The sequence below is a fragment of the Trichomycterus rosablanca genome, chromosome 7 (assembly GCF_030014385.1).
Source record: "Trichomycterus rosablanca isolate fTriRos1 chromosome 7, fTriRos1.hap1, whole genome shotgun sequence".
NCBI lineage: Eukaryota > Metazoa > Chordata > Actinopteri > Siluriformes > Trichomycteridae > Trichomycterus > Trichomycterus rosablanca.
In genome coordinates, this window is record NC_085994.1 from 40716619 (window position 1) to 40787897 (window position 71279).

Genomic DNA, 71279 nt, shown 5'->3' on the forward strand with positions numbered 1-71279 from the left:
CTGCAAAGTTGGAATCATATCATTCCCTTTTTATAACTGATTTATTACACCTGTTGTGGCTGAAACTCATAAATTCAGTGCTTAGAAGGGGTGTCCCAATACTTTTGTTCATATAGAGTATCTAGTCAGTCATGGCATGACCACTTTTCTCTTTAGATATTTCTAGTAAACAGAAAAATGAATTTCTAAGTGGTTTGACTAACCAAATCAAACATAACAAACAATAACACAAACAATGAGGCATTTTCATCTTTTATTATATTTTACTGTCATTTATTCTGTATCTTTAAATGTAATTATGTTACATGTAAGAACATTGTGTGAGCTGAAGATTAAAAATACACATATGAAACGTGTTCTGTAAACAGTGTAGTGTTGTAATCCTCCGTCTTGCTGGTGAAGTGAGGACGCGGAGGGCTTCCCCCAGAATGTGGCCTCCCCACACCGACAAAATAGAAGGGCACATGAGAGATTCGCCCGTTAGACCAGCACTGCAACGAGAAACGATCGTGATTCACATCTGAAACTTATAGAACAAGTAACAAGACACTACAGCGGTACCCTGAAACTCAACGTCAGTTGGTTCTGGGACTGAAAGACGTTGAATTTCAAGGTATTTCTTTCCATAAGGATGTTCGGGAAACCTGTTAATGTGTTCCTTAGACCATGCACTGTACACAGGTCGAGTTTAAAGGTACAAATTTCTCGACAAAGGGCGTCAAGTACTTCACATATTCTCAATATTAATTGTTGGCTCACTTTTTTACTCTGTATAAACTCTATTGTATTTCTGTGGGACACAAGTACAAGTAGATTTATTGATTAATTGATTCTTAACAACATGCCTGCGACTGAGGCTATTTTTCATGGCTGACTGTATTGGAGAGTCAGACTGGGAGTGGATTTATTTCTCTCCCTGTGTATGTACGAATTAAGGTATCATTTGCATAACTGTAAAGACAAAGGTAGAGTTTATTTAATGCACTGTATCTTATATGGCATTTTGGGAGAGGAAGGGGGCTGGGATAAAAACTTATTTGTAAGCTGGACTAAAGTTGCAGTACAAGGTGAAGATGCAATAGTTCTTAAGTAATAAAAGGTCATGGGGCTTAGTTAACGCCAGGACAGCTCATACATCATGTTCCTTACAGGAGCGATTTTATTGGATACTATCATGGTTGGGGGGGGTGATTGATGGGGACTTGGTCAGTGTTTCAGCTTTGGTTTGGGTGTGGACGTCCTTTATTGTTGGTGCTATGCCGAGTAAATATTTCATTCTGTTAATAAATGCTGGACCGCACAGCCATTATTAGGTGGGAGTGGGTTAACCTCGTACGTCCAATACGATATCTGGTGTATGTGATGTGTCCCATCTATTTTTGGAAGTAGATTCTTTCACACATACACACACATTCACACTCACCACTGTGAGCTGTGCACCGTGCTGGAAGTGAGGATGGAAGTGGATCAGCCTCGGCTCTGCTCCAGCCTCACCTTGCACGAAACCGCTGAAATGAAGCGTAAAACAGGGTTAAGGGCCTCGCTCAGGGGTCCAACAGCGGTGTCTGAGGCTTTATTTATACTGTTTATTTGACACTCACCATGGAAGCAGCTCAAAGATGGGACCGGAGCGCGTCTTAAACACAGCAATGACGGCAGGATGGTTGGAGGATTCAGAACGACCTTTCAGGAGCACAGCCAGCCTCTCTCCAGTGGGATCCCAAGCAAGCGACTGCACCTCTCCACCGACACTAATCAGTCCAGTAAATAAAAAATATGTTATTTTACCAAAGCAATAATAAAATATTGCACTTTACACGCATGTTTATAAAAAAACACGCTTACACGACGTCACCAGCAAGCTCATTGAACGTGGTCTCTGAAAGATCGGCCACAACCACAGCAGCTTTAGGTCCTCCTGAAACCAGCGAGACATAAATAATAACCTGAACCTGTATACTTATATCATATACTGTATATATTTACACATACACCATATACAAGCACTTGTAGTTCTACAATTACTGACTGTAGTTTATCAGTTTCTCTACATACTTTGTTAGCCCCCTTTCATGCTGTTCTTCAATGGTCAGGACCCCCACAGAGCAGGTATTATTTTGGTGGTGGATCATTCTCAGCACTGCAGTGACACTGACATGGTGGTGGTGTGTTAGTGTGTGTTGTGCTGGTATTAGTGGATCAGACAAAGCAGTGCTGCTGGAGTTTTTAAACACCGTGTCCACTCACTGTCCACTCTATTAGACACTCCTACCTAGTCGGTCCACCTTGTAGATGTAAAGTCAGAGACGATCGCTCATCTATTGCTGCTGTTTGAGTCGGTCATCTTCTAGACCTTCATCAGTGGTCACAGGACGCTGCACACGGGGCGCTGTTGGCTGGATATATTTTTGGTTGAGTGTAGAAACAAGGAGGTGGTTTTAATGTTATGGCTGATCAGTGTAGGTATTGAGCATGTGCAGAGGACGGGTGAGAGGTTCATGCGGTGAGGGAGAACAGACGGGGTAAAATGGAGTGGAATGATCTGCGGAAGCAGCCGAAAGAAGGAGGACATAATGAAATCACAAACAGGAAAACTGGCTAATGTGAGCCGCGCACGTGCGCCAAGATGGGTGGAGGTGTCAAGTTTCCACCCGGTCAGATTTTATTAGTTTATTGAAGCACAGATTTCTTATGAACCAGTGCTGAGGTGGGTCAGAGATCTTCAGTTCCTTATGAAGCACGTCTACACTATCGCTCATCGTCCTCACTGATACAGACGCAGCAGATAAAGCCGCTCCATTAGTTTTAAAGCTCTTATTTCTGCAGAAATAACGTTAGTCCTGTATTTTCTTGGGTTATAATCATTTATTTTATGGTCCCAGGTATAAGTAGTTGTTGCCTTTTCTTAATGTATTTAGAGCAGATTTATATTTGTAAGATTTTTGAAATTTACATACTCTAGTTTGGGCTCAAAAACTATAATAAAACTAATGACACTGCAGAGGTTATTTACCCGTCATATCAGAGAAGGTAAGAGCGTAGATCACCGCTTCTCCCTGAACGCTGAACAACAGTCTCGTTCCATCAGGACTCCAGCATGCTGACTGTGAATAGAGGGAAGAATTCATTAATTATTGTTATTGGCAAATTTATTCATGGTTTATTGCCATATGAGCGCTTTGTGACATTTCATGACATACTTTGGTTAGGATTTACAGTAGAACCTGAATACAGTGATTTTATTGCTGCAGTGACCATATAAGGTGCTTCAAATTAAGAGGTTTCAAGACAAACACTTAGATAAATACATACATACATACTTACATAAATACATTCAAAATAAATACATACAAACTAAACCACCAAAAAATGTGATTATTATACTGAGGTTGTGGCTAATGCTTTGTTATGACGTGTTGTGTTATATAGATCTTACCTGACAGCGTCCTTTTAGACAAGGCCACCTCTCACAGGTCCACATCTTGGTCTCCCACACCCTACACGCATACACACAACATTTATCCTTTAAAATATCATTATCTCACTATTTTAACCCCTATTTCCTCTAAAACACTATTTGGTTGGGCTGGCATAGTTTACCTCTGCGCCACCCAAGCACCCAGTTTCCCAATTCAGGGGGAACAAGCTACAGTGTGGAAATCTGACCCAAGTCCAGACATTAACAGCATTAATAACCTTTAATAAATCTATTTTTAATTACCACAGCTTGTATAGCTTTCCAATGACCAGTTCAAACCAAGTACCAAACCTCTTTCTGTTTTTTGAGCTGAGAAACACCGACACCTTTAAACATGGGTGCGTACCTGAAGAGCGCAGAAGGCGTGGCAGCCAAGAGCCGGCCGCCATCCGGCGACCATAAGAGATTAGTGACCCCTCCACCTCCGACACGCTGCAGAGGAACACAGCTTTCTGCAGCCACGTCCCACACCTGAATTACACCAAGCACAAAGGAAGATCAATTTAATATAAAATAAACAATTGTGAAATAACTAAACCAGAAATGTTTCAATGTATTGAAACGTACCATCATGGCCGTGTCCACGGGAGAGGCCGAAACCAGTAAAGAACCGGAAGGAGACCAAGCGATGGAGGTGACCGGAGAGTGACCCGGATGAGACAGTACCTGAGCACAGCCGGACGAGGGACTGAGGACGAAATTCAGTCAGATTATCACTCAGAATTAAGTCGTGTGTGTAAATGCAGTGTTTATGTAGTGTGTATGTGGTGTATATGCAGTGTTTATGTAGTGTGTATGTAGTGTGTACGTGGTGTATATGCAGTGTGTATGTAGTGTGTACGTGGTGTATATGCAGTGTTTATGTAGTGTGTATGTAGTGTGGTGTAGTGTATATGTAGAGTGTACGTGGTGTATATGCAGTGTTTATGTAGTGTGTATGTAGTGTGTACGTGGTGTATATGCAGTGTTTATGTAGTGTGTATGTAGTGTGGTGTAGTGTATATGTAGTGTGTACGTGGTGTATATGTAGTGTGTATGTAGTGTGGTGTAGTGTATATGTAGTGTGTACGTGGTGTATATGCAGTGTTTATGTAGTGTGGATGTAGTGTGGTGTAGTGTATATGTAGTGTGTACGTAGTGTATATGTAGTGTGTACGTGGTGTATATGTAGTGTGTATGTAGTGTGGTGTAGTGTATATGTAGTGTGTACGTGGTGTATATGCAGTGTTTATGTAGTGTGTATGTAGTGTGGTGTAGAGTATATGTAGTGTGTACGTGGTGTATATGTAGTGTGTACGTGGTGTATATGCAGTGTTTATGTAGTGTGTATGTAGTGTGTACGTAGTGTATATGTAGTGTGTACGTGGTGTATATGTAGTGTGTATGTAGTGTGGTGTAGTGTATATGTAGTGTGTACGTGGTGTATATGCAGTGTTTATGTAGTGTGTATGTAGTGTGTACGTGGTGTATATGCAGTGTTTATGTAGTGTGTATGTAGTGTGGTGTAGTGTATATGTAGCGTATATGTAGTGTGTATGTAGTGTGGTGTATAAGTAGTGTGTACGTGGTGTATATGCAGTGTTTATGTAGTGTGTATGTAGTGTGTATGTGGTGTATATGCAGTGTTTATGTAGTGTGTATATGCAGTGTATATGTAGTGTGTATGTAGTGTGTATGTAGTGTGGTGTAGTGTATATGCAGTGTGTACGTGGTGTATATGCAGTGTTTATGTAGTGTGTATGTAGTGTGTACGTGGTGTATATGCAGTGTATATGTAGTGTGTATGTAGTGTGGTGTAGTGTATATGCAGTGTGTACATGGTGTATATGCAGTGTTTATGTAGTGTGTATGTAGTGTGTACGTGGTGTATATGCAGTGTATATGTAGTGTGTATGTAGTGTGTATGTAGTGTGGTGTAGTGTATATGCAGTGTGTACATGGTGTATATGCAGTGTTTATGTAGTGTGTATGTAGTGTGGTGTAGTGTATATGCAGTGTGTACGTGGTGTATATGCAGTGTTTATGTAGTGTGTATGTAGTGTGTATGTGGTGTATATGCAGTGTATATGTAGTGTGTATGTAGTGTGGTGTAGTGTATATGCAGTGTGTACATGGTGTATATGCAGTGTGTATGTAGTGTGTACGTGGTGTATATGCAGTGTTTATGTAGTGTATATGTAGTGTGGTGTAGTGTATATGTAGTGTGTACGTGGTGTATATGCAGTGTTTATGTAGTGTGTATGTAGTGTGTACGTGGTGTATATGCAGTGTTTATGTAGTGTGTATGTAGTGTGGTGTAGTGTATATGTAGTGTGTACGTGGTGTATATGTAGTGTGTATGTAGTGTGGTGTAGTGTATATGTAGTGTGTACGTGGTGTATATGCAGTGTTTATGTAGTGTGTATGTAGTGTGTACGTGGTGTATATGCAGTGTTTATGTAGTGTGTATGTAGTGTGGTGTAGTGTATATGTAGCGTATATGTAGTGTGTATGTAGTGTGGTGTATAAGTAGTGTGTACGTGGTGTATATGCAGTGTTTATGTAGTGTGTATGTAGTGTGTATGTGGTGTATATGCAGTGTTTATGTAGTGTGTATATGCAGTGTATATGTAGTGTGTATGTAGTGTGTATGTAGTGTGGTGTAGTGTATATGCAGTGTGTACGTGGTGTATATGCAGTGTTTATGTAGTGTGTATGTAGTGTGTACGTGGTGTATATGCAGTGTATATGTAGTGTGTATGTAGTGTGGTGTAGTGTATATGCAGTGTGTACATGGTGTATATGCAGTGTTTATGTAGTGTGTATGTTGTGTGTACGTGGTGTATATGCAGTGTATATGTAGTGTGTATGTAGTGTGTATGTAGTGTGGTGTAGTGTATATGCAGTGTGTACATGGTGTATATGCAGTGTTTATGTAGTGTGTATGTAGTGTGGTGTAGTGTATATGCAGTGTGTACGTGGTGTATATGCAGTGTTTATGTAGTGTGTATGTAGTGTGTATGTGGTGTATATGCAGTGTATATGTAGTGTGTATGTAGTGTGGTGTAGTGTATATGCAGTGTGTACATGGTGTATATGCAGTGTGTATGTAGTGTGTACGTGGTGTATATGCAGTGTTTATGTAGTGTATATGTAGTGTGGTGTAGTGTATATGTAGTGTGTACGTGGTGTATATGCAGTGTTTATGTAGTGTGTATGTAGTGTGTATGTGGTGTATATGCAGTGTATATGTAGTGTGTATGTAGTGTGGTGTAGTGTATATGCAGTGTGTACATGGTGTATATGCAGTGTTTATGTAGTGTGTATGTGGTGTATATGCAGTGTATATGTAGTGTGTATGTAGTGTGTATGTAGTGTGGTGTAGTGTATATGCAGTGTGTACATGGTGTATATGCAGTGTTTATGTAGTGTGTATGTGGTGTATATGCAGTGTATATGTAGTGTATATGTAGTGTGTATGTAGTGTGGTGTAGTGTATATGCAGTGTGTACATGGTGTATATGCAGTGTGTATGTAGTGTGTACGTGGTGTATATGCAGTGTTTATGTAGTGTATATGTAGTGTGTACGTGGTGTATATGCAGTGTTTATGTAGTGTGTATGTAGTGTGTATGTGGTGTATATGTAGTGTGTATGTGGTGTATATGTAGTGTGTATGTAGTGTGTATGTAGTGTGGTGTAGTGTATATGCAGTGTGTACATGGTGTATATGCAGTGTTTATGTAGTGTGTATGTGGTGTATATGCAGTGTATATGTAGTGTGTATGTAGTGTGTATGTAGTGTGGTGTAGTGTATATGCAGTGTGTACATGGTGTATATGCAGTGTTTATGTAGTATGTATGTGGTGTATATGCAGTGTATATGTAGTGTATATGTAGTGTGTATGTAGTGTGGTGTAGTGTATATGCAGTGTTTATGTAGTGTGTACGTGGTGTATATGCAGTGTTTATGTAGTGTATATGTAGTGTGGTGTAGTGTATATGTAGTGTGTACGTGGTGTATATGTAGTGTGTATGTAGTGTGTACGTGGTGTATATGTAGTGTATATGTAGTGTGTATGTAGTGTGGTGTAGTGTATATGCAGTGTTTATGTAGTGTGTATGTAGTGTGGTGTAGTGTATATGTAGTGTGTATGTAGTGTATATGGAGTGTGTACGTGGTGTATATGGAGTGTGTACGTTGTGTGTATATAGTGTGTAGGTAATGTGTTGGTAATGTGTATATGGTGTGTATGTAGTGTGTATGTAGCGTGTACGTGGTGTATATGTAGTGTATATGTAGTGTGTACGTGGTGTATATGCAGTGTTTATGTAGTGTGTATGTAGTGTGGTGTAGTGTATATGTAGTGCGTATGTAGTGTGTATATAGTGTGTACATGGTGTATATGTAGCATGTATGTAATGTATATGCAGTGTGTATGTAATGTATGTGTAGTGTGTACATAGTTTGTAAATTGTGTGTATGTAGTGTGTACATGGTGTATATGTAGTGTGTTCGTAGTGTATATGGAGTGTGTACGTGGTGTATATGGAGTGTGTACGTTGTGTGTATATAGTGTGTAGGTAATGTGTTGGTAATGTGTATATGGTGTGTATGTAGCGTGTATGTAGCGTGTATGTAGCATGTATGTGCCAATACCGTGTAGAGAGCGAGTTGGGGTCCACGTGCCAGACCAGCAGGCAGGTATGACAGGCCACAGCCAGAGCGGAGGCACACAGAGGCTTCCACCCTACAGCGCTCACACTCCTCTGCAGCCGGTGCTTCAGAGTCGGAGTCGTCGTACTGAAGAGAAAACAGAATCAACCGCTCACAGGATCAGAACTATCAGACCAAACTGCAGATTCATTTAATTATTTGTATTTAGTCATAATTTTAAGTCACTCTGTGTAAACGCGTCTGTTAAATGCAGCAAATGTAAATATAAAAAGGGTTTAATAATATTTGTTAACCAGAATCCCATAAAACATTTTGAGGAGCGAGTGTTTGATACAGGTGACCGTTAACGTACCTGCGAGAGCTGTAGATCCTGATGGAATCATCCAGCAGGGCTACTGCAAATTTGTCTGTATGTGGATGCCACGCAAAGCTTCGTACGGTGCTATCAGACCTAAAATAAACAAAAACAAACAACAGAAATGCGAATGAAAGCTCACATACGTGGCTAGAACAAGGGAGGGAACTGCTGCAATTATGACCTCAGAGACGGGGGACACGGAGAACAATGTGTGACGATACGGATCTCCATATAACCCATATGAAGCGGTCTGTAATGCACGTGTATCTACTGCTGCAGACGTCGAAACCTCATCGAAAAAGGCCGAAGTATTCAGTCCCGATTGCTTCTTTTGTTCACCTGCACCAGGCGGGTTCATATAAAGAGCCGTATAGCGCACGGAGAACCCTCATATAACAATAACACACACTATGTTCTATTATAGGTCCGGTCGTAAAGAAAAATAATACTAATAAATGAATACATTTAAACAGCTCAGAAACACAAAACAAACTAGTACATGATCGCCCCCTTGTGGAGCTTTTGTTTTACATTGTGTAAACCACAGTGGGACCAGATTGTACAGAGCAAAACAGAGAGAATAATATGATATGTGCAATATGAGTGATAAACGTGATTTACCAATCCAACACTTGGGAGAATTCAGCAACCATGTCCACACCACTTAACTGAAAAAATACAAGCAAATAAAAAACAGAACAGTTATTAAACTGCTATTATTTGTTCAATTTAAATACAGTTTGATGCTCAGCCGCAGCGCTTACAGTCAGATGTGGGAACAGAGAGCAATGAAACGAAGACGCCCATCTCAGCAGAGCCAAAACACTCCCCGAAATCAGGGTCAGACTCGTCGGTACTGTGGAGAACACACGAAACATGTGTTATGAGGGGTGCGTATAGAACAAAAATACCTCAAACACGCCTAAACAAACCACACACACCTTCTTCAGAACTGTTCGTGATTTCGTCTAACAGGCCATAAAGTCCTGCGTCACGCCTACACGGGGAGAGAAAACATGTGGACACTGTTAGAGTCATAAACAGTCTCACACGAAATACTGCAGCTGTCGTGAACGCAGCATCAAACAGGCGGAATTCCATACGGTGCTTTTCTGGCCCAATCTAGTCATATCCAATTCCCTGAACATATTCCACCTCTACTGCTGTAACTAACACGTGTGCAGTAGCCAACTGCTTCTTTCAGCAATATGGAGATCCGTATAGCGCACAGAGTCACGCCCTGATCTCCATTATTCCTCACTGTTATCCATGTAGACGAGCCGCACGGCCAATATGAGGTTTTAAAGGTGTGTGTTTGTGTAGGTGTTTGTGTGTGTGTGTAACATGTGTTTGTATATGTGTGTTTGTGTGTGTTTGTGTGTAGGTGTGAGTGTGTATGTAGGTGTGTGTTTGTGTGTATGTAGGTGTGTGTGAATGTATGTAGGTGTGTTTGTGTGTATTGATGTGTATGTGTGTGTTTGTAGGTGTGTGTGTGTGAGTATGTGTGTGTGTGTGTGTGTGTGTGTGTGTGTGTGTTTGTGTATGTGTGTGTGTTTGTGTGTGTAGATGTGTGTGTGTGTTTGTGTGTGTGTGTGTGTTTGTGTGTGTAGATGTGTGTGTGTGTTTGTGTGTGTGTTTGTGTGTGTGTGTAGATGTGTGTTTGTGTGTGTGTAGGTGTGTATTTGTGTGTAGGTGTGTGTGTGTGTGTATGTGTGTGTGTGTTTGTGTGTGTAGATGTGTGTGTTTGTGTATGTGTAGGTGTGTATTTGTGTGTAGGTGTGTGTGTGTGTGAGTGAGTATATGTGTAGGTGTGTGTGTGTGTAGGTGTGTGTAGGTGTGTGTGTGTATGTGTGTGTGTGTAGGTGTGTGTGTGTATGTGTGTGTAGGTGTGTGTGTGTAGATGTGTGTGTGTATGTGTGTAGGTGTGTGTGTGTATGTGTGTGTAGGTGTGTGTGTGTAGATGTGTGTGTGTAGGTGTGTGTGTGTGTGTGTGTAGGTGTGTGTGTGTATGTGTGTGTAGGTGTGTGTGTGTAGGTGTGTGTGTGTAGATGTGTGTGTGTGTGTGTACCAGGCTCCAGCGCTTCTCATCCACAGTGTGTCTCTGTGATCCAGGAATGCTGCTTTGCTGCTGCTCTCTGGACGACTGTGTGGCTTCAGGTTTTCCCTCAGAAAAAGAAGACTCGGAGGATTCCAGTGCTAACAAACAGTGGAAACAAACACAGCAGTCACCATGACGATTAGAGGGTCGCTGGTTCGAGTCCCACCCATTGCTAGGTACTGTTTTTATGTTTAGACTGTATCATTTCAATGTGAATAGTACTAAAGATTTACAAATAATTGGATTTTTTATTTGCATTTGTTAGATGCTCTTCCTGACACAACCCTCCTATTTCTGTCAGGGCTTGGGAACAGCACAGAGAGCGCACCGACAACTGAGCCTTCCAGTGTCCGCACAGACACCAAGATTCAAAAATTAGTGTCCCAATACTTTTGTCCATATAGTGAGGGTAATTCAAATACTGAAATAAAAGGATGTTACCTGTTTATGGTAGCAGTCTGGAGAGCTTCCTGATACGAGTTCATTATTGGCCTCGTATAAAGTGATCTGACCGTTCAGCAGCGGTGGAGGGAAGAGCTCGAGGGAACACATCGTTCAAACACGGAGCTGAAATATAAAACAAAAACTCTCACTACAGCCTGCAGTGGTACAACAGAAACATTCATTATTCTTGCCACCATAATCCAATATGAGGTCTTTTTTGATGATTGAATAAGTGAACTGCCAGTATATTATGAGTCTTAAAACAGCACAATAATAATAATAAGTATAATAATAATAATTAAACAATAATTAAGATAAGTATAATATTACTAACGACAAGATTAATGGTAATAATGATTCATATAATTACAACAATTAGTATAATAATAATAACAATAGGTATAATATTAATAATAACTATTAATATTTATTATTTAATAAGTATAATAATAATAACAATTAAATAATGAAGATAAGTATAATATTAATAATAACACTAATAACGATAAGTATATTAATAACAATATTAACGATATTTCACAGTACTTATAATAAATACAATAATAATAATATAACGATAATAAAAACGATGTTATTAATAATATTTATATAACATATAATAGCAACAGGTTTAACAATAATAATAATAATATAAGTATAATAATAATAATAGAGCGATAACAACGATGTTTATAACAATATTAATGATTAGTATAATTACAACAATAAGAATAATAATAGAGTATTAGTAATATATATATATATATATATTTATATTAATATTAATAATAACAATGTTAACCATAACACTACTAATAATAAGTATAATAATAATAATAACTGCTATAATAATAATAAAACATAATAACAATATTTTACAATAATTATAATATAATATAACGATAATAAAAACGATGTTATTAATAAGTATAATAATAATAATGGTAATAACACTACTAACGATACATATAATAATAATTATATATAAATAATAATAATACAAATTTATAACGATATTTTACAATAATTATAATAAGCACAACAATAATAATATAACGATAATTATATATGTATAAACAATGTTATATATAAATTATAATGATAATAATAATAGCTTTAAGTTTAACATTAATAGTATTAGAACGATAATAACGTTATTATTATTGTTATATTACTGTTGTTATTATTATTAACATTAATAACAACAGTAATATAACAATATAATGATGATGTTAATAATACGTTATTAAAACTTTATACTGATCACTTATTATGAAAGTAAGAAGCTGATAAACGTTCTTTAATAGCTGCTAACTTGCTAACTGCGACTAATCCAGCTAACCTAGCACTATTAGTATTAAAATTCTGACTATAAACGTTCATTTAGTAAACGTGTTTCTTTAGGACTCAGAAATAATTTAGTATTTGACTCAAAAGTTAAAATTACTTGTAACTGAGAGCAGAACAGAGTTCAGAACTCAGAGTAGCATTAGCGCCATTCCCTCAAACACAGGGAGAGTTAGCACTCTCAGCTACAGCGAGCCGCGAGGGACACGCAGGACGCGAGACCGTAAAAGCGCTACAGCTCTACACTGCCATCTACAGGACTAAAGTGGAACTGCATTAAATCACAGTTTACGTTTGTTTCATTCATTCATTCATTTACTGTCTGTTACCAAAGCTTTATCCTGGTCAGGGTCGTGGTGGGTTCGATTCATTAGGTGAAAAGCAGAAAACACCCCAGACAAGTGGCCAGTCTATTACAGGACACACACACAAAATTTTTTGTAGCTCCAATCTGCTGGACTGCATGTCTTTGGACATTTGATGAAGGAAACCGGAGCACCCCGAGGAAAGCAAACTCATCATACAACTCATCACACACCCTCCATGACCTGCTAGTCAGACAGCAGGGCACTTTCGGGACATCATTGAACACTGAGCCACTATCAGGACAGACTCATGTTGATATTTACTGCAAAGAACGCCTTACAACAGTTTAGAATATTACAAGATAAGATAAGACTTTATTGATCCCGAAATAAGGGCTCGTCCGGGATTTGAAACCCGGGACCTCTTGCACCTAAAGCAACAATCATACCCCTAGACCAACAAGCCAGCCAATATACTGTACATTATATATCTCCTCTGACAATGTTTACTGCAATTACATGTTTTAATAGTTCTTTGTATTACATACTACATCTATCTGTCTGTCTGTCTGTCTGCCTGTCTGTCTGCCTGTCCGTCTGCCTGCCTGTCTGTCTGTCTGTCTGTCTGTCTGTCTGTTTGTCTGTCTAACATACCTTGGGCCTTTTACTTACTTACTTAATATTTTTTATGTACCTTGAGCTGCTGTAATCTATCTACCTATCTACCTATCTATCAGAAAGGACCCTGGCTGTCCGGGCAGCACGGTGGCTCGGTGGGTAGCACTGTTGTCTCACAGCAAGCAGGTCCTGGGTTTGATCCACAGGTGGAGGAGTCCGGGTCCTTTCTGTGTGGAGTTTGCATGTTCTCCCCGTGTCTGTGTGGGTTTCCTTCGGGAGCTCCGGTTTCCTCCCACAGTCCAAAGACGTTCAAGTGAGTTTTTGACATTAAACTGATGAACTGTGAACTGATGAATCTTGTGTAATGAGTAACTACGTGTCTTGTCAAATAAATAAATAAATAAACTCTGGCTGCCCAGCTGGGGAATCGAACCCAGGAACTTCTTGCTGCCTCTCCACCCCTCCACTTCCCCCCATTATTTGCATGAAATGTTCCTGGTGTGCACATGGATGTAAGAGATGAATCTCTGTATGGAACCGGAGGTACCGTTTAAGCCCCCTGTGTGATTCTGGCGCCCCCTGGCGGTATCAAGGCGGTACTAGCGGGCGTGACGTCAGTTCAGCACTGGACAGCTCATCCCCCCCTTTCTCCCGATCCCCAGCTTTATCCACAAGGCCCGTTTACCCCGATGGGACTCGATCCGAATCGGCTGATTTTACGCGCACTGCCGGGGACACGAGGCGAGAAGAGCAGCGGAGAGGAAACGCGGGGAAAAACGAGGTCTGAGCCGGGATTCGAGCGGAGAAAAATCTGATCCACCCCGTACCTGACAACGCGACAACAACCGAGCTCGGTACACGGTAATGTGCGGCTCTTTTAACGCTCCAACGCGCAGTCTGTGCGCCCGGTTTGTTTTTTATTGGTTCGAGTCTCATTGCGACTCAGTGAGTCTGGAATGCGGGTTAAATCGATGCGATTGTTTATAATGTACCGTTAAATGTACCGAGTGTGTGTACGGGAGTGTGTGCGTGCGCATGCGTGCGTCCGCTCGCTCAGACATTGCGGCACTTTGCGCTGGTTCTGAGGCGCACGGCTCGGTGATCTCACGCCGACCACTGACGCGTGTATTCGGCCGTGATTTCTGTTTGTTTTTGCTTGTTTGTTTGTTTGTTTGTTTATCGGGACGGTTTTGCGCACCGGTGTATTGTTCGCCTCTAGCGCGCCGTGATTAACGGTGCAATATCTCGGAGCGCCGTGGTTAGCGCTGCGGGTTTCGTTTAGCGTCAAAACACACGCACACACACACACACACACACACACATCATGTGATACGAACTTACACTGGACGTTCTGAGCAATCTTGCGTTTGCGTATTTACTCACATTTAAGCGCACCGGAGTGTAAATTACGCAAAGATCGTAGCGCTTAAGCCTCCTTTAATAAGACTCCCTACTATTGTTTACAGCTAAGTCATTCATTCACGGTCTGTTTTACCACCGCTGTATCCTGGTCAGGGTTGCGGTGTGTCTGATTCACTCATACTTATTGTGGGAGGGAACCGGAGCACCCGGAGGAAACCCACACGGACACAGGGAGAACATGCAAACTCCAAACAGATAGGAACCTTGGATCTTCCTGGTATCAAAAGACTACACTCGGGGTTATGGGGTGCATGTTACTAGTGGTTTAAGACTTTAGTATGCTACACCATATGGACAAAAGTATTCGGATGCCGGACCGTGAGCTTGTCGGACGTCCAATTTCAAAACCAAACTGTATTAAAATATAGTGACCTCTAAACAGAGTGATCTTCTGAGAAGGCAAAAGAGTATAGCTGTTTGTATAGCTGGGCACTGATGTTGACCAAGAAAGTCTCAGTTGACGTTCCGGTTCATCTGCTGAGCCACTCAGGAGCTACAAAACCACATCAATTCCCACGAGTTCCGTTACATGAGAATGCTAAAGGCGGCTTTGTTGTATGACAGGACTTGGTGAAAGGAATCAGAAGATCAGAAAGACCAAGAATAAACTGGACTGCATTAGTCCCACAAACCCACGTCTTAAATGTGCAGAGACACAAAGCTGATCAGAGACACAAAGCTGATCATCTAGTCCTGATTAGAAGTAGAGCTTGTGAAGAAGAACCATCAGTCAGAGCAAGAATGAGAGAGAGAGAGAGAGAGAGAGAGAGAGAGAAAGCAAAAGAGAGAGAGAGAGAGAGAGAGAGAGACTTGCTTTTCTAAAACTTCTTGGTTCTTGGTTCTTGATTTCCCTGCTTCTCATGTTTGCTTGATATACACCATAACCAGTTACAAACCCCAGTTCAAGAAAAGTTGGGACTCTTTATAAAATGCATTAAAAAGAAGAATCTGTCTCACTCCAAAAAAGTTGGGGCGGGGGCGTGTTTCCCCTCCGTCTCAATATGAGACTCAACAGTCCGTGCTCGCTGTCGTCTGATTCTCCTCTTCATTATGCACCGGACATTTTCAATAGGAGACAGATCTGGACTGCAGGCAGGCCAGTCAAGCACATGCACTCCGTGTCTATTAAGCCATGTTACTGTAGCATGTGCTAAATAAAGCCTGGAATTGTCCGGCTGAAATAATTATGGACTTTCTGGGAAAAGACCTCTGTCTAACATCCCAACATACACCTCTGTGTCAGTGGAAGCTTCACACATATGCAGGTCACCTACGCCATGGGCACTGACGCACCCCATACCATGACAGATTTTTGCTTTTGCAGCTTTCACTCATATCAGTCTGGATGGTCCTTGACGTCTGTTTTTTCCAGAAAACAAGCTAATCTGTGGACTCATCTGACCACAGCTTATGTGTCTTTTGGTCCATCTGAGATGAGCTCAGGCCCATATAATTGAAGTCTGGCTTTTTTTTTGAGTAATTGAGTTTCAGGTTGCATTTCTTGATGCAGTGTGGAACTGTGTTAAGTAACATCGGTTTTCTAAAGTGCTCCCAAGCCCATATAGTTATATTTACAGAAATATCATGATGGTTTCTCACACAGTATCGTCTGAGGACTCAAAGGTCACACACATTCATTAGTGGTTTCTGTTCTTGCTTTACACGGACTGAGATTTCTCCAGATTTAATAAATCTTTTCACAATATCATGTAAGGTAGATGGCGCTGATGCGCTGATGCTCTACAGTGCCACCCAGTGGTCAAAAAGTACATTAAGTACCTGTTAGGATAGATGAAAACCAGCAGTGACCTCTTTCTGCGTAACCTTGCACTGGTTTTAACCTCAGATTTTCTTTTTCAGGTGCTTCGTCGTCAGCGTTTCAGCTCTTCCACGTAAACATCGAGGGCTGCCAACCTTGGAGGTCCCTTAGATGAGTGTGGCTGCCCATGGCTTGCATCCATGAGCAGTGTCCCTCCCCCTCCCTTTCGGGATTCAACACCCCGATCTCCGACACCCCTTTCCGGCGGCCGGACTCCGACGTGGCCCCCTGCACCCCGGACACGGAGCTCACGCCCACGCAGTGCGTCCTGCGCAATGTTCTGTCCATCGACCCCATCGGGGACGGGGGCACGAGCCACACGCGGGGCAACACGCCCACGCCCAGCGACGAACAGTTCTCCAACAGCGTGCTGAAGCTGCACGAGGGCGGGGCCGAGGGCGGGGCCATGCGCAGCCAGTCCGAGAGCTTCAGGCTGCAGGCGGGAGGAGGAGGGTTTCTCGAGGGACTGTTCGGCTGCCTGAAGCCGGTGTGGACCATGATCGGCAAGGCGTACTCGACGGAAAACAAGCAGACCCACGAAGGTGAGGGGCAAAGAGGTAATGATCTATTATTTTAGGTGGGATTCGTTTTTCGGGGTCATTGTTTTTACTTACGTGGTCACATGATCACGCTCCTTTTGCAACATGCCATATCAACACGCCCAAAACAGGGCACTCGGGTGGCGTGGTGGTAAAACACACATAATTATAAAGAATCCCTCATTACTGCTGCAATTCTGACCTCTGCTGGCTGTTTGATGGCAGTACACATACAGACGGGGGAGAATTGAGATCAGTGTGTGACTCTTCGTGCACTACATGGATCTCCATACGAACCCGCAGGTGAAAAGACGCGGTCGGTACTGCACACGTGTCAGAAGGGGCGTGTGTTAGATACGGCTCTCCTCGGTCAGGAGCGGAGGTCTGCAGCAGTATACAAGTGTGCAGTAGTCAACCGCTTCTTTTCACCTGCACGAGCTGGGTTCATATAGAGATCCGTATAGCGCACGGTGAAAAGAAGCGGTAGACCACTGTGCATATGTCAAAGTGCCGTGTGTTTGTTAGATGTTGAAGTGAAACATCCAAACACCGCCTGTCCGTAATCTCTTCCTCAGAGTCCTGGGAGGTGCCGTTTGAGGAGATTTCGGAGCTGCAGTGGGTGGGCAGCGGGGCACAGGGCGCCGTGTTCCTGGGTAAGTTCCACAGTGAAGAGGTGGCTGTGAAGAAAGTCAGAGACATCAAGGAAACCGACATCAAACACCTACGCAAGCTCAAACACCCCAACATCATAACGTTCAAGTGAGTAAACACACGCGGGAAGACCTGATTGGATTCTGGGACTGGCATTTTTGTTGGGTATTATTGTGGCACTGCAAACTATGTGGACAGCGTAGTTTTTGTTGCTCCTCATCAATGCTGCAGTTATGACCTCTACTGGCCGATCGATGGTATTGCACCATGAGATTCTCCATGTGTGATACGGAGCGTTAGATGAAACCACTTCATGCAGGTGAAACGAAGTGGTCGGCTACTGCGCTCGTTAGTCATGAACCTTCTCGGTCAGGAGTGGGATATGACTAAGCAGCAGTTGGATTTGACTAGACTGGGACTGCAGCAAGAAGCGTTGGTACCACATTGCTCCAAGGGACCTGGGTAGACAGCTCACCTTCAGCCACTGTCTATAAGAAGTTTGGCATGTTCTCTACGTGTCCATGAATTTCCCACTTTGGTTTCCTTCTCCCGCCAGCATGCCCACAGGTGGATTGGCTGCCCTAAATCACTTATAGGTTAATCAAGATGGAAGAAACGTACATAAATGCTCCAGCTGTTCTATATATGTGCTATTTGCTGCGAATGATCTTGGTATGCCCCCTACCCACATTATTTAGATATATCCAACCCCTCTCCTAACATACTGATGTAAAAATGATAAACATATTCCACTCATCCACACACTAGCTTTGCGATATGTTATTGATACGTTGTTTATATTATGATAGGAATGTTCTTCTTACATGTGCCGTCTTACGTGTCCGTCTGTGTTTCAGGGGTGTGTGCACTCAGGCTCCGTGTTACTGCATCATTATGGAGTACTGTGCTCAGGGGCAGCTTTATGAGGTACTGAGAGCAGGAAGAAAAATCACCCCGTCGCTGCTGGTCGACTGGGCCATGGGTATCGCAGGTGGTATGAACTACCTCCACCTGCACAAGATCATTCACCGAGACCTCAAATCACCCAAGTGAGTTCTGCACATACTGCACTCCCCCCACGTCTAAAAATAATAATAATATTAATAATATTAATAATCCCGTGAGCCTGATCTAATAATAAACATATTTATATATATAGCTTTATTAAAAATAGCTTTATTAACAAGGATAATAATAATAAAATAAACTATAATAATAACAACAACATAAATAATAATAACATTATTAATAATAATAACATTAACAATGATAATAACAATAAAATAAACTATAATAATAATAATAACAACAAACACAATAATAATAATTATATAAACAATAACAACAACAGCAATAATATTAACAACAATAATAAAAACATTAGTAATAATATTAATAATAACATTAACATTAACAATAACAATAAAAACATTAGTAATAATATTAATAATAACATTAACAATGATCATAATTATATAAACAATAACAATAATAATAGCAATAACAACAACAACAACAATAATAATAATAATAATAGTAATAATAAATTAAATAAAAAATAATAAATTCTAGTGTTTGTTTTATGTTTTATAATTATCTATGTACAGCACTTTGTCACAGCTGTTGTTGTTTTTAAAGTGCTCTATAAATAAAGTTGAGTTGAGTTGAGTTGAGTTAATAATAAAAGAAGGTCGAGCAGTCACACACAGATTGTGGGAGAGAATTCCAAAGTTCGGAAGAAGTAAATCTGAACGACCCGCCGCCTAATGACACGATACATTCTCTATTGGCTGCTAGGAGTGTTTTATATGTAAATAATAATATTGCCTAATAATTCCAATTAACCAATTAACAAACAGATTAGAGATTTATGTTTCATTACTTGTTAAACATTATCTATTACATTTAAATGAATTTTGTTGCAGGAATAATAGACAAGAATATGTAACAACCTTAATATGGATAGAATTATTAATGTAATAAAACACATTAGACTTGCAAATGATCTGAGGGTTTACTAGAAAGGTGCATCAACTTGAATGCAGTACAAATAGATTATTTGTTTTAATTTGGGAATTAAATAAAACACTAACAGGAAGGGTCATACCAACAGTTCCTTATCAAAGTCAAGGGTAAAATCAACAACCTTTTATTAAGTCAAATGTTTGTTAAAGCAGATTGTTGAGACACATCCAAGCATTTATGTTTTTACTGTCAGTTCATTGCTGCACTTACAGCTATGTTATTAATCATTAGCATTTAAGTAAAAGTGTTAAGTAATGTGTTACATAGGAGCTTATATATACAAGAACAGTACAATAAGAGGACAAGAACAGAACCCGATGGGTCACAAACTGATGTTTACAAATCATCTGTCAGGTTATGAGGTTATGACAAACCGCCATGTTTATAAGCTGTTATTATTCTCTCCTGTTAGCATGCTGATCACACACGACGACCTGGTCAAGATCTCAGATTTTGGCACGTCAAAAGAGCTCCGAGATAAGAGCACAAAAATGTCTTTTGCTGGCACGGTGGCATGGATGGCACCAGAGGTGATCAGGAACGAACCCGTCTCAGAGAAAGTGGATATCTGGTAGGTGTTTACTCTTCAGCCAGGATGAATAAATGAATGACCGGGGCAGGAATGCTGGATGTTGGTCAGTCTGGATTGAGTTTAAACTGTTTAATTCAGGGGGTCAAAACTACGATCTGTTAGCATTTTAAACAGTCAGTAATTTTTGAATATATTTATATTTTACAAATGTAATAAAACTTGGTCCGCTATTAAGCAGATGAATTATAAGGTGTAATTCATTATTTGAACACTGGGTGTCGCTATAATTCAGTCTAAAACGCCCCCTGTCTCTCATAAACGTTTGATAAGAAACTACAGAGACGATTTCAGGCACGTCGGGAAAATTAATATTTAATTAATAATTAATATTCAGAGGGACGTGGGTATGTTTAATTAGTCATGAAACAGTTGCTGTAATGACGGAGTGTAATAATGTTTCATAAGGATTATTCACTGGTAAGTAAAATCATAGTAAATAAATCATTCAAATTCATCACTCGAATAAAAATGAGGCCTGTTACTTTTTTATTTGTTTTATTAATGTAACCGGCTATTGGATAATTTTTCTACCCAGCTGGAGAAGTTTGGACACCCCTGATTTAATTTCTACTGAATTCCTTAAAACAAGGACGGACCTGGAACTGATAAATAAACCACAATTATAAATTTACAAATAGAAACTAGAAATGATTAAAAAGACCTAAACATAACACAGATCATGACATAAACCACACAATCATGTGTATAAAGTGGCGGAAAACTCAAATAAATAAACCAAAGATGTGAGCACAATATATACCGGCCCAATATTCAGATATACTGATGTAAAAATGATTAATAACCATAATCCACTCACATCACTAGCTTTATGTAATGTTTGGAACCATTAGTGTTCCCATCAGTTGTTAGTATGGCAGGAATGTATCACAGTGCCAGGAGTCCAGTAGTGATGTTATTAAAGATGTTGTTATTATTAGCTGAGTGTTTCTACACCTGATATTTATGGAGAGCCTTTATTCATCATATATTCATCTACACGTGTACAGTACAATGACATGCATGTTTCATGTATTACTGGGATCAGAGCGCAGGGTCAGGAATTGTACGGCGCCTTTGGAGTCGAGAGGGTTAAAGTCCTCGCTCAAGGGCCCAGCGGTGGCCACGGGGGAGCCAGGATTCTGACCAACAACCTTCCGATTAAAAACATAAAGCTGTAACCACCACCAGTCAGATCTATATTTTCTGTACATCAGACGATTAGTATGAGGTTCATATAGTCATGATTTTCCGTCCTCTTACTTCTGGTTCTTCTTGCAGGTCGTTCGGTGTGGTTCTGTGGGAGATGCTGACAGGTGAAATCCCCTACAAAGATGTGGACTCCTCCGCTATCATTTGGGGAGTGGGTAACAACAGCCTGCAGCTGCCCCTACCTGAGAGCTGCCCCGATGGCTTTAAGATCCTCCTAAAACAGTGCTGGTGAGTAAAATCAGCCACGATGAAACAGAACCTGGAGTTGTGGAACGCTCCCCTATAATAAATTCACTATAGAAAATGTTTATATGTCGGTTCAGGTAAAGTACGGTACAGGAAGGGCGTCCGGTGTATGGTATGAGGACCAGATCTGCTGTGGTGACACCTAAATATATACGGGAGCACTAAAAGAAAAAATGCTTATTAACATTATCAATAGAAGTCAAAATGCTGAATTTAATTCATGATCATGGTTACGTGTGTGCAGGAACTGCAAGCCTAGAAACAGGCCGTCGTTCAGACAGATCCTGCTGCATTTGGACATAGCCTCGGCCGACGTGCTTTCCACCCCGCAGGAGACCTACTTTAAATCACAGGTAACACACACGTGCTCAGAATTGCCTTTTAGGTCTAATTAGGTCAAATTAGGGCTGATCAATGTGGTGTCCATGTGTCCAGTGTCCATCATGAGCTTGTCAGACGTCTCATTTTAAAAATGCTGGAGTTTCTCTTCATGTCTTTGTAGAGCTCGCTCATGCTGGAACAGGAAAGGGCCTTCCCTAAACTTTTGCTAAAAAGTTGGAAGCTTATTTTTCTTTTCTTTTCGAAAATTAAAGGGGCGTCCCAATACTTTTGAATATGTATTGTATTGATTAGATCAGCTGGATCAAATGCAGTATATTTTGTGTCTAGTTTAGCTTGTGTAGTGGTATCTCAGCGGTTAAGGTACAGGACTAGTACTCAGAAGGTTGCTGGTTTAAGCCCCACCACCACCAAGTTGCCCTCTTGGGCCTCTGAGCAAGACTTGAATTGTATTTAGTCATAATTAAAAGTCGTTTTAGGATAAAAGTGGCTGTTAACTGCAGTAAACGTGAGCGTGTGTGTGGTGTGTGTGTGTGGTGTGTGTTTGGTGTATGTGTGGTGTGTTTGGTGTGTGTGTGTGGTGTGTGTTTGGTGTGTGTGTGTGGTGTGTGTGGTGTGTTTGGTGTGTGTGTTTGGTGTGTGTGTGTGGTGTGTGTTTGGTGTGTGTGTGGTGTGTTTGGTGTGTGTGTGTGGTGTGTGTTTGGTGTGTGTGTGGTGTGTTTGGTGTGTGTGTGTGGTGTGTGTTTGGTGTGTGTGTGTGGTGTGTGTGGTGTGTTTGGTGTGTGTGTGTGGTGTGTGTTTGGTGTGTGTGTGGTGTGTGTGGTGTGTTTGGTGTGTGTGTGTGGTGTGTGTTTGGTGTGTGTGTGGTGTGTGTTTGGTGTGTGTGTGTGGTGTGTGTGGTGTGTTTGGTGTGTGTGTGTGGTGTGTGTTTGGTGTGTGTGTGGTGTGTGTGCAGGCTGAGTGGCGTGAGGAGGTGAAGCAGCACTTTGAGAAGATCAAGTCTGAAGGAACGTGTCTGCACAGGCTGGACGAGGAGCTCATCAACCGCCGACGCGAGGAACTCAGGTCAGAACGGTGACGAGCAAACACGCGCACACACACACCTACTCAGGCACACACACACTCACATACACACACACACAATCAGGCACACGCACTCACTCACACACACACACAATCAGGCACACACACACACACACACACACACACACACACAATCAGGCACACGCACTCACACACACACACACACAATCAGGCACACACACACACACACACACACAATCAGGCACACGCACTCACTCACACACACACACACAATCAGGCACACACACACACACACACACACACAATCAGGCACACACACTCATGCACACACACACACACACACACTCATGCACACACTCACTCACTCACATATACACACACACACACACACACAATCAGACACACACTCATATTCGCACCTACAATCTCATGCATCCTTAAGCACACATACACAAGAACACTCAAACACATTGTCATACACACATACTGTACATCCATACACACACACACACGCAACTTTTTTTCTTTTGGGTGCTCCCGTATATATTTAGGTGTCACCACAGCAGATCTGGTCCTCATACCATACACCGGACGCCCTTCCTGTACCGTACTTTACCAGAACCAACATATAATAATGTTCTATAGTGGATTTATTATAGGAGAGCGTTCCACAACTCCAGGTTCTGTTCCATTTTTTTCCCATTGTTTTTCTCATTGCTAGGGCTGCCTTAACAGAAGACTAACTTGTTTTGCCTGTGATGCAAGTATAAAAATATGTATCCAAAAATATATATACGTTGGATAAAAATGCAAGACAACCTGTTTTGACTCCCAACACCTCATAGACTGTGAACATGAATCCACCCGTAGACAGCGGCGGATCTTATAGCCACTATATAATGGAAAATGGACCTGAACTGTGGCAGTGTGAGACGATTTCATGCTGCTAAACGAGAACACAAGAACAAGACAAGAACCCGCATTAATGAACACAACTTTAATGGAACAGAAATAACGACTTTTATTATTATTTTGAACAGACATGCCCTGGACATCCGAGAGCATTATGAGAGGAAGTTAGAACGAGCGAATAATCTGTACATGGAGCTGAGCGCCGTTATGCTGCAGCTGGAGCTGAAGGAGAAAGAACTGCTCAGGTGAGACACACACACACACACACACACACACACACACACACACACACACACACACACACACACACACTGGTTTTATTACCATATATAGTTCATACATTAGTATGAATGTTTTCCTCTGCATGCTCCAGATTTCTTTAATATACCCAAACATACCGGTAGGTTGATTGGCCCCTAGGTGTGAGCAAGTGTTATTATGTTAAGAGGAGCATGGGTTCGAATCCCAGAATGGCCAGGCAGTCAGGGTCTTTTCTGTGTGGAGGCTGCATGTTCTTCCAAGTCTGAAGACGTGCAGCCAGTGTGTGTGTGTGTGTGTGTGTGTGTTCTGTGATGAAATGTGACCTGTCCGGGGTGTTTCCTGCCTCTTACCCAATAAATCAGACCCACCGCGACCCTGACCAGGATAAAACGCTGGTAAAACAGACAGTGAATTAACATTTTCAGCATTTAGCAGATGCTTTTATCTACAGTGACTTACAGTACAGTAACAGTAAACAGTCTAAGCAATTGAAGGTTAAGGGACTCACTCAAGGGGCCCAACAGTGGCAACCTGGCAGTGGTGGGGCTTGAACCAGCGACCTTTTGATTACTAGTCCAGTATTTTAACCACTAGAGATTAAAATCACTCAGGTGTGATTACAGGAGGGAGCAGTGCTTGGATAAGAAATATCCCGGACTCTTCAAACATCACCCATCAAACACAGTGGACAAGCTGATCAAGAAGAGGAACGTACCCCAAAAACTGCCAGTGCACGGCAAGAGGTGAGTTCCTCCTCAGCGTTGCTACCGGTCGGTTGGGCGCCCCTAGTATGTAAAGCGGACAAAATCACCAGTTAGTCTGCTGGGTGGGAAAAGACGGGACTAAAGAAAGTGGGCGGGGTCTTCGAGGCTGTGTAAGGACCCTGGTTAGTAGCCCGAGGTGCCTGTACAGAAGTGGAGGAACGGGGAGATCAGCGTGTGACTCTCCGTGCGCGAGACCGACCTCACGCTCCGATCCACTGAAGTACGGGCGAATAAGAATATACATAATATATAATATAAGGGGAATATACCCTCCTCGTACACCATCGGGGTCTCCAGCAGAGCAAGAGGAACTGGCTATGACTAAACTAGGGGAAAAGGAGAAAATTCAAAAATAAAATAGTAAATAGCACACACCAAGAACAGCATGGGTTCGATTCCCCAGGGTCCTTTCAGTGGGGAGTTTGCATGTTCTCCCTGTGTCCTACGGAAGCTCGGCTTACAGTTCAAAGACATCTGTGTGTGTGAGTGAGTGGGTGTCTGTGTCTGTGTGTGTGTTTGTGTTTATGTTTGTGTGTTTGTGTTTGTGTGTTTGTGCCTGTGTTTATGTGTCTGTGTGTGTGTGTATTTGTGTGTTTGTGTGTGTGTGTTTTATCTGTATGTGTGCTTGTGTTTTTATCTGTGTGTGTTTGTGTCTGTGTGTGTTTGTGTATCTGGGTGTCTGTTTGTTTGTGTGTGTCTCTGTGTGTGTGTGTGTGTGTGTGTGTGTATGTATGTGTCTGTGTGTGTGTCTCTGTGTGTGTTTTTATCTGTGTGTGCGTCTGTGTGTGTGTTTGTGTTTGTGTGTTTGTGCCTGTGTTTATGTGTCTGTGTGTGTGTGTATTTGTGTGTGTTTTATCTGTATGTGTGCTTGTGTTTTTATCTGTGTGTGTTTGTGTCTGTGTGTGTTTGTGTATCTGGGTGTCTGTTTGTTTGTGTGTGTCTCTGTGTGTGTGTGTGTGTGTGTGTGTGTGTATGTATGTGTCTGTGTGTGTGTCTCTGTGTGTGTTTTTATCTGTGTGTGCGTCTGTGTGTGTGTTTGTGTAATTGTGTGTGTGTGTTTGTGTGTGTTAGTGTATGTGGGTGTGTGTGTCTGTGTTTGGGTGTGTGTTTGTGTGTGTTAGTGTATGTGGGTGTGTGTGTCTGTGTTTGTGTGTGTGTGTGTGTTTTATCTGTGTGTGTGTTTGTGTTTTTATCTGTGTTTGTGTGTGTGTGTGTTTGTGTATGTTTGTGTGTGTTAGTGTATGTGGGTGTGTGTCTGTGTGTGTGTGTTTTATCTGTGTGTTTGTTTTTATGTGTTTGTGTGTGTGTTTGTGTGTGTTAGTGTATGTGGGTGTGTGTCTGTGTGTGTGTTTGTGTTTTTATCTGTGTATGTGTCTGTGTTTGTTTGTTTGTGTGTGTGTGTGTGTGTGTGTGTGTGTGTGTGTGTTTTATCTGTGTGTTTGTGTTTTTATGTGTTTGTGTGTGTTAGAGTATGTGGGTGTGTGTCTGTGTGTGTGTTTGTGTTTTTATCTGTGTATGTGTCTGTGTTTGTTTGTTTGTGTGTGTGTGTGTGTGTGTGTTTTATCTGTGTGTTTGTGTTTTTATGTGTTTGTGTGTGTTAGAGTATGTGGGTGTGTGTCTGTGTGTGTGTTTGTGTTTTTATCTGTGTATGTGTCTGTGTTTGTTTGTTTGTGTGTGTGTGTGTGTGTGTGTTTTATCTGTGTGTTTGTGTTTTTATGTGTTTGTGTGTGTTAGAGTATGTGGGTGTGTGTCTGTGTGTGTGTTTGTGTTTTTATCTGTGTATGTGTCTGTGTTTGTTTGTTTGTGTGTGTGTGTGTGTGTGTGTGTGTGTGTGTGTGTGTTTTATCTGTGTGTTTGTGTTTTTATGTGTTTGTGTGTGTTAGAGTATGTGGGTGTGTGTCTGTGTGTGTGTTTGTGTTTTTATCTGTGTATGTGTCTGTGTTTGTTTGTTTGTGTGTGTGTGTGTGTGTGTGTGTTTTATCTGTGTGTTTGTGTTTTTATGTGTTTGTGTGTGTTAGAGTATGTGGGTGTGTGTCTGTGTGTGTGTTTGTGTTTTTATCTGTGTATGTGTCTGTGTTTGTTTGTTTGTGTGTGTGTGTGTGTGTGTGTTTTATCTGTGTGTTTGTGTTTTTATGTGTTTGTGTGTGTTAGAGTATGTGGGTGTGTGTCTGTGTGTGTGTTTGTGTTTTTATCTGTGTATGTGTCTGTGTTTGTTTGTTTGTGTGTGTGTGTGTGTGTGTGTGTGTGTGTGTTTTATCTGTGTGTTTGTGTTTTTATGTGTTTGTGTGTGTTAGAGTATGTGGGTGTGTGTCTGTGTGTGTGTTTGTGTTTTTATCTGTGTATGTGTCTGTGTTTGTTTGTTTGTGTGTGTGTGTGTGTGTGTGTGTTTTATCTGTGTGTTTGTGTTTTTATGTGTTTGTGTGTGTTAGAGTATGTGGGTGTGTGTCTGTGTGTGTGTTTGTGTTTTTATCTGTGTATGTGTCTGTGTTTGTTTGTTTGTGTGTGTGTGTGTGTGTGTGTGTGTGTGTGTGTATATATATATATATACAGTGTATCACAAAAGTGAGTACACCCCTCACATTTCTGCAAATATTTTATTATATCTTTTCATGGGACAACACTATAGACATGAAACTTGGATATAAGTTAGAGTAGTCAGTGTACAGCTTGTATAGCAGTGTAGATTTACTGTCTTCTGAAAATAACTCAACACACAGCCATTAATGTCTAAATGGCTGGCAACATAAGTGAGTACACCCCACAGTGAACATGTCCAAATTGTGCCCAAAGTGTCAATATTTTGTGTGACCACCATTATTATCCAGCACTGCCTTAACCCTCCTGGGCATGGAATTCACCAGAGCTGCACAGGTTGCTACTGGAATCCTCTTCCACTCCTCCATGATGACATCACGGAGCTGGTGGATGTTAGACACCTTGAACTCCTCCACCTTCCACTTGAGGATGCGCCACAGGTGCTCAATTGGGTTTAGTCCATCACCTTTACCTTCAGCTTCCTCAGCAAGGCAGTTGTCATCTTGGAGGTTGTGTTTGGGGTCGTTATCCTGTTGGAAAACTGCCATGAGGCCCAGTTTTCGAAGGGAGGGGATCATGCTCTGTTTCAGAATGTCACAGTACATGTTGGAATTCATGTTTCCCTCAATGAACTGCAGCTCCCCAGTGCCAGCAACACTCATGCAGCCCAAGACCATGATGCTACCACCACCATGCTTGACTGTAGGCAAGATACAGTTGTCTTGGTACTTCTCACCAGGGCGCCGCCACACATGCTGGACACCATCTGAGCCAAACAAGTTTATCTTGGTCTCGTCAGACCACAGGGCATTCCAGTAATCCATGTTCTTGGACTGCTTGTCTTCAGCAAACTGTTTGCGGGCTTTCTTGTGCGTCAGCTTCCTTCTGGGATGACGACCATGCAGACCGAGTTGATGCAGTGTGCGGCGTATGGTCTGAGCCCTGACAGGCTGACCTCCCACGTCTTCAACCTCTGCAGCAATGCAGGCAGCACTCATGTGTCTATTTTTTAAAGCCAACCTCTGGATATGACGCCGAACACGTGGACTCGACTTCTTTGGTCGACCCTGGCGAAGCCTGTTCCGAGTGGAACCTGTCCTGGAAAACCGCTGTATGACCTTGGCCACCATGCTGTAGCTCAGTTTCAGGGTGTTAGCAATCTTCTTATAGCCCAGGCCATCTTTGTGGAGAGCAACAATTCTATTTCTCACATCCTCAGAGAGTTCTTTGCCATGAGGTGCCATGTTGAATATCCAGTGGCCAGTATGAGAGAATTGTACCCAAAACACCAAATTTAACAGCCCTGCTCCCCATTTACACCTGGGACCTTGACACATGACACCAGGGAGGGACAACGACATATTTGGGCACAATTTGGACATGTTCACTGTGGGGTGTACTCACTTATGTTGCCAGCTATTTAGACATTAATGGCTGTGTGTTGAGTTATTTTCAGAAGACAGTAAATCTACACTGCTGTACAAGCTGTACACTGACTACTCTAAGTTATATCCAAGTTTCATGTCTATAGTGTTGTCCCATGAAAAGATATAATCAAATATTTGCAAAAATGTGAGGGGTGTACTCACTTTTGTGATACACTGTATATATATATATATACAGTGTATCACAAAAGTGAGTACACCCCTCACATTTCTGCAGATATTTAAGTATATCTTTTCATGGGACAACACTGACAAAATGACACTTTGACACAATGAAAAGTAGTCTGTGTGCAGCTTATATAACAGTGTAAATTTATTCTTCCCTCAAAATAACTCAATATACAGCCATTAATGTCTAAACCACCGGCAACAAAAGTGAGTACACCCCTAAGAGACTACACCCCTAAATGTCCAAATTGAGCACTGCTTGTCATTTTCCCTCCAAAATGTCATGTGATTTGTTAGTGTTACTAGGTCTCAGGTGTGCATAGGGAGCAGGTGTGTTCAATTTAGTAGTACAGCTCTCACACTCTCTCATACTGGTCACTGAAAGTTCCAACATGGCACCTCATTGCAAATAACTCTCTGAGGATCTTAAAAGACGAATTCTTGCGCTACATGAAGATGGCCAAGGCTACAAGAAGATTGCCAACACCCTGAAACTGAGCTGCAGCACAGTGGCCAAGATCATCCAGCGTTTTAAAAGAGCAGGATCCACTCAGAACAGACCTCGCGTTGGTTGTCCAAAGAAGCTGAGTGCACGTGTTCAGCGTCACATCCAACTGCTGTCTTTGAAAGATAGGCGCAGGAGTGCTGTCAGCATTGCTGCAGAGATTGAAAAGGTGGGGGGTCAGCCTGTCAGTGCTCAGACCATACGCCGCACACTACATCAAATTGGTCTGCATGGCTGTCACCCCAGAAGGAAGCCTCTTCTGAAGTCTCTACACAAGAAAGCCCGCAAACAGTTTGCTGAAGACATGTCAACAAAGGACATGGATTACTGGAACCATGTCCTATGGTCTGATGAGACCAAGATTAATTTGTTTGGTTCAGATGGTCTCAAGCATGTGTGGCAGCAATCAGGTGAGGAGTACAAAGATAAGTGTGTCATGCCTACAGTCAAGCATGGTGGTGGGAATGCCATGGTCTGGGGCTGCATGAGTGCAGCAGGTGTTGGGGAGTTACATTTCATTGAGGGACACATGAACTCCAATATGTACTGTGAAATACTGAAGCAGAGCATGATCCCCTCCCTCCGGAAACTGGGTCGCAGGGCAGTGTTCCAGCATGATAATGACCCCAAACACACCTCTAAGACGACCACTGCTTTATTGAAGAGGCTGAGGGTAAAGGTGATGGACTGGCCAAGCATGTCTCCAGACCTAAACCCAATAGAACATCTTTGGGGCATCCTCAAGCGGAAGGTGGAGGAGCGCAAAGTCTCGAATATCCGCCAGCTCCGTGATGTCGTCATGGAGGAGTGGAAAAGCATTCCAGTGGCAACCTGTGAAGCTCTGGTAAACTCCATGCCCAGGAGAGTTAAGGCAGTTCTGGGAAATAATGGTGGCCACACAAAATATTGACACTTCAGGAACTTTCACTAAGGGGTGTACTCACTTTTGTTGCTGGTGGTTTAGACATTAATGGCTGTATATTGAGTTATTTTGAGGGAAGAATAAATTTACACTGTTATATAAGTTGCACACAGACTACTTTTCATTGTGTCAAAGTGTCATTTTGTCAGTGTTGTCCCAAGAAAAGATATACTTAAATATCTGCAGAAATGTGAGGGGTGTACTCACTTTTGTGATACACTGTATGTTTGTATGATGGTCTGGTGATCTGTCCAGGGTGTTTACTGCCTTTCACTCAGTGAATCAGACCCACCGAGACCCTGACCAGGATGAATGAATGAATGATATCCCAACATTAATCTGGATCTTTTTCTCCTCCATCACCAGACCTGATCTCCTGAGGTCAGAGGTCATCCTTCCCAAAATGGACCCCGGCGTGCTCCAGGTGACGGTTCCTTCCTGCCCCAACCGGAGCTCCACCTCACCGAGTCGCGCCCGCCGGGTCAAAACACGCCACCGCAGGGGCGGGCGGGGCAGCAGCGGCGACCTCTCGGGACTCAAGCACTCGGCCAGGGCTTCCAGCAAAGAGAGAGAGATGCCCGCGCTGGGCCCGGCCACGCCCAGCGGCGCCCCGGCGACAGACCAGTCCGCGGGCGGAGCTCAGAGAGGGAACCAGCTGGAAGCTCCGCCTCTAAAACTGTCCTCCTCGAGTCCGGACCTCCTCTGCTCCACGCAGGCTCCAGGCTCGGGCCTCGGCGGCGGGACCGGCAGTCTGAGCGCCTGCGAGGGGCTCGGGGGCGGAGCCCGGGGCGCGGCACAAGCCGAGACGCTGCCGCGGAGCGACACGGCCAGCGAGGACGCGGCGTCGCTGCCGTTCTCCAGCAGCCCCGACTCGCCCTGCTGTGCCAGGGGGGTGTCGGTGGGGCGGGGAGAGGAGCGGGAGGAGGGGAGCAGCGTGGTGCGGCTGCCCAGGGGGGCCAGTGGGAGTCACCTGACCCCGTCAGCCATACTGTACAGAGCAGCTATCACGCGCAAACAGGTACGAGCTAGCATCCTCTACGTTTTATACGGGCGGGGCACACGCGCACCCTTATACACACTCATATACACACACACTCATATACACACCCATACACACATGCATATACACTCATATATACACACACCCCCTTATACACACTCATACACACACACATATACACACACTCATACATACATACAAACATATACACACACTCATACATTTATACATACATACATTTATACATACATACAAACATATACACACACACTCATACACACACACACACACACGCTCATATACACACACACCCTTATACACACACACACTCATATACACACACTCAAATATACACACACCCTTATACACACACACACTCATATACACACACACATACATTTATACATACAGTGTATCACAAAAGTGAGTACACCCCTCACATTTCTGCAGATATTTAAGTATATCTTTTCATGGGACAACACTGACAAAATGACACTTTGACACAATGAAAAGTAGTCTGTGTGCAGCTTATATAACAGTGTAAATTTATTCTTCCCTCAAAATAACTCAATATACAGCCATTAATGTCTAAACCACCGGCAACAAAAGTGAGTACACCCCTAAGAGACTACACCCCTAAATGTCCAAATTGAGCACTGCTTGTCATTTTCCCTCCAAAATGTCATGTGATTTGTTAGTGTTACTAGGTCTCAGGTGTGCATAGGGAGCAGGTGTGTTCAATTTAGTAGTACAGCTCTCACACTCTCTCATACTGGTCACTGAAAGTTCCAACATGGCACCTCATGGCAAAGAACTCTCTGAGGATCTTAAAAGATGAATTGTTGCGCTACATGAAGATGGCCAAGGCTACAAGAAGATGGCCAACACCCTGAAACTGAGCTGCAGCACAGTGGCCAAGATCATCCAGCGTTTTAAAAGAGCAGGGTCCACTCAGAACAGACCTCGCGTTGGTCGTCCAAAGAAGCTGAGTGCACGTGCTCAGCATCACATCCAACTGCTGTCTTTGAAAGATAGGCGCAGGAGTGCTGTCAGCATTGCTGCAGAGATTGAAAAGGTGGGGGGTCAGCCTGTCAGTGCTCAGACCATACGCCGCACACTACATCAAATTGGTCTGCATGGCTGTCACCCCAGAAGGAAGCCTCTTCTGAAGTCTCTACACAAGAAAGCCCGCAAACAGTTTGCTGAAGACATGTCAACAAAGGACATGGATTACTGGAACCATGTCCTATGGTCTGATGAGACCAAGATTAATTTGTTTGGTTCAGATGGTCTCAAGCATGTGTGGCGGCAATCAGGTGAGGAGTACAAAGATAAGTGTGTCATGCCTACAGTCAAGCATGGTGGTGGGAATGCCATGGTCTGGGGCTGCATGAGTGCAGCAGGTGTTGGGGAGTTACATTTCATTGAGGGACACATGAACTCCAATATGTACTGTGAAATACTGAAGCAGAGCATGATCCCCTCCCTCCGGAAACTGGGTCGCAGGGCAGTGTTCCAGCATGATAATGACCCCAAACACACCTCTAAGACGACCACTGCTTTATTGAAGAGGCTGAGGGTAAAGGTGATGGACTGGCCAAGCATGTCTCCAGACCTAAACCCAATAGAACATCTTTCAGGCATCCTCAAGCGGAAGGTGGAGGAGCGCAAAGTCTCGAATATCCGCCAGCTCCGTGATGTCGCCATGGAGCAGTGGAAAAGCATTCCAGTGGCAACCTGTGAAGCTCTGGTAAACTCCATGCCCAGGAGAGTTAAGGCAGTTCTGGGAAATAATGGTGGCCACACAAAATATTGACACTTCAGGAACTTTCACTAAGGGGTGTACTCACTTTTGTTGCCGGTGGTTTAGACATTAATGGCTGTATATTGAGTTATTTTGAGGGAAGAATAAATGTACACTGTTATATAAGCTGCACACAGACTACTTTTCATTGTGTCAAAGTGTCATTTTGTCAGTGTTGTCCCATGAAAAGATAGACTTAAATATCTGCAGAAATGTGAGGGGTGTACTCACTTTTGTGATACACTGTACATACAAACATATACACACACACTCATACACACACACTTATGCATACAGTGTCTGTGTGTCTGTGTCTCTCAGCGTCGTGGTGTATCTTCAGAGGAAGAGGAGGGGGAAGTGGACAGTGAAGTGGAGCTACCCAGGAGACGGTTAGTGACCGTTCATTTATCCATTCATGGTCTGTGGTGTTTTTTCTCCTCTTAATTAATCCGTCACCGATCTCTCCGCTCCGGTCTGCAGGCGGCCCACCAGTATAACCAAGTGCCAGTCCGTGTCCACCTTCAGCTCGGAGAACCTGTCCATCTCGGACGGCGAGGAGGGCCACACCACCGACCACTCCCACAGCGGCACGCCCGACGTGGTCAGCACCAACACCGACGAGAGGCTGGACGACCGCAGCGACGACCTCATCTCGCAGGGCTCGGAGATTCCCGCCGACATGACCGACCCCGTCCTGTCGGAGAAAGAGGCGGCGGCGCTGGAGCTGGAGCGGGCCAACTTCGATCTGGAGCAGAACATTCTGGAGGTGAAGAAAATAAAGCATTATTATTATTATTATTATTATTATTATTATTATTATTATTAAAGCTTTTTATTATGTTTACCTGATCCGTTAAGTGTAACAGAAAGGTACACGCATCCCCACAGTCCTATTAGAGAAATAATGAGAATCCAGTCTAACCCTGTATTTAAGGGTCGTCACAGCAGATCTGGTCCTCATATCAGACCCTTCCTGACGCAACACTCCTATTTTATCTGAGCTTGGGACCTGCACTGAGAGCGCACTGACAAGTGCACCTCCTAATGGCTAGGCTGTTTCAGCCACCCTTGCTCATGCGGACTCCCGACCGGTCGATAGCACAGCTGAGATTCGAACCCTGGATCCTCAGATCTCAGCAGTTGTAGGCTGAGATAAATAAATATAATATATATAATATAACATAATAAATACCTACTTATATATTTATTATATGGCCAAAAGTATTTGGACGTCTAACCGTGAGCTTGTTGGCTGTCTTATTTTAAAAACAAGGCTTTGGATCACGTCTGTGGGAATTTGTGCCTGTTCAGTCAAAAAATGACATATTTTTTACAGCCGAGCACTGATGGTCAGTCGATCCCAGAGCTGTTGAGTGGGGCTGAGGTCAGGGCTCTGTGTCCAGGACACTGGAGTTCCTCGCTCATGCTGGAACAGGAAAGGACCTTCCCTAAACTGAATTTCCTTTATTTGAATGATTTGGAACAGCTGTAGGACAGTCGTAGACTAGTGGTTAAGATACTGGACTTCTACTCGAAAGGTCGCTGGTTCAAGCCCCACCACTGCCAGGTTGCCACTGTTGGGCCCTTGAGCGAGACCCCTTAACCCTCTCTACCTGTGTGTTTCAGACCCGCGCGTTGTGCGAGGATTCGGACTGCGACAGCGCCGAGCTGGACCAATCAGGGAGCGGAGAACCGAGTCGCCCCCCGAGCGCAGGAGGCTGGGGTCAGGGTCTTCAGAACTAAAACACACACACACACACACACGCTTGTGGATTTGTACATACTGTATATATGTTCACCATAACACGTACAGAATGCCAGCTCATATAAATGTATTTGTAGTATCACTGAGACACCAAATACACACACACACACACACACACATCCTGCACACACACACTTTAAATCAACTTCAATTAAGAACAATACACTCTCGGACTGAAATTCCAAAGACCAGGGCCCCATTCTTTGTACTCCGCTATTATACACAAAATTAAATCATTTATTTACAATTATAGATAAAAGTAGTTACTTTTATTCTATATTTAAGGTATCAGGGATGAAAATATAAAATTATACATAGAAAAACTGCTAAAAAGCTCTGAATGCTCAGTTCTGATTGTATTGGACGCAGTTTTTCCTCCCGTTTATTAAAAACACATTCATCATACATCAGAGTGCGATGTTAAAATCCGGGGGGGTCTATGTTGACCCCATATGCACCCAGACCAGGTCTGATTAGCTCGTACGTGTTCATTTGGGAAGTACAGCCTCACAAACGGCTCGTCTGAGGGAGGGAGGGTCACAGGGATTCAACATAACTGCTGCGATTACGACCTCTAGTGGCTGATCGATGGCATTACACTAAGAGACGGGGGGTAACGGAGATCGGTGTGACTCTCCGTGCGCGATACGGATCTCCGTATGAACCCGCCTGGTGCAGGTGGAAAGAAGCGATCAGTTACAGGTTAATAAATGAATGAAAATATCTACGTCCAACAGTATTTGGACGCCTGACCGTGAGCTTGTCGTATGTCCTATTTCGAGAACGAGGCTCCGGTTCAGTCAAAAGGTGACAGCGCTTGTATTTGTACGGCTGGGTGCGGATGCTGTTGAGTGGGGCTGAGGTCAGGGCTCTGGGGTGTGCAGGACACTGGGGCACAGTCATGCCAGAACAGGAAAGGACCTTCCCTAAACTGTTTATGCAAAGTTTCCTTTATTTGACTGATTTGGAACAGCTGTAGGACAGTTGTAGCCCAGCGGTTAAGGTACTGGAGTAGTAATCGAAAGGTCGCTGGTTCAAACCCCACCACCGCCAGGTTGGCACTATCGGGCCCTTGAGCGAGGCCCTTAACTCTTAATTGCTTAGACTGTATACTGTCACAGTACTGTATGTCGTTTAGGATAGACGGGGCGTCCCAATACTTTTGTCCATCTTGTTTACCTTCTCAAAATATGCACATCACCTCTAGACTCGTTCTCACATCAAGCATGGATTCAGTAGACGTTCATATTTATATGGACAGAGTTTTATGCACACTGCGTGGCGTTTCGATGTACTGTAATTAAATGTATGTACTTTTTAATACTATGCAACAGGGCTACACATCGTTTATCCTATACAATATATACATGTCATTTTAAAAGGTGCTGAGGTGCTTCATAACATCGACTCCTCACTTTCTTAACCGCTTATCCAATCAGGGTCGCAGGGGGTGCTGGAGCCTATCCCAGCTTTTCAATGGGCGCAAGGCACACAGTAACACCCTGGACGGGGCGCCAGTCCATCGCAGGACACACACACATACACACACACACACACACATTCACTTATAGGGCAATTCAGTGTCTCCAATTAACCTGACTGCATGTTTTTGGACTGTGGGAGGAAACCGGAGCTCCCGGAGGAAACCCCACGCAGACACGGGGAGAACATGCAAACTCTGCACAGAAAGGACCCGGACCGCCCCACCTGGGGATCGAACCCAGGACCTTCTTGCTGTGAGGCGACAGTGCTACCCACCGAGCCACCGTGCCGTCCCGTTCCTATCCCTCGGCGCCATCTACCGATCAGCCAGCAGAGGTCGTAAGTGCAGCAGTCATGAGGAATCCCTACAGCCCTCCCTCGCTTCCTCAGATGTCAGATGAGCCAATCACTGCCTGTGTAGGTGGAGTTCAGGATGTCAGCTCTCGCGCGCTATGAACTCAGAACTGCAAATGCGCCCTCTGCTGGCTGATCGATGGCTCGACGGCTCTCCGTGCACAATACGGATCTCCATGTGAACCCAGCCTGTACAGGTGAAAAGAAACGGTCGGCGTGTTAGTCACGGGACAAGGGTAAGCAGATCAGATTAGATTGGGACACAAAATTGGAGGAAAATACATCGTAAAAAACGCTCTACGAAGAATGGGGCCCGGAAAATGCCACGGAAAAAAGCACGACGTATTTTTTATTTAAGCAACAAACTGACAACCACCTGACAGAGTCATGAAATCATAACACAGAACAAACCGATGTGCTAGAAACACCACAGAATTCACCACTGATCATCACGTTACGCATCTTCCTGTCATATACTGACTATCCTCACATCTCACGTCTACTTTTCCTTTAATAGAGACATGCAATATATCCACGACTGATCTCCTAAAGAAAACACTTTTATTTTCTGTACCTTCTGTATAAAAAAAAAAACCCACTTTTTTGGACGTCACGAGGATTTTAACTTGATAGTTCGAGGTCTGAGCTGTATAAGAACAAATTGCATGAGCTACGTTTGTATGCGTCTTAGTTTTGGATCCGTTGTTTTTTATACTTTGTTATTTATTTATTATTTTGTACCTTGAATGTGTGTGATAGCGCCGTGTTGCTCGTAGGCACTTTAAAATAGAACGTTCATGTCCGTTAGCTGAACTTCGTCGGCTCAGAGACAGAGAGCTTCGGGTTTGGGTCAGGAGGAAGATTCAGGGTGTGACTGCAGAATGTACTTCTGATGCATTTAAATCAGTTAGAACTTGTGATTTTTTTTTTTTTTTTGTATTAAAGACGATAAAATGATAATATAATTAGTACATTTTATTAAAACACACGTCAGGCTCCTAGGAAAAGTCATTTATGGAAAAGAGTTAATAATAATAAACTTGGCAACCAGAATCTGCCACATTGATGTCAACAATGAGGTAGCGCTGTCCCCTCACAGCAAAAAGGGCCTGGGTTCGATTCCCCATGGTCCTTTCTGTGTGCAGTTTGCATGTTCTCCCTGTCTATGGGTTTCCTCTGAGTGCTCCGGTTTCCCCCTTTCTTCCATCCAAAGATGCGCAGTCAAACAAATCAGAGCATCTCAGCCAAAGATTTGGACGCACCACAACCCTGACCAGGATAAATTGGAAGAGACTTTCCACCTCCATGTCTTGCCCTAGAATTATACCGGTCGGCTGGGCGCCATCTAGCGGGCATGATTGGCAGTCCCTGCTGCAGACACGTCTCTGCTAGGGCGGGATGACCGTACTAAACGCTGTGTAAGGACCCTGATTGGCAGATAGAGAGGCGCCTGTGCAGAATGCGTGGGTGGAAAAGGGTTCTGTGCAGGTTGTCGGAGGCGTGAGCAGTGATATACCCGCCTCGACTGCAATCAGGGATCCACCAGCAGCGGAAGACGCTAAATTGGGAGAAAATGCTTAATTAATAAAAAATAGTGGCAATCTGGTCCCACTGTGGTTTACAAGATGTAATGTAAAGCCTCCACAGGGGGGTGTACATGTACAAGTTTATTTTATGTTCATGTTAAATTTACTTTATTTCATAAGTATTTTCCTCTGCGACCCATTTTTGGGTCACGACCCGTTACACAGTAAATACTGTAAACATGCACGTCTTAATGGAGTGGAAATGTTAATATTTACACTGTTAATACACATAAACCTCCCACACTGGAAATGTAACAGGACGTTAGACTCCCAGCCCGTCCAAACTGGTTTGCGAATGGTTTGAAAGCGGCCTGGCCCCGAACAGGCCGAGTGGCAGCGGTACGTTGATCTTTATACGTATAGATTCCTCTCTCTCTCTCTGTATGTAAATATTTTCGGTTTTAGTGCTGCTTTGCATTGACGTACAGAGTCTGTCGGAGGACGCCGAGCTCTTTTATACATGGGGAGGGTTTGGGAGCGTGACTGTGGGGATCATTAGGCGGGAGATGAAAGGACTCGGGGCCGCGCCCTCTGTCAGACTGTGTATGGATGTAACTACTATACAAAATATATTTAAAGAAATTATAATGGTGATTCAAAATAAAAATCTGTACTAGACGACACCGTGTTTGTGCTTCTGTCTTTATTTACACACGTTCATTCATAACATTATGACCACTGACAGGTGAAGTGAATTACATCGATCATCTCTTCATCACCTGTTAGTGTGTGTGTGTGTGTGTGTGTGGGGGGGGGGGGGGGGGGGGGGTATATTAGGCAGCGAGTGAACATTTTATCCTCAAAGTTGATGTTAGACGCAGGAAAAATGAGCGAGCGTGAGGATCTGAGCCAGTTTGACTCGAACGGGTTCAGAGCATCTCCAAAACTGCAGCTCTTGTGGGGTGTGTCCCGGTCTGCCCCGGTCTGCAGTGGTCAGTATCTATCAAAAGCGGTCCAAGGAAGGAACAGTGGTAAACCGGCGACAGGGTCACGGGCGGCCGAGGCTCACTGATGCACGTGTGGTCCGATCTAACGGACGAGCTCCTGTAGCTCAAACTGTTCATGCTGGTTCTGATAGAAAGGTGTCAGAATACCCAGAGCATCACAGTTCGTTTATGTATGGAGCTGCAGACCAGTCAGGGTGCCAATGCCAGCGCCAACGATGGGCACGTGAGCATCGGAACTGGACCACGGAGTAATGGAAGAAGGCGGCCTGGTCTGATGAATCACGGCCAGGTGCGTGTGCGTCGCTTACCTGGGGAACACACGGCACCAGGATGCACTATGGGAAGAAGGCGAGCCGGCGGAGGCGGTTTGATGCTTTGGGCGACGTTCTGCTGGGAAACCTCGGGTCCTGCCGTCCACGTGGACGTTACTTTTACACGTAGCTCCTACCTAAGCATCGTTACAGACCATGTTCACCCTCTCATGGAGACGCACAACAACCAGTTTGAGGTGTTGACTCGGCCTCCAAATGTGCTGGACAAATAAGTCCGTTACATGGAGGCTCCACCTCGCAACTTACAGGAGTTAAAGGATCTGCTGCTGACATCTTGGTGCCAGATACCACAGCACACCTTCAGGGGTCTGGTGGAGTCCATGTCTCAATGGGTCAGGGCTGTTTCGGCAGCAAAATGGGGGCCAATACAATATGAGGAAGGTGCCTCATCGCTGTAATTGAGTAAGTATAAAAAAATATATACTTTATTTAGTACTTTATTTAAAAAGACCATAAAGAACCACACAGAGAGCAGAAAGTAGTTTTAGCATTTCACATCGTTTTTAATTTGCATTTATAATTCTTCATTCCTGTCGCACTTCAAATCTAGAATATTTTGAAAACGTGCACAAAAAGGTTTTTTTTTCCCTTTACAAAATAAAAATAGTAACCAAGCAAAATTGAGAAAAAGAGGAAACTAGTGTTACTTCTAGAATAATTCCTTCTAGTTCGATCAGTTGCACCATATAAACAACAACAGGTCAGTTTGGAATCCTTTGTGCCGGCTCCCCACCCCGATATGTTTCTAAAAAAAAAAAAAATTCTCTCTGTTTAAAAGAAACGTCATCAACTCATTATTATTATTGTAATCAGTAATAATCAATCGTCAATTCATCGAAACGGCCTTTAGCTTCTGGAGAGAACGAGCACTGAACGTACAGGAATGACAAAACATCGGACGATCGATTGACCATCGATCGACGGATCCGCCGCAGCCTGAAATCCACCGAAACGCCTCGCGCATCAGATGTAACGAAAAAAAAATGTATAAGAAAAACGGCGAACATGTGACGGAGCTCGTGTGCACGAGAGCATCCGGACCCCGAACATCTGCAGGTTTCTAAATATAAATTACAAAATAAATAGACAAAATTTCTATGCAGTTTCTATACACTCAAAAAGCCGTCAATTTATCTATCGTTAGTCGCGGTTTGCGTCAGACCCCCCTTACAGAGAAAAAAAAAACATGACTTTTAACCATAATCTGCGATCTGCGTACAACAGGATACACCGAGAAAACCAACAAAAAAAAAACGTTAAAAACTAGGACGCAGGAAGGGAGTTTAAAAACACGTGTCCGTGAAATAAATAAATAAAATACCTATGCATATTTACTTCCAGAAAATATATTCATGAAGCATTTATTTATGAAGCACAGCCTGCGTGGGGAGAGAGGACAGAAGCGGGTCCAAAATAACTTGGTTGCTTTTTTTTTTAAGGTGTTTTTGTTTTTTTTAGCTCAGAAAGTGAGAGCGCAAGCGTGTGTGTGTGTGTGTGTGTGTGTGTGTGTGTGTGTACGTACGAGTGTGTATGTGTGTGTGTGTGTGGGGTGGGGTGGGGGGGACATGGTGGCGTGAAATCAGTTCGCGGCCAGTCCTGTCGCCTCGGACGAGAGTCTGCAAGAGAGAGACAAACGAACTTAAGCGGCAACCATCATAAAGTGCATGTAAGAATCAACACCAATCGACGTACTTAACACACAATTCAACACGAAGAGGGATGTAACGATTCAAATCGATTCGACATGTGAAATGAACCGATATTTACTTTAAACAGCAGAGGGCGCTGGCGCTATACACCTCGCCTGGTTGGCGTCACTGGCGCTATACGCCTGGTTGCCAGATTCGGGGTTTTCCCAGCCAAATTGGGCTTAATTCAAAATTGTTTTGCATGGTTTGTACCTACCTCAGAAATAAAAGGACGTTCATTATTTACATAAATAAAAGATGAGCACAAATATAGGATTTTACTTTCTTTTTTAAGAGAAATAATAAACGGAAACTTTGTCATCATTTGTCTTTAATTTCAGTTAAAAAATATCGTATCGTGCATCACATCGCATCGTGGGAAGAGTGTATCGTTACATCCCTAAACACTAACATAAAACACATTAAATAAATCTGATAAATCGTTACATTTAGCAGATTTATGATCCATGACTGGCTAGGGATTGGTCAAAACTTCATAATGGAAGTTCAGTCTTCATCGTTCAGTCTCCAGTCCACTACCAGCTACTGATAACCAGCCCCAATATGATTAATAAATCCCCCCCTTGGTCTGGTCAGCAACTCCTGGACTCGTGTGCGTCACAAATCCGGATCTCACGGAGGAAGATGATCACCACCGAGTAAGTGTACGAGACGACCAGAACAGAAATGAAGCTACTGGTCAACGTTAAACACCACGAGTTACGCACGTGATGGGCATGTGATGATGGCAGTAAAGGCAGCCAAGTGTGGCCAACCATCACAAGGCCACGATGGCACAGCGGTATCACATGATACTGGTTTACAGACGGACTTTTAATTTGCATTCATGGTGACCCATGTTCAGATCAGCCAAATTAAATAATAAATGAATATATTTAAATATATTATGATTTAAGCAGCATTAATAAAGCAATAGTGAGCGTGTGCCCGTTACCTGGCATTGATGAGGTATTCCGCCAGGCTGATGCTGGCCGGGGAGCCAGTGATGGTGACTTGGCGGTCGTTGGAGCCCTCGACAGGATTGGCGATCTTGATCTGAGCTCCAGACATCTGCCGGATCTCGTTTATCTTGGCACCCTGACGGCCGATGATGCAGCCGATCAACTACAAACGAGGACGGTAACAAAACACGGTACTTATTTATTATTATTATTATTAATAGAGTTTTAACGTCATGTTTTACACTTCGGTTACACTCATGACGGGACGGATAGTTACTGCTTACACAAGGTTCATCAGTTCACGTTTTTAGTATCTCCAATTGCACGTCTTTGGACTGTTGGAGGAAACCGGAGCTCCCGAAGGGAAACCCACACAGACGGGGGGAGAACATGCAAACTCCACACAGAAAGGACCAGGGGATCAAACCCAGGACCTTCATGCTGTGAGGCACGAGTGCTACCCACCGAACCACTCGACACAAGGACCTTTACCCCGACTTTACCTCCCTCCCCAAATAACTGCCCCACCTACCGGGGGAGCACAGAGAGAGCTGCACACTGGCAGCACTCTACACACACACACACCTGCCACCAGGTGAGGGACAGAGGGTGATCATGTCTCTCACACACACTGGCTCTCTCTCACACACTCGCTCTCTCTCACACACACACTCGCTCTCTCACACACACAAACTCACTCTCTCACACACACACAGTCTCTCACACTCGCTCTCTCACACACACACACTCGCTCTCTCTCACACACACACTCGCTCTCTCACACACACACACTCGCTCTCTCTCTCACACACACAAACTCACTCTCTCACACACACACAGTCTCTCACACTCGCTCTCTCACACACACACTCGCTCTCTCACACACACACACTCGCTCTCTCACACACACACTCGTTCTCTCTCACACACACACACACTTTCACAGTCTCTCACACACACTCGCTCTCTCACACACACACTCGCTCTCTCACACACACACTCGCTCTCTCTCACACACACACACACTCGTTCTCTCTCACACACACACACTTTCACAGTCTCTCACACACTCTCACACACACTCTCTCACACACACACTCGCTCTCTCACACACACACTCGCTCTCACACACACACTCGCTCTCTCACACACACACTCGCTCTCTCACACACACTCGCTCTCTCTCACACACACACACGTTCTCTCTCTCACACACACACTTTCACAGTCTCACACACACACACTCCCTCACACTGTGTCTCTGTCACTGTCACACACACACACTCTCTCACACACACTCTCACACACTCACACTCTCACACACACACTCTCACACACTCTCACACACACACTCTCACACACACACTCTCACTCTCATTCACACACACACACAAACTCTCTCACACACACTTTCAGTCTCTCACACACACACTAGATCACACTCACACAGTCTCTCTCACACACACTTTGGCGACAGTTCTACGCTACGTGTACGTTTTATTCTGCAGGTTAGCCACAGATTATACATTTAAAAGAAAAAAAAAACTGCTTTCAGGAAGTTGACCGGTACACTCACGTCGTTTGGAATGGTCAGTTCATGAGAGCCGGTCTGTGTGGTGGCGTCCAATCCAGCTGCAGAGATCAACAGAGCCACTGTTACTGCTGACATACGCTCAAAACAAACCCGCTCATTTATTTATTTATTTATTGATCGGTTTATTTCCAGCGACACTCACCAGTGAAGCCCTGGCTGGTCGGGGCCAAGGGAAACGGACTCTGCTGCATGGCCAACTGGTGTAGTTTAGTCAGCTGGAGAGAAGAAAAACAGACAGTAAAACAACGTTCTAAACACCTAGCTATGCAAAAAAGAAAATGTATATAAAATATACGTGTCGTACATCAGGCTGGGGAATGGCATGCTGTCCCTGCACCGCATATGCCTGAAAACACACAACACCACACCACACAGGCGGTCAGCTTCAGCACCACGTCTACAGCATGAACAAAAACCAAAGCAGCGAGGCTCACCTGTCCTCCAGCGAAGATCACAGGCGAACCTGAGGGTTTGGGTCGATACGGGATGGTGACGCCTTTGGGTGGAGACTACAGGCACAAACACAGAGAGGAACCGGTAAAACACAGTTAATGGTACGACGGGTAATTTATGAGCCGTGCATGAGCAGATGTCCCTAAACGAGGGACCCTATGTGGACAATAAGTGTCCCCGCTGAGGGAGGGGAGCTGCCTGGATTAGTCATGAGTGCTGCAATTATGACCCCTACTGGCTGCTCGATGGTACTGCACAATGCAACAGAAGATGGATCGATGTGTGGAGTGAACTACAACCCCAGCAGTAGACGTGAAATACCAACAGGTAATTAGATATGACCAGATTGGGGAGCTGGTCTGAGCTCGCTCACCTCCAGCATGACCACACAGATCTGCTTGACGCACTCGATGATGGAGAGAGGCGTCCCAGCAATAGTTATGGCTCTTTCAGTCGAGTTAGGCAGCATGTCACCAGCCACCTGTACCTGAGCTCCAGTAGACTTGGGAAAGACAGAAAGAGGATCACAAACCCATCACAATATCATCACCCGCGGTCAGACACCCAACGGAGCACAGCTTACCTCTCTGATCTCTTTGATCTTGCAGCCACCCTTGCCGATCAGAGAGCCGCACTGGCTGGCCGGCACCACGATGCGCAGCGTGACCGGAGGCTTCGAGGCGGCCGTGATGTTGGACATGGAGCTGCTGATATCCTGAAAGGCACCAAAAACGTGAGCTCAGACGCTGCAGGAAGAGTATCAAACGGATTTATAAAACGAGTAACCGTGTGTACCTCTTCGAGTTTTTCGATGATCATGGAAAAGGCTTTGAAGATGGCCGTGGTGGGTCCTGCCAGGGTGATGATGCGCTCTGGGCAGTTCCCTTCCGAGATGTTGATTCGAGCTCCACTCTGCAGAGGAGGCGGGAGCAAAGTATTCCAGTTATTGCATCCGAGGAGAGCACGCCGCTGCCCACGCCTCTTCCGACACGTGCACATTCTGCACAGGCGTCTCTTCCGCCAATCAGGGTCCTTACACAGCGTATGAAACCCACCCACACATAGTCCGGCCCCCACCGGTGGCCAACTAGTACCCGCCAGATGGCGCCCAGCAGAATCTCGGTGCTGGTGTGCACCTGAATACCCCGCTGCGCCACCTGGGCACCCGTTTTAATTTTCTTTTATTAGTGTAAAACATTAAAGCACCACAGACATACAGCAATAATGAGAACGTGCTCACCTCCTCACGCATCTTCTTCACGGATTCACCTTTCTGTGAGAGGAAAACAGAGCTGTATTCAGTGCCATGAGCAAGACTAAAGCATCACAGGGTTAGTTAGCTAGTTAACGAGGGTTAACACCCAGACCACCCATGTTCCATCTTAGTTCTGTGATTAATAGGGATTTGATCTGCGTTTCAGCTCACGTTTGGGTGTAGGCATCGTTTATCGATGGCTCTAGGTGTGGTTGGCGTCTTTCATGGGGTCTGTTCTTGCTCCCTGCTGCCTCCCTGATCAGCTGCCTCAGTAGACAGGATTCTAGTAATCCTGAACTCATAAGGCAGCTAAGGTCTCCCTCTGTGTACCGAAAACGCTTAAACTGCCCCTGACCAGCCTGGATCTACTACTTGTATAATTACACCGTCATACAGATTAAACGTCAGCGAGAACTTATTTACATTTCACAAGAACTCCGTTGGTTGCTCCGCATTCATTCGTCCGCCACGTTCGTCGTATTTAGTGAGAAAAGTCGTGCCGCACTGAATGCTGGGATCGCCCTCAGCGCCGAGGACCCTCGTCATTCAGAATTAAGGCGTCTCAGTAGGAGCATTTTGAGGGAGCTAAGAATTTAGACACGCCCTCTTCTCAGGAGCGTAGGACGACTGTGTAGTGAGAGCGCTTTATTAAATGCTTGACTGTAGGGGAATCCGGGAGGTTTACAATTCACAGGATAAATGTAATTTAACACACATACTACTTAACTGTAAACTGAGCGTGTATCTTAATGTGAGCATCAAACTCAAGACTGACCATGGTCAGGCCGCTCTACCCGAGTCCCTCTACGAAACCCAGTTTTGATCTTAACCAAAAAACTATAAAAAAAACTCGATTACTGACCTTCCCGATGATGCTGCCGACCTCTTTGCCGTGCATGAGCAGCCTGATGGTGAGAGTGACATTAAGTCCACCTTCAATCACACTGGAGTCCATCCCTGCGCTTCGGGGAGATACCTGCTTCCACGAAATAGTCTTTGGTCACCCAAGTTAAACCTATAACGTGCACACACACACACACACACGAACACATGAATCATCAGACCTGATGTTTACACGGCCTTACGAATTACAATTATAACGCAGAGAGGACGGATAGATATACAGCGGTCAGCAGCAGTATAGGTGAAACTAGAGATGCATGAGTACCGATACTGGCGCTCATTAACTCGTACTCGCAAACGAGGCTCCGATACTAAACATCGATACCGTGAGCCTAGTGCACGTCGCTGTGTTACGCCCGGTTCACACTACACGATTTCTGCCCTGATTTTCGCTCGGCGGCCGGTCGGCGCTAGATTTTCCGGCTCGGGAGCGACTCGGCGTTCGCTCGGCGATCGAAACTCGGCTCTCGATCGCTAAGCGTGAACTATCCGACAACTCGATCCGACCGGCTCGCCGAGCGCTCGGGTTTTCTAGCGCATCAGATATCTGATGTGAGATGTGCGACTGGGAATGAGTGACATGTCGAACAGCCAACGAGAACGCAGGATACGGCGCGAGGGGAAACGCAGGAGAGGAGTGTAAACAGGTGGGACGGGGGGATAATATAGTTTATATCAGAATACATCAGCACACACACACACACGTTTTACAGTATTTCTGACCTGATCGTTCTCTACAAAACATAACAACAAAACACCGACATTGCAAAAATATTTATTAACCTCCAACTCACTACAGAACGATCCGTGCTGCTCGTGTTGCCAAATCCACTCAGATTCATTTATTTTTCCTCCTTGATTTCATCACGTCAGCGCACAAACACTTTCATCTCTCGCTACTTGTTGACGTGCATTTTTGGACGTGGTATCATTAAACTTCTCGTCACTTCTCACGTGTGTTTTTGTTTAAAAAAAAAAAACTAAACGGTATTCTAAATAGGTATCGGCAAGTACAAAAATACATGTACTTGTACTCGGTTGGGAAAAAAATGGTATCCATGCATTCCTAGGTGAAATCCAACCAGGTACAAGAGCTGCACAACTGGCTGGATATTATATTATACCCGAATACTTAATTATTTGTATGATTTTCCTTCCCTAATTTTAAAAACACTCTATATTTGGTGTTAATAACTGTGGTACTTTGTGCTGTTATGTAAACTAATTGATAAAAATCAACCTGAATAATAAAATACACCACTAACCAAACAAACTACTCTGATACCATTCATTCATGATTATTAATCGCTATCGTCTTGGTCAGGGTTGCTGTGTGCCCGGCACCTCATCTATTTTGGATTGACTTAATTTTATTAGACTCTATATTAAATTTCTTCTATTTGAGATATTTAAACTCAGATGAGATGTATATCACCACCCGCATGTTAAAATAATATAATATTATCAAAATATTACATTAGCTGTTTCTGTTACGATTAACATCTGATTTAAGGTCTTTTTATGCAGTTTACACCCTATATTATTAAACTAAAACACTAAAAATATAAAGGTAAGGACCCTAGTACTGTATAATGATTCGTATCGCTTATTTTTGAGTCGTATTATTTTCCATTTTCTCTTATAAACTAATCGATAAAAAGCAACCTGAATGATAAAATACACCACTAACCAAACAAACTACTCTGATACCATTCATTCATAATAATTAATCACATGGTCTTGGTCAGGGTCGCTGTGTGCCCGGCGCCTCATCTATTTTGGGACCACACATTTTGTTCAGTTTTATTAGCAGAAAAATAGATCCTAATATTACATGTATTCTATTTTAGATATTTAAAAGTGACACATTAACTCAGATGAGATGTATATCATCACCCGCATGTTAAAATAATATAATATTATCAAAATATCAACATTGGCTGTTTTTGTTATGATTAACATCTGATTTTAAGGTATTTTTATGCCGTTTTCACCCTATATTAATACACTAAAACACTAAAAATATAAAGGTAATGACCCTAGTACTGTATAATGATTCGTATCGCTTATTTTTTATTTTATTATTAGTATTCTTTTCCATTTTCTCTTATGTTACGTTGTGCTGTTATATAAACTAATCGGTAAAAAGCAACCTGAATGATAAAACACACCACTAGCCAAACAAACTACTCAGACACCATTCATTCCAGTCAAATAAACACATCGTATTGATCAGGGTCGCTGTGTATCCTGTTCCTTTAGGGATGAAAAATTCGACCAGGCCAAAACACCCCCCTCCCCCCCTCAGCGCGGCCATTTCGCGCGATGCTAAACGGTCCTGATACGTCACAATGAAGCCTCACAGCTAGTAAACAAAAATATGTCGCGTTTAATTTCGCATTTTAAATATAAATCATTATTATCGCGAAGCTTATTGTAAAAAGGCGTGTATGTGTATAGTGTTGTTTTTTTTTTTTTTTACACACACGCGCACACACTGCGATTTCGTTCTGATGCGAAATGTAGAAGAGCGGCCAACTCGGCTCGTTAGCATTAGCTTGTTAGCATGCGCGCGACCTAGCTTAGCCACATCAAGCTAACGACTCCGCTGGTTTCGAAATGACCCGTATAAAAAAACTAGATTCTGATAAATAATCTACTATAGAGATTTAAAATACTATTAACGTAGGGAAATATTTATCTAATAAATAAAAATAAACAATATTATTAAAGCTAGCCAGCTCGACGCGGCGGAAAAGAGCTGCGGCCTAGTAACGCATACGCACTTGCTCCGATCCTTACCGTAATGCTAATGTATGTGCATGTGAATCCATATCTGTGTATGAAAATGAGCACGAATGCGCGTCCCCTTACCTGTTCCGACCCCGGCGATGAGTTCAGGGGAGGGGTAGGGTTTAGAGGGTAGAAGGGGAAAGGTTCGGGAGGGAATTTAGAAAGGATTCGGGGAAGAGGGAAGACACAATTGCGTGATCTGACTCCACTCTGCTCGCTACAAAGACGACGCAGTGCGCACCAATCAGCGTTCACCTCTGACCACGTGTTCTCGTAGAGCCCCGCCCCTCCCGGCCATGCGGGGACCCACCCGTTCCTCTTCTCTCTGGACTAGGGGGGCACCTTCATAACCCCAAACAGGAGGGCATCAGACCTTTAAAAAGGAGGGCATTACTTACAGTGAGTCAGGCTAGTCACTATTCAGTAGTGGTGTGCGATACTGCAAATTTTGGTATGGATGCGATACCAAGTAAATACAGGGCCAGTATCGCCGATATCGATACCGATACTTTTTAAAAATGAAGGTAGATGCATCATCAAATTGCTAAATTTAATTACATTTATGCCATTTAAGTGTATTATTGTAATACATACATTTTCTGTAAGTAGCTGCTCTCAGTAGGGTTGTAAATAAATTCAGTTCTTTAAAGCGGTTCCGATTTCTTGTTTCTGGTGCTTTACTTTCTCACAACGTTACCATCAGGGCGTATCACCACCAAGCGGCTAACTATTTTTAATAGTGACCGAACATATGTGTCCTTCGATGCTATCGATGCTATTCTGTTTACATTTATAAGCAAAAAGTCAAAAGAAAAAAGCTCTCATTCACCAAGACACGGAATAAGAGCCTCACTAACGCACGCTCCGATTCGGTTGCGCAAAGTGCGTAGGGTGCGTCGGTACTTTACGTACATATAGTTTACACTGTTATTTCCATAAAATTTTTGTATCTGCAAAGCAATGTATTCAAAAACTTAAAATCTTCCAATGCCTACCAACGCACTGATGTCCGTTAGGATTTTAACAACATAACGTGACGGTACCACAACAAAACACAGCAGAGCCGGAGGGGAGGAGCGAGGTGAGAATGTAAGATGCGAGAGGAGCGTCTGTACAGACATGGTCTATACTTTCTGACGAAATGGGAGAAATGTAGCGGAGAAAAAGTAAAACTAAAGTATCGATCCCATCACACTAGTATCGATCCGATACCATTACCAACGTTGGTATCGATAATATCGATATTTGGATCGATCCGCCCACCACTACTGGACTAGGGGGGCACCTTCATAACCCCAAAAATCAGACCTTTAAAAAGGAGGGCATTACTTACAGTGACTAAGGCTAGTCACTATTCAGCTCAGTTCAGTTCCCAGGTGGAGCGATCTGGGTCCTTTCTGTGTGGAGTTTGAATGTTCTAAGACGTGCATTCAGGTTACCTGGAGGTGCTGAAATTGGCCTGAGTGTGTTTGCCCTGTGATAGACTGATATTCATCTGCTGCCAGTTAACAACACTTTGTAGTCTGTTGATGCATGCTCAATAATCCAGGTACAAAGTTGAATCAGTTCATCTGGACACAAGTTTGTTGTAGAGATACGTTGCATAACAATGGAACCGGTGATCAGGTCCATATGCAAATCACAATGAGCATTAATTACAATGGTCATGTGTGTCTTTCACATATGATTGGGTTATAGCTCCTATTACGGCGTAAGATGGTGAGAGATGTACTCTCAGGCCCCCTCCCCGGGTCAGGGATGGTCGTTCCCTCTTCACATAGATGGCCTCTTTGACTCCCAGCGTTCCCAAACCAGCGTTCTGTAACACTTTGTAGTACTCATTCTACATGCTGTGCACTTTCCTTTTTTTGTAACTATATAACATGCTGCTGACTTACACATCTGTATATTGCTTGTATATAACAGTTTGTTTGTATATTTTGTGTTTAATGTTTCAGGTATACATTGCTTGAGAGATACCGCCAGCCGTGGATTTTAAACTGGATTTGATATTTGTTTTCACCCCCAGAACAGCTCACTGACCTCAGCAGTCTGTGATCCCCAGACAACTCTGCTTTCACAATCATTTTAGGGAAACAACACATAGGTGTGTTTATCCTGTGATAGACTGGCAACCTGCCTGGGACGTCTTTTACCTTTTGCCCAACGAATCAGACCCACCGGGACCCTGACCAGGATAAAGCAGTGTTAAACACAGAATGAACCTCTGTACCTCTTTGAGTTTAAATGAATTAGTTTTACAGTGTCATGCACTGATGAATAAAAAAAAAAAAAAAAAAAAAAAAAAAAAAAAAAAAAAAAAAAAAAAAAAAAAAACACATTATTAGTTGCCATGGTGATGGTGGACGCTGGCGCATTTGGCTGCCGCTACCGTTACCGTATTTTACCGTATTTTATTGTATTTTTATCGTTTTTCGTTTTCATCTTTTTACACACCTTGTGGATCTATTTCTTTTATGTTACTTTTGATACTTTTATTTGTGCTTTTGATACTTTTTGTTCTTTCTACTGTACATCGCGTCTGCGGCCGGTGGTGAACGGTGGATGAGTTTTCCTGGGATCGGCACGATGTTGAACTATTCCGTTGACCAGCTGAGGAAGTTCAACAACTGCACTACTCCATCGTGTATTTCAGTCATCAAACAGCTTGGACTCCTTCGCCGGCCTCGTTATATTCACAGGGGCTCCCGGAGAAAGCTTGTTTATCTTCGAAACGGTAACGCTATTCCATCCTTCTGGTCAGCCGTGCGCACTGTCGCTCCGCAAACACGTCATCAGAGCGCTGCTGCCTTGCACACCAGTAGCGGTGTAGTCTCCATGACAACGCTGTCCACGGAGTGGGATGGGAAACGCGGAGTGGACTTAGCAAATCTCCGTTCTCTTCCTCGTTCCTCACAGCCAACTACACAACAATACCACTTGAAAATGGCATTGCTTAATGTTCGTTCACTCAACACAAAAAGTACTGTACTTAGTGAATTTATATCTGACAGTGAACTAGACTTTTTCTGTCTCACTGAAACTTGGCATAAACCCTTGGATTATTTTATGTTAAATCAGACCACGCCAATGGGATACTCGTATATTGATGAACCTCGTATGGAAGGGCGAGGTGGTGGTGTTGCTGCAGTCTATAGGGATGATATTAAAATAACCACTTTGTCTTTTCCTGCTGCTCTTTCTTTTGAACACCTGGCTTTCAAGTTGTCAGGGCCTACTCCTCTGGTCACTGCTGTAGTTTATCGTCCGCCAAAGCCAAACGCTTCCTTTCTCTCTGACTTTTCAGATTTTTTAACCCAGTTTAGTGCCCTCTCATCCTCTGTACTGCTTATGGGTGATTTTAACATCCATATTGATGACAACAACTGTAAATTTGCCAGGGAATTTTTGGAATTGTTACAGTGTTTTAATTTCACACAACATATACATTTTCCAACTCATAAAAAAGGTCATACTCTTGACCTTGTCTGCTCTACTGGTGTCCTAGTTCATCAGCCGTCCAGCCATGACCTTACTGTCTCTGATCATTTGACAATCATCATGGACATTGAGGTCACTAGGCCCATCACTAGAGCTAAACGTAAAATATCCTTCAGGAATCTTCAATATATCTCTCCCTCTGCTTTCTCAGATTCTCTTGTTAAAAAGATGTCTGTCTGTCCTGTACTGTCTAGTAATTCATCTGACCTTGTCAATTACTATAATGACATACTCGCCTCATGTCTTGATGAGCTGGCTCCTTTGAGAACCAAATTTGTTTCATTTAGTCATTCTGCACCATGGTACACAATTGAGCTTCACCAAATGAAATCCCGTAAACGCCAGCTTGAAAGACTTTATAAGAAAACCGGTCTAACAGTACATTATCAGATTTATTCTGATTATCTTCAACATTACAAAGACGCTCTTACGGCAGCCCGATCCACTTACTATTCCGAACTCATACATGCTGGATCAACAAATCCTAAGACTCTCTTTTCCACAATAAATAAACTTCTCAAACCAGTTGACAATACTACCAATTCCTTTACAGTTGACAAGTGTAACTCTTACCTCTCATTTTTTCAAACAAAAGTTGAGAATATCCACAATTTTCTGACAGTTTCCCCTGTCATCTCTGTTTCTCCGCCTATCTCATCTCAATTTATTACCCAGCCTCTGTCTCAGTTCTCACCTGTGTCTCATTTGGACCTATCTGAGATCTTAACAGGGATGCGAAGCTCCACTTGTGTTTTGGATCCTGCTCCATCAAAACTTGTTAAGGGTTGTTTTCCAGTTATCTCATCACTTATCACAGAGATAATCAATTCCTCTCTTAGTTCTGGCTCAGTCCCTCAATCACTCAAATTGGCTGCTGTTACTCCCATACTTAAAAAACCTGGACTTGACTCTAACATTATGAGTAACTTTCGGCCCATTTCCAATCTTCCATTTCTGTCGAAAATACTGGAACGTGTTGTTGCCTCACAGCTCAAAGATCACCTAAATTCCAATAATCTATTTGAATCATTTCAGTCTGGTTTCCGCCCCCAGCACAGCACTGAGTCAGCCCTCCTCAAAGTCACAAATGACCTTCTTCTTTCCTCAGACTCTGGACAAATTAATATTCTCGTCCTCCTTGATCTTACTGCAGCTTTTGACACCATTAATCACTCCATTCTTCTGTCCCGCCTTGAATCCTCTGTCAACATCACTGGTACTGCCCTTTTGTGGTTAAGGTCATATCTCGTAAACAGACAACAGTTTGTTAATATCAACAATTGTAGTTCTGCCATTGCTCCACTGTCCCAAGGCGTTCCCCAAGGCTCAGTGTTAGGTCCCCTTTTGTTTATTCTTTATATGCTCCCCCTTGGTGACATCATACGTCGGCATGGTTTACATTTCCACTGCTATGCTGATGATATTCAGCTTTACATCTCCTCCAAATCCATTAATACTGAACTTCACTCCACTCTGACAAATTGCATCACTGAAATGAAATTGTGGATGAAAGCTAATTTCCTCAAATTAAACTGTGAAAAATCAGATATGATCATCGTAGGTCCTACAACCCTGGCAAAAACCACAAAAAATTTTCAAATTACCATTGATAATGACACTTTGTCTCCGTCTTCTAACATCCGAAATCTTGGTGTAATTTTTGATAGCAACCTCTCTTTTGACCGCCATGTAAATCACATCACCAAAACTGCTTTCTTTCATCTAAAAAACATAGCACGTCTACGTCCATCACTCTCCTTTTCTGCCGCCGAAACCTTGATTCATGCTTTTATTACATCCAGAATTGATTATTGCAATAGCATCCTTTATGGTACATCTAACAAAATCCTAAAAAAACTTCAGTATATCCAGAATTCAGCTGCTCGCCTCCTTACTCATACTCGCTCCCGTGATCATATTACACCTGTTCTACAAAAACTTCATTGGCTTCCCGTTGCTCAACGCATTCAATTCAAAATTCTTCTATTCACTCACAAAGCTCTCCATAATCAGGCCCCATCCTACCTCACCGACCTGCTCCATCAGCACATTCCCTCCCGTAGCCTTCGCTCTTCTGAGGCTAACCTACTGTCCATACCCTCTAGGACCAAGCACCGGACCTGGGGTGACAGGGCCTTTTCCATAGCTGCTCCATCTTTATGGAATGCTCTCCCCAAACACCTACGAGATTGTCCTGACCTGTCCAAATTCAAGTCACTTCTCAAAACTCATCTATTCAATATGGCATTTAACTTGTAACAACACGAAATAAATGCTTTTATTTTTGCTATTCTTTTTAATAGTTTTTATACTTAGATCACGACAGAAATGTGAAGTCCTAGATCCTAAAACTTGTAAAGTTTTCAGTTTCCTGATTGCATGTAAATCTGTCCTGTTTCTGTCTAATTTTAAGAAATTGTTCTATATTTGTTGTTCTCTCTCATAATTTAGCTAATTTTTAATGAACTGTCTTATGCTGCTCTCTTTGTTTTTATCTTAATTATTCTTGATGTTGATGTACTATTTTGATTTTGTACTATGATTTGTATGGTGTATGTACGTATTTGTTTTGATTATTTGTCTTATGTAAAGCGTCTTTGAGTATCTTGAAAAGCGCTATATAAATAAAATGTATTATTATTATTATTATATTTTATTACCATTTTGATTCTTCACACTTTACACAAACACACAACAGGGCAACGTGATGCATTAAACACAACTTTCTGTTTTTCTTTACAAACCATTTAACCTTAAAACAGGATGTGATGTCATTTTTTTATTATAAGGAAATATCTGAGCTCCATTTCAATAATTTAAATAATTTATAGTAACATTTTCTTTGCTTTGCTTGGTGTAATAAACAATTATTTACTGCTTTAATAATTTGAACAGATTTCTTAAATATTATTTAGGATCAGGGTCTAAACAGGCTAAATCTCTTTAAAAGGTGATACAATGGGTCACTGTTGTAAATAGATTTGATTGATCATTAAATCTCCATGTCAGCTGATTATCAGAAGCGTCTTGTCTTTTGAGATTGGGATTTTAAGAACGAGGTCCTAACATGTGGCCATGACTTAGTAAGGTGTAAGACGTGGGAACGAGATGTGCAAAGATGATTTATCCGGGTTTGGGTTTGAACCTGGAGCGTTAGCCTGTATTATGCCAAGCTCACATTTCTTGGACAGTCATATATACACACATCCTATAGAGAGCAGATATACGATTCTGTATGTTTCATGTTAATAACGGATCCAGACTTTGTATTATTGCAGCGCAGGGAACAAACACGCTGTAGAAACTCATAATGTAATAACTGAACATAATGTAATAACACAAATGTAATATCTCATAACGTGATAAATTGCTGACAGTGTAATAAAATCTTCATCCAATAATGTAATATAATTTGTGCCATGAATTAAAGTCTAATTGGTTTGATTTGATTTTAAACTGTCAAGCAAAGGTCCCAAACATTATATGTGGCACTACAGTATGTATACAGTATGTAAAGTGTAATAAAAAGGCTGATAAAAGTTGGTACAGGATGGAAAATGCAAAAAATTATAAAAACACAGAGTTCCTGACATTGACTTTTATTTGATGTCAGACAGGATGAATCTGAGATATTTCATCTTTTATCTGCTCAACTTCATTTCATTTGTTAATAAACATCCATGATCCTGATATAACCACATGGGTGAGGGATTTACTTTGGCAAACCTTTTGTGTGTCAGTACCAGGGTCTGTCATGGTATGGGGGCGTGTCAGTGCCCTTGGTAAAGGTCATTAACACTTCTGTGATGCAGCATTAATACAGAAAAGTACATTGAGATCTTAGAGCAACATGTGCTGCCTTCAAGACGTCGTCTTTTCCAGGGACGTCCAGCATTTTTCAACAAGACGATACAAAACCACCTGCTGCACACATTACAAAGGCGTGGCTGCAGAAGAAGAAGGTACGGGTGCTGGACCGACCTGCCTGCAGTCCTGACCTGTCCCCAATAGAGAACGTGTGGAGGATTTTGAAACGACGACGACCCCCCGTACTGCTGCACATCTTAAGACGAGTTTGCAGGAAGAACAAGACAAATTAAAAGCTGAAACACTAAATCACTCGGTCTCCTCGGTGCCAAAACCTCTTTTAAGTGGTGAAAAGGAACAGCATCATTACAAAATAATAGCAGTAAATGCTTTACCGTCCCAACATTTTTTGGAATGTGTTGCAGGCCTGAAATGCAGGAATGGATGTTTATTAATAAATGAAATGAAGTTGAGCAGATAAAAGATGAAATATCTCAGGTTCATCCTGTCTGACATCAAATAAAAGTCAAAGTAAATGTAAGAAACTCTGTGTTCTTTTTATTATTATTTGCTTTTTCCATGCTGTCCCAACTTTTTCTGATTTGGGGTTGTATTAAATTATTAAATTATTATTAGCACATTGCCACACAAACACAACACTTTGGAGATCGTTTATTGTCTAGTGTTTTCTCCTTTAATCTGGGGTATCAGACCCGAAGGCTTCGATAAGTCCTTCGATCGAATGAATGAACCCAGAGACGCTGCAAATCCCTCCGATAACAAAAATCAAGACGTCAAAAAGCACCTCATGCCAGAGAAGTTTGCGCCAGAGAAGTCTGAGGTGGAACAGGCTGGGCAACAGGAAGCAAAGTCCGGCGCCGGTCAGACTTCCCGTGAGACCCATGAGTAGGGCAAAGTGTGGGACGAAGATTGCCATCAGGAGGGTAAAAACCACCAGCCCGACTCTCAGGCCGAGCCCCCAGGGTTTGAGGTTACCGCCCGGGCCGTAGCAGCTTGGGAGCGGGGCACCGTTTCCATCCTGGAAGAAGGATTTCTCCAAGACGTCCACGGCGGCGAAAAAAGGCAGCGGGTAGGAGAGCAGGGCTTTGGCCACTAGGAAGATGTTCACCCAGGCGCGTATCCCGGGCGGCAGGTTGTCCGTGATGACCTCCTTGGTGGCGTCAGCCCAGGTGAGGTAGGCCACGAGGGCGAACAAACCCTTGAGGACGCACGCGGCGATGTGCGTCCACTCCATCATGCAGTGGAACTCGGCCGGTCTCTGCATGTTCCCCTCGAGGGACGGCAGGAAGATCTGGGAGGTGTAGCTGAACACCACGATGCCGATCGAGATGGGGAACTTCTTGACGTCGATGTAGAACTTGACGTCGTCCCAGGCCCAGTCGTGCGCCCGCGACAGGCAGTACGCGATCACCAGGACGCTGATGACGAAGTGCGCGAGCGTGCACAGCAGGCTGAGCTTGGACACGGCTTTCAGGCTGCGCAGGAAGGCGCACGGTACCAGGGCGGCCGCCGCCATCACCGACCACGCCTTCTGAGAGAGCGGCAGGCCCGGGAAGCTGTTGTACATCAGGTTCCCGCTGACCACCACGTACAGGATGCAGGTCATGACCAGCTCGATGATCTGCGCCACGTTCACCACGTGGCCGCCGAGCACGGGGAAGCGCGGCGCGCAGCAGGCGTTGGCGATGTCCACGTAGGAGTCCCGCACGCGGACGCGCTGGCCGTCCTCGTTTTCCTCGTACAGGCACATGATGAGGATCTTGCCCGTGTAGCAGCAAACCACCGCGGCGAAGATGATGAGGAACAGGCCCAGGTATCCACCGTGCAGAACAGCATAGGGAAGGCCCAGAACAAACATGCCCTGCGGTGGGAAATAGACTTCATATTATAACATGATCACGAAGAAAAGCATCACAGCTCAATGTTTAAGGTATCGGACTAGTAATCAGAAGGTTGAAGAAGGTTTAAGGCCCACATGTGCCAGACTGCCACTGTTGGGCTCGTAACCCTAAATTGCTTAGATTGTATATGAACTCAGTTGTAAGTCACCTCTGCTAAATGCCGCAAATGTAAATAAAACCTCAACTGGCATTAAGGACTGTTAATTAATTTTGTTAAATGTTCCCTGCCCAGTAAACTGCAAACTTCAGAAAAGTTGGGACGTTGTGTAAAATGCAATAAAAACAAAAATCTTTATTTAATTTTATTTAATCAAGTGTTTCACCATCTACTGTACATGGTATTGTGGAAGGATTCAGTCAATGTCTGTCAGCTGGAAACCACTCCTGAATGTGCTTGATCTCGGAGCCTTCGGACGACCATGATAAATACAGCAAACTTCGGAAAACCGTTGTCACATAACAGCGGAATGCTGCATCACAAAACGCAGTCTGAATCCTAAGACAAATGGCGTACATCAATTCGATTAGATTATTTTCTGGGCCCGAGCTCATCTCAGATGGCACCAAGGACCAAATATGATAGTGACGGAAAATCAGCTGACCAGTGAGTAAATATATATAGACACTATACGGACAAAAGTATTAGGACAGGCACTGATGTTTAAGAGAACAGAAGGCGTGGCTCACAATCCAGTCAGGTTTAATTCATCCCAGAAGTGTTGAGTTGGGTTGAGACCAGGGTTCTGTGTAAATACACTGTTATTAGGTATTAAAGGTGCATCAGTTCCCATGCCATGGGTGTCCAGGTACCACTAACACAGATGCATTATTTATAATTGGGACATTCATTCATGCTCATTCTGTAAGTGCTACACCAGTGCGGCTTCATAGACACAGAGTGCGTGTGCTTGACTGGCCTGTCTGCAGTCCAGAGCAGTGGAAGAGGAGAATCAGACGACTGTAACTGCTGACCGAAGTCTCGTATGAGGTAAAAGTCCTCAATTCAAATCCTCAGTTCCCAAAAAACAAAAATAAATGGTATTAATAGGAAAGGTAATCTAACACAGCGCCTCCGTCCCAACATTTAACAAAACACAGATTCTTCTTTTTTTACTGCATTTTACAAAACGTCCCGAGTTTTCTGAAACAGGTTTAACTAATTCATGATATTTATTTCTGGTGCTCCTTTCAGTCAGCTTCATATTTCAGGGTTTATATACGTTAAAAAAATATAAATAAACACATTATATTTCATGGTTGTGTTTCTGAGTCGATGGAAGGATCGTGACCTCGGCCCGACGTCGCCCCGAGCGACTCTGAACCAAATCGTAAGTGATGGAACGAGGTCTGTACTAGGAGCAACACCACACTACAGGGATAAAAATAGTTCTACACAAGATCAGCTGAGGTCTCTTAATAAAGTGACCAGTGAGTAAAGATATACTGTATATATACATTATATGGACAAAAGTATTGGGACATCTGATCATGAGCTTATTGTACATCCCATTTTAAAACCATGTGTATTTATATTGAATCGCTCCCTCTTTCCTTTGTAGGGTGTATTTATTGGGCTGCTTGACTTTAACAGAAGATCAGACAGACAGGCAGGCAAACAAGTCAGGCAGACTTAAAGACAGACAGACAGAACGACAGACTAACAGACAGACAGGCAGACTAACAGGCTGACAGACAAACAGGCAGACAAACTGACAGACAGACAGGCAGGCAGACAGGTATGTAGACAGACAGAATGACAGACAGATAGGATGACAGAACAGACAGACAGACTTAAAGACTGACAGACAGACAGACCGACAGGTAGACAGACAGACTAAGAGGCAGACAGACAGGCAAGTAAGTCAGGCAGACACGTCAAGGCAGACTTTAAGACTGACAGACAGACCGACAGGCAGACAGTTAGACAGACTAACAGACAAACAGACAGGCAAGCAAGTCAGGCAGACAGGTCAAGGCGGACTTAAAGTCAGACCATCCAACAGGCAGACAGACTAACAGACTGGCAGACAGGCACTAGACACACTAAGAGGCAAACAGACTGACAGACAGACCGACAGGCAAACTGACTGACATACAGTCAAAAAGACTGACAGACAGACAAACAGGCAGACAAACTAACAGACAGACAGGTATGTAGACAGACAGGCAGACAGACAGGCAGACTAACAGACTGACAAACAGAATGACTGACAGACAGGCAGATGGAGAGACAGACAGACAGACAGGCTAACAGACTTAAAGACTGACAGAGACAAGACTAAACTGACAGACTGACAGACTAAACAAACAGACAAACAAACGGAGATGGACAGACTGACACACAAACAGACCGACAGACTGACAGGCAGACAGACTAACAGACAGAGAGACGGACAGACTGACACACAAACAGACCGACAGGCAGACTGACATACAAACAGACAGACACACGGCCTAAACAGACACACTGACAAGTAGACAGACAGACATTGTGTACATGTTTTGTTATGACTTGTGTGTGTTCATTTGAACTTTTAGCTCATATTTTAGTTCCAGATGAACCAAGGCGGTGTAGGAGCATCTTTCAGAGCTGAATTTTAAACTCTACTGTAAATTAACTCATTAATTCTTAATAAATGCTAAAAACTTTTACTTTTAAATGAAATCTAAATAAATGTTTGAATGAAATCACTAAGAGAACCGTGCGCACGGACTGCAGTGAACCTGAATGGCGTTGGTAACGTTCCAGCCCGCCTCCCACGCCGTGATTTTGGGTTTGTCCTGTTCCTCCTCCTGCGTCCTGCCCGCAGGGTCACCGTCCTTCCGCTGGTACCGAACGTCCCCTTCTGCCCTTCCATCATTCTGCTCCTCTGTGGTCATCACGTCCATCCTCAGTCCCTGTCTGTAGTGGTAATCCAGATCGTCGCACTGGGCGAATCCGAGCGCCTCGTCGTCGGTGGCCGCCTGGAAGCCCAGACGCGCCAGAGCTCCACTCGCTGTGGCCTCGGACCTGTGAGACACGGAGCTCATCACGTCGCTCAGCCTGTTAGAAATCTTCTTCTTTATCAGATGAGCCATGATTTAAAAGTGAGAAAGAAGTGAGGAGAAGGATCAGCAGACGCACAAATTTTATACGAATTATATCAGACTAAATCTCTCCTGGTGCATGTTCAGTCAAGTTTTTTTCCTCCTTCTTCTTTTCTTTTTTTTTTTTTTTCTTCTTGGATGTTTTTTCTTCTCTTTGTTGTTTTAAATGTTCATGAATATTTTTGTTTGTCCGGTTACAGGTTCACTTGTGTCCTTCATCCGTGCATGACAGCCTCAATGCAAAATCAGTGCAAATTATAATCAAGCACAAAATATAAAGACAAATATAAAACAGTTAAATAAAACCTGATAATAAAGAACTAATTCTGTTCATATATTAATAAAGTTGTAATGAATTTGAAGAGCTTTTCTGTGCCAGGCGCCGAGTGCCAGTTGCGCGGATGCCAGTGCGTGTGCGTGTGCGCGCACAGACGTGATTGCGCTGCGGGGGGTTGAGAGTGGAAGCGCAAATGCTCAGTAAAAGCCTGTAGAGAGAGAGAGAGAGGAGAGCCCACTGCTCCATAAAGGCCAAGAGCAAAGTCAAACTGCACTGATTAAATATAAGATTAATATTATGTTTACAAAAGTAAAGTTATCCCACTAAAATGCTCTTTAACCTTCAAAATATAAACTGTCTGTGTTCTTGTGTGGGTGTTTTTCCTCTGGTGTTTTTCTGTCTGTGTTTTTGTTTCTGTGTTTTTCCACTCTCGTTTTCCACTGTTTTTTTCTGTGTTTTTCTGTGTCCGTGTTTTTCTGTCTGTGTTTTCCACTCTCATTTTCCTCTGTTTTTTTCTGTCTGTGTTTTCTAGTGTGTTTTTCTGTCTGTGTGTTTTTCCCGTGTTTGTGTCAGTGTTTTTCTGTGCCTTTGTTTTTCCACTGCTGTGTTACACTGTGTTTTTGTCTGTGTTTTCCACTGTCTTTTTCTTTTTGTGTTTTCTAGTGTGTTTCTGTGTCTGTGGTTTTCTGTGTCTATGTTTTTCCACTGTGTTTTTCTGTGTCTGTGTTTCTGTGTTTTTCTGTGCTTGTGTTTTTCCAGAGTTTTTTGTGTCTCTGTGTTCGTGTCTGTTTTTCTGTGTCTGTGTTTTTCCATGCAATGTTTTTTTCTGTGCCTGTGTTTTTTTGCGTCTGTGTTTATGTGTCTGTGTTTTTCTGTGCTTGTGTTTTTGTATCTGTGGTTTTTTCCACTCTCGTTTTCCACTATTTTTTTCCATGTTTCTCTGTCTGTTTCTAGTGTTTTTTCTGTGTCTGTGTTTATGTGTCAGTGTTTTCTGTGTCTGTGTTCTTGTGTCTGTGTTCTTCTGTTATTTGTATCTGTGTTTTTCCACTCTTGTTTTCCACTGTTTTTTTTGTCTGTGTTTACTAGTGTTTTTTTTCCGTGTCTATGTTTTTCCACTGTGTTTGTGTCAGTTTTTTTGTGTCTGTGTTTTTCACTGTCTTTTTCTGTCTGTGTTTTTAGTGTGTTTTTTGTGTCTGTGGTTTTCTGTGTCTATGTTTTCTATGTGTTCTGTGTCGTTTTCACTGTGTTTTTTTGTCTGTGTTTTTCCACTGTGTTTTATGTGTCTCTGGTTCTTGTGTTTGTGTTTTTCTGTCTGTGTTTTTTTACTCTCCAAAAGCCACTCTGTGATTATCTCAGAATTGTAATAATAAGATTAATTATTATTGGATGTTAATAGATTGTAATAAATCACAGTTTTTTATGTTTTGTAAACGTATTTTCAATTTCATCTCAAAATAAATGTTCACTTATCTTAAATCTTTTCATTGTGAGGTTACGAATTTGTAAGTAGGTTGTAGTAATAATAATAATAACAATTATAAAATAAATAAAAATCGTAGCTAAAACAATCTTGATGTGATTTCATTTGCAGGTTGAAGCTCATTTCTACTACATTACTGTCTTAAAAAATAAAATAACACATAATATTGTTTACAACTATAATCAGTGTCACAAATGAGCCGTCCAACTAATAAATATACAGGAGGAAATGATGCACTGATTTTTAAAGCACCATAAAATCTTCTGTATTTAATAAGGCATCGACAAAAATATTATTTATATTTAATTTCATATCACATTATTAATTTTAAAAGTATCACGCGAGTGAAATGAAGAGTTTGGGTGTGGCATTTGTGACACCCTGCTTGGTGGTTTATGTTTCTGTGTTTTCACTTATTAGATGATTGAATTAGTGAGCTGGTTGAAATTTTACTGATTAATTAAAATGATGATTATTAATAAAATATCCACTAATTACTGGAAACAAATACAAAAACTTGATTTCACGTATCTAGAGCTGTATATTATGTAATGTTAATACACATCGCTTTGTGATGGTTGGCTGCACAGATGGGTCAGCTTTCCTCAATGCCCCAGTGTCTCGAATACGCCCTGATCATGCAATTCACATGGTGATGCTCTCAGTCCAGTTTATTCCCGGTCCTTCTGCTCTTCTGCAGGTCCTGTCATACTGTAACACTGCCTAGAGCTTGGCTCAGTCAGTCATGGATCTGGTCAGTTGTTTAGTTTAGATTAAACCGTACAATAAAATGTCTGGATCTCTTTGTGCTGCTTTTACTGCACCTGCCTCAAACAAAGCCAGAGGAAACCATCTGAAGAGTAAAAGCAGCAGTGAGGAGGACGAGGGGGGTGAGATTTATGAATGAACATACATGACTATTTGGAGACTGTGTGTGTGTGTGTGTGTGTGTGTGTGTGTGTTTGCGTGTGTGTACAGAAGACCCTGTATTACCACACTACAGTCTAAGGCCCGTGCCCCCCCATGATAGTTTGTGTGAGCTTTATTGGGACATGGATTAAATCTAGGATGAACACAGGTAACATGAGACAGGTGAGTGATGTACCACACCTGAGCTCTGTTTGTCAATGTGAGTCAACACTGATAGGAAACATTAAAGCATTAACAGTTAGATTACATGATCACATGACCTCCTGGGCAGGATGCAAGCAGGTTACCTGATAATGATATTCATTTATATCATTTAAACAACAGGTATATATACAGTATATATATATATATATACACATTAAAACCACCTCCTTGTTTCTACACTCACTGTCCATTTTATCAGCTCCACTTACCATATAGAAGTACTTTGTAGTTCTACAATTACTGACTGTAGTCCATCTGTTTCTCTACATGCTTTGTTAGCTCCTTTCATGCTGCTCTTCAATGGTCAGGACCCCCACAGAGCAGGTACCAAAAATATATCCAGCCAACAGCGCCCCGTGGGCAGCGTCCTGTGACCACTGATGAAGGTCTAGAAGATGACCGACTCAAACAGCAGCAATAGATGAGCGATCATCTCTGACTTTACATCTACAAGGTGGACCAACTAGGTAGGAGTGTCTTATAGAGTGGACAGTGAGTAGACACAGTATTTAAAAACTCCAGCAGCGCTGCTGTGTCTGATCCACTCCTACCAGCACAACACTCACTAACACACCACCACCATGTCAGTGTCACTGCAGTGCTGGGAATGATCCACCACCTAAATAATACCTGCTCTATGGTGGTCCTGACCATTAAAGAACAGCATGAAAGGAGCTAACAAAGCATGTAGAGAAACAGATGGACTTTAGTCAGTAATTGTGGAACTACAAAGTGCTTCTATATGGTAAGTGGAGCTGATAAAATGGACAGTGAGTGTTAGGGACGCCACAGCAGATTATTTGCCAGCATATTTGTTTGGTTTTTACACAGTTTTCCTGACACAACCCTCCTATTTATCCGGGCTTGGGATCTGCACTAAGAGTGCACTAATATGTGTCACCCAATGGCTATAGGTTCACTTCTGAAATCTTCTGTCTCCTCCGCCTCCCAGCCCACGTGTGGAGCATCACCAGCTCTCTGTGTTGGTATGATAGTGTGAGTGGAATCACACAGAATGATCTGATTCAGTATGAAGCTGGTGTTCCTTCATTTTCTGTCAGTGTTCCTAAATACCAGTGTGTCTTTGTGCCTTCCGGGTGTGTGTGTGTGTGTGTGTGTGTGTTAGCTAAGATGACCCAGTTCTGTTCATTATCATCACTGATTCTTTGTGCTTGTGCACTGAACTGGGCACCCAAGACCGAACCCAAAAAAAACCAAACCCACTCCTTCAGTTCTTCAGGTGCTACAAGTCGGTATATTGACGTTTTCGGCATTTAGGAGACACCAAAGCCTGTACAACTGAAGGGTCTGGGTTTGATCCTGTGTGGTCCTTTCTGTGTAAAATTGTGCATGTTCTCCCTGCCCTGTGTCAGCGTGGGTTTCCTCCGGGTGCTCCAGTTTCCTCTCACAAGGCCAACTGGAGCGACAATAAAAGTGTATGCTACTAAGTGTGTGTGTGTGTGTGTGTAGAAATGTTTGCTCAGCTTCAGTTTCAGTTGAAATGGTTTTATTTACAAAAATATTAATAAAAAACAAGAAGAAAAAGACAGAAGAACATAAAAACATCTAAAAATTTATTTGTATTATTATATGTCATATATTAATTAAAAAGCAAGTAAATCATGTAAAGAATAAATAAGTCAGAGACGGGGACTCGAGCACATACAGCGACTTCAGACTCGACTCAGACTCGTTTCAAATGACTCGTGTCCAACAAAAGTCAGCAACATTAGTTACGTGTGATAATTATATATATACTGTATATGATCCGACATCATTCTGATCGTGTCATTTTCTGCTCTCTAATAATAATAACGCTCCGGCCGTCTTAACCCACAACACACACAATGTGTAAATGTTCCAGCCAGCTTCCGGCGTAGTGATGAAGCGTCGCTCCCTACTTAAAATGGTGGAATACCCTACGTAGTGAACTTCACAGGAACAACCGGGGTGAATTTAACGCTCCTACAGAATCGGTGCTGATGGTTGAAAGACGCTTTCTGAACCAATCAGAGCTTCTGATTGTAATTGTAAGAAATGCTGTTATTTGCATTTATTCAGTTTGCATCACACAGATGACGTGGTAATGAAACGCTCGATTGGCTTTCTAACGACTTCCTGTTTTACTTCACAACCGGGAAAAGTTTGGAGGTTTTTAATTATAAGCACATTTACAAAATAACGGATTCTGTTCCTAATGGGACGCACGCTTATAAATGTAATAGCATCTGGAAGAACAGAAGCTAAGGTAAGCAGTATTATGGATTTTTTGCTGTGTTTGGGATTTTGGCCGCTGTGCCGTAATTTGCAATGAAAACAAAACGTCAGTTTAAGCTTTTAACTGGTACCTAGGAAAGTAAAGCCACGAAGTAAAACGGCTAAATACAGTCGCTAATCTGTTGTTGTTTTTTATCTGAACTTACAGATTATTTGTTTATTTCTACGCTACATTTCCAATATATGTTTTGTGTTTATTATAAAGACTCGTGACTTGACTCGGACTCTAGCCTAAAGACTCGTGACTTGACTCGTAACATTTTGACTTTAATCTCGTAATTATTTCGACTTTAATCTCTTAATTATTTCGACTTGAATCTCGTAATTATTTCGACTTTAATCTCGCAATATTTTGACTTAAATCTCGTAATTATTTCAACTTTAATCTCGTAATTATTTTGACTTTAATCTCGTAATATTTTGACTTTAATCTCGTAATTATTTCGACTTTAATCTTGTAATTATTTTGACTTTAATCTCGTAATATTTTGACTTTAATCTCATAATATTTTGACTTTAATCTCGTAATTATTTTGACTTTAATCTCGTAATATTTTTACTTTAATCTCGTAATTATTTCGACTTTAATCTCGTAATATTTTGACTTTAATCTCGTAATATTTTGACTTTAATCTCGTAATTATTTTGACTTTAATCTCGTAATATTTCGACTTTAATCTCGTAATATTTTGACTTTAATCTCGTAATATTTCGACTTTAATCTCGTAATATTTTGACTTTAATCTCGTAATATTTTGACTTTAATCTCGTAATTATTTCGACTTTAATCTCGTAATTTTTTGACTTTAATCTCATAATATTTTGACTTTAATCTCGTAATTATTTCGACTTTAATCTCGTAAATATTTTGACTTTAATCTCGTAATATTTTGACTTTAATCTCGTAATATTTTGACTTTCATCTAATTTTTCTTTAAAGTGGCCCTAATACGCCGTCATAATACACGACTGAATGAATTAAAATGGTAAAATTAGAAGCTAGATGAACCACTCATGTAAAAAGACTCTTCTAATAAGTTCAAGAAGTTTATTTATGTTCATTTATTCTGCCTCTTGAGCAGCTTCGTTCCTGTCAGGGTCTCCGCTATCACCAGAAAACTAAATAGGCTCGTTTAAATTTGCCAGTTAACCTTATAAATGTTATGAGGCTTTGCTGAAGCACACAGAGGAATCAAGAACAAAGGAGAACATGCGAAACTTCTTACGACTTTCTGACGTGGAACCATGAATTCAGACGCACTTCTACCCGGATCTATTTTGGAGTGAGACTGATTTCAAAATGAGCGCTGGTAAGATATTTACGTTCCAGGACGCCAGGTGTTCCCCCGACCCGGTGTTCCAGGTCACGCCGGAATGTCTGCACCCGTCTCCCGTCCCCATCGTGGTGGATAACGGATCGTTCCAGACCCGGGCCGGCTGGGCCTGTGCGGGGGAAGAGTTCGGCTCTCCGCGGCTGGAGTTTAAACCGGTAGCGGCGCGGAGGAGCAGAGGAGCGGCGCGGAGTGACACTCAGGTCGGGAACGACATTCCCAGTCTGGAGCCGCTCCGGTGGCTCCTCAAGAGCCAATTCGACCGAAATGTGGTCGTTAACTTCGAGATCCAGGAGCTCATGCTGGATTATATCTTCCTCCACCTCGGTATCGGATCAGAGGTAAGAAGTGACTCCATCAGGGGGTTAATATAGTGGGTTCAGTTTACTGGTGTACACTATACCACCAAAAGTATTCACTCACCCTCCAAATCACTGAATTCAGGTGTTCCAATCACTTCCATGATCACAAGTGTATAAAACCGAGCACCTCGGCATGCAGACTGCTTCTCAGTGAATTCCAGCGTGGTACCGTGATGCCACCTGTACAACAAGTCCAGTGGTGAAATTTCCTCACTACTAAATATTCCACAGTCGACTGTCAGTGCTATTATAACAAAGTGGAAGCGATTGGGAACGACAGCAACTCGTAAAATGACAGAGCGGGTCAGCGGGTGCTGAGGAACATAGAGGTCACCAACTTTCTGCAGAGTCGATCACTACAGACCTCCAAACTTCATGTGGCCTTCAGATCAGCTGAAGAACAATGTGTAGAGCTTCATGGAATGGGTTTCCATGGCCGAGCAGCTTTACATCACCAAGCGCAATTCAAAGCGTCGGTGTAAAGCACACCACCACTGGACTCTAGAGCAGACGAGATGTGTTTTCTGGAGTGACCAATCACGCTTCTCCGGTTGCCAGGAGAACGGTACCTGTCTGACTGTATTGTGCCGAGTGTAAAGTGTGGTGGAGGGGGGATTATGGTGTGGGGGTGTTTTTCAGGAGTTGGGCTCGGCCCCTTAGTTCCAGTGAAAGGAACTCTTAATGCTTCAGCACACCAAGAGATTTTGGACAATTTCATGATCCCAACTTTGTGGGAACAGTTTGGGGATGGCCCCTTTTATCAGCTCCACTTACCATATAAAAGCACTTTATAGTTTTACAATTACTGACTGTGGTCCATCTGTTTCTCTGCATATTTTTTTAACCTGCTTTCACCCTGTTCTTTCACCCTGTTCTTCAATGGTCAGGACCCCCACAGGACCACCACAGAGCAGGTATTATTTAGGTGGTGGATCATTCTCAGCACTGCAGTGACACTGACATGGTGGTGGTGTGTTAGTGTGTGTTGTGCTGGTATGAGTGGATCAGACACTGTGTCCACTCACTGTCCACTCTATCAGACACTCCTACCTAGTCGGTCCACCTTGTAGATGTAAAGTCAGAGACGATCGCTCATCTATTGCTGCTGTTTGAGTCGGTCATCTTCTAGACCTTCATCAGTGTTCACAGGACGCTGCCCACGGGGCGCTGTCGGCTGGATATTTTTGGTTGGTGGACGATTCTCAGTCCAGCAGTGACAGTGAGGTGTTTAAAAACTCCAGCAGCGCTGCTGTGTCTGATCCACTCATACCAGCACAACACACACTAACACACCACCACCATGTCAGTGTCACTGCAGTGCTGAGAATGATCCACCACCCAAATAATACCTGCTCTGTGGGGGTCCTGACCATTGAAGAACAGGGTGAAAGGAGCTAACAAAGCATGTAGAGAAACAGATAGGCTACAGTCAGTAATTGTAGAACTACAAAGTGCTTCTATATGGTAAGTGGAGCTGATAAAATGGACAGTGAGTGTAGAAACAAGGAGTTGGTTTTTATGTTATGGTTGATCGGTGCCATATATCGGGGGTCCAAATTACTGATGTACAGTGCCTTGCAAAAGTATTCAGCCCCCTTGAACTTTTCAACCTTTTGCCACATTTCAGGCTTCAAACATAACGATATGAAATTGTAATTTTTTGTGAAGAATCAACAACAAGTGGGACACAATCGTGAAGTAGAACGAAATTTATTGGATATTTTAAACTTTTTTTAGAAATAAAAAACTAAAAAGTGGGGCGTGCAATATTATTCAGCCCCTTTACTTTCAGTGCAGCAAACTCACTCCAGAAGTTCAGTGAGGATCTCTGAATGATCCAATGTTGACCTAAATGACTGATGGTGATAAATAGAATCCACCTGTGTGTAATCAAGTCTCCGTATAAATGCACCTGCTCTGTGACAGTCTCAGAGTTCTGTTTAAAGCGCAGAGAGCATCATGAAGACCAAGGAACACACCAGGCAGGTCCGAGATACTGTTGTGGAGAAGTTTAAAGCCGGATTTGGATACAAAAAGATTTCCCAAGCTTTAAACATCTCAAGGAGCACTGTGCAAGCGATCATATTGAAATGGAAGGAGTATCAGACCACTGCAAATCTACCAAGACCCGGCCGTCCCTCTAAACTTTCAGCTCAAACAAGGAGAAGACTGATCAGAGATGCAGCCAAGAGGCCCATGATCACTCTGAATGAACTGCAGAGATCTACAGCTGAGGTGGGAGACTCTGTCCATAGGACACAATCAGTCGTACACTGCACAAATCTGGCCTTTATGGAAGAGTGGCAAGAAGAAAGCCATTTCTCAAAGATATCTATAAAAAGTCACCTGGGAGACACACCAAACATGTGGAAGAAGGTGCTCTGGTCAGATGAAACCAAAATCGAACTTTTTGGCCACAATGCAAAACGTTATGTTTGGCATAAAAGCAACACAGCTCATCACCCTGAACACACCATCCCC

The 71279-nt window shown here is 42.9% G+C and overlaps 5 protein-coding genes across 6 annotated transcripts in view; 2 read left to right on the plus strand and 3 right to left on the minus strand.

The window, feature by feature from the left end:
- Positions 1 to 240: 240 nt before the first annotated feature.
- Positions 241 to 12567, minus strand: aaas (achalasia, adrenocortical insufficiency, alacrimia). Of its 2 annotated transcripts, XM_062999511.1 has the most exons (16): positions 12482 to 12567; positions 11032 to 11157; positions 10561 to 10688; positions 9434 to 9489; positions 9257 to 9348; positions 9114 to 9160; positions 8487 to 8585; positions 8117 to 8260; positions 4046 to 4166; positions 3825 to 3949; positions 3437 to 3497; positions 3014 to 3104; positions 1846 to 1918; positions 1602 to 1751; positions 1424 to 1508; positions 241 to 491 (listed from the first exon to the last, which is right to left on the minus strand). In XM_062999511.1, the coding sequence occupies exons 2-16, from the start codon at positions 11140 to 11142 to the stop codon at positions 333 to 335; spliced, it is 1542 nt and encodes a 513-aa protein (XP_062855581.1). In that variant the 5' UTR covers positions 11143 to 11157; positions 12482 to 12567; the 3' UTR covers positions 241 to 332. The 2 variants fall into 2 exon arrangements, with proteins under 2 accessions (XP_062855581.1, XP_062855582.1); XM_062999512.1 differs by lacking the exons at positions 9114 to 9160; positions 9257 to 9348; positions 9434 to 9489.
- Positions 12568 to 13962: 1395 nt separating this feature from the next.
- map3k12 (mitogen-activated protein kinase kinase kinase 12) lies at positions 13963 to 35249 on the plus strand. The gene is made up of 14 exons (XM_062999462.1): positions 13963 to 14165; positions 16587 to 17087; positions 17660 to 17843; positions 18593 to 18784; positions 20173 to 20331; positions 21631 to 21789; positions 22052 to 22160; positions 23102 to 23211; positions 24231 to 24347; positions 24987 to 25106; positions 31069 to 31720; positions 33828 to 33895; positions 33987 to 34272; positions 35133 to 35249. Exons 2-14 carry the CDS (start codon positions 16673 to 16675, stop codon positions 35247 to 35249), a joined length of 2688 nt encoding a protein of 895 aa, XP_062855532.1. The 5' UTR covers positions 13963 to 14165; positions 16587 to 16672.
- Positions 35250 to 40451: 5202 nt separating this feature from the next.
- On the minus strand, positions 40452 to 49852 carry pcbp2 (poly(rC) binding protein 2). Its single transcript, XM_062999565.1, has 12 exons — positions 49702 to 49852; positions 46787 to 46939; positions 45910 to 45942; positions 45465 to 45581; positions 45253 to 45384; positions 45043 to 45171; positions 44651 to 44725; positions 44521 to 44562; positions 44359 to 44431; positions 44199 to 44254; positions 42616 to 42785; positions 40452 to 41588 (listed from the first exon to the last, which is right to left on the minus strand). Exons 2-12 carry the CDS (start codon positions 46877 to 46879, stop codon positions 41552 to 41554), a joined length of 957 nt encoding a protein of 318 aa, XP_062855635.1. The 5' UTR covers positions 46880 to 46939; positions 49702 to 49852; the 3' UTR covers positions 40452 to 41551.
- A 7763-nt stretch (positions 49853 to 57615) lies between these two features.
- LOC134318525 (vesicular inhibitory amino acid transporter-like) lies at positions 57616 to 61928 on the minus strand. The gene is made up of 2 exons (XM_062999513.1): positions 61575 to 61928; positions 57616 to 58810 (listed from the first exon to the last, which is right to left on the minus strand). The coding sequence occupies exons 1-2, from the start codon at positions 61926 to 61928 to the stop codon at positions 57623 to 57625; spliced, it is 1542 nt and encodes a 513-aa protein (XP_062855583.1). The 3' UTR covers positions 57616 to 57622.
- Positions 61929 to 68405: 6477 nt separating this feature from the next.
- Positions 68406 to 71279, plus strand: part of actr5 (actin related protein 5) — a 7507-nt gene continuing 4633 nt past the window's right edge. Inside the window, exon 1 of the mRNA XM_062999490.1 lies at positions 68406 to 68777. Coding sequence (XP_062855560.1) covers positions 68406 to 68777 — 372 coding nt within the window. The remainder of the gene's footprint in view (positions 68778 to 71279) is intronic.

What these genes read in the sequence shown, in the direction of transcription:
- aaas (XM_062999511.1), bottom strand. Translation starts at nt 11,142, where the DNA reads ATGTGTTCCCTCGAGCTCTTCCCTCCACCGCTGCTGAACGGTCAGATC. An exon ending in CTCTGTTCCCACATCTGACT is followed by an intron (nt 9,161 to 9,256) that starts GTAAGCGCTGCG and finishes GTATTTTTTCAG; the next exon opens with TTAAGTGGTGTGGACATGGT. An exon ending in CCGTGGACACGGCCATGATG is followed by an intron (nt 3,950 to 4,045) that starts GTACGTTTCAAT and finishes GGTGTAATTCAG; the next exon opens with GTGTGGGACGTGGCTGCAGA.
- map3k12 (XM_062999462.1), top strand. Translation starts at nt 16,673, where the DNA reads ATGGCTTGCATCCATGAGCAGTGTCCCTCCCCCTCCCTTTCGGGATTC. An exon ending in CCCAACATCATAACGTTCAA is followed by an intron (nt 17,844 to 18,592) that starts GTGAGTAAACAC and finishes TCTGTGTTTCAG; the next exon opens with GGGTGTGTGCACTCAGGCTC. An exon ending in TCAGAGAAAGTGGATATCTG is followed by an intron (nt 20,332 to 21,630) that starts GTAGGTGTTTAC and finishes TTCTTCTTGCAG; the next exon opens with GTCGTTCGGTGTGGTTCTGT.
- pcbp2 (XM_062999565.1), bottom strand. Translation starts at nt 46,879, where the DNA reads ATGGACTCCAGTGTGATTGAAGGTGGACTTAATGTCACTCTCACCATC. An exon ending in AGATCAAAGAGATCAGAGAG is followed by an intron (nt 45,172 to 45,252) that starts GTAAGCTGTGCT and finishes GTCTTTCCCAAG; the next exon opens with TCTACTGGAGCTCAGGTACA. An exon ending in GACCAGCCAGGGCTTCACTG is followed by an intron (nt 44,255 to 44,358) that starts GTGAGTGTCGCT and finishes TGATCTCTGCAG; the next exon opens with CTGGATTGGACGCCACCACA.
- LOC134318525 (XM_062999513.1), bottom strand. Translation starts at nt 61,928, where the DNA reads ATGGCTCATCTGATAAAGAAGAAGATTTCTAACAGGCTGAGCGACGTG. An exon ending in ACGTTACCAACGCCATTCAG is followed by an intron (nt 58,811 to 61,574) that starts GTTCACTGCAGT and finishes TTCCCACCGCAG; the next exon opens with GGCATGTTTGTTCTGGGCCT.